The 72089-nt window shown below is 32.4% G+C and overlaps 2 protein-coding genes and 1 non-coding gene across 3 annotated transcripts; 2 read left to right on the top strand and 1 right to left on the bottom strand.

The window, feature by feature from the left end:
* Window positions 1-46250: 46250 nt before the first annotated feature.
* LOC115698420 (small nucleolar RNA R71) lies at window positions 46251-46357 on the top strand. Its single transcript, XR_009683538.1, has one exon. It is a non-coding gene; the product is annotated as a small nucleolar RNA R71 (small nucleolar RNA).
* Window positions 46358-56454: 10097 nt separating this feature from the next.
* Window positions 56455-58347, bottom strand: LOC133039597 (uncharacterized). Its single transcript, XM_061118493.1, has one exon. It carries the CDS (start codon window positions 58345-58347, stop codon window positions 56455-56457), a length of 1893 nt encoding a protein of 630 aa, XP_060974476.1.
* Window positions 58348-60901: 2554 nt separating this feature from the next.
* LOC115698056 (peptidyl-prolyl cis-trans isomerase FKBP16-3, chloroplastic-like) lies at window positions 60902-61698 on the top strand. The gene is made up of 2 exons (XM_030625239.2): window positions 60902-60957; window positions 61052-61698. The coding sequence occupies exons 1-2, from the start codon at window positions 60921-60923 to the stop codon at window positions 61315-61317; spliced, it is 303 nt and encodes a 100-aa protein (XP_030481099.1). The 5' UTR covers window positions 60902-60920; the 3' UTR covers window positions 61318-61698.
* The last annotated feature ends 10391 nt before the right edge of the window (window positions 61699-72089 follow it).

Here is a 72089-nt window from a genome sequence, read left to right as displayed (position 1 = left end):
AATCTTTAAAAGGAAGAGACCTTTTTGTCTTATATGCTTCAGAATGTGGATGGTTGGGGACCTTTAGATTACAGCTAGCGCCACTTACGTGTTCTTGTCCTTTAGCTCCATAATTTCTATGTGCATTAGGAAGATGTGTGATGCTTAGGATATGATGATGACGACTAATTGATGTCAGCGCAAATATTGAGGCAAATATCTTTGATGAAAATACCTCAGTTCTAATGAAGTGTACTAAATGCGAGCCTTCCAGCTCCCCGACCGTTAGATCATATGTGTGTTTTCTGAGATGAAATATGGGCCATTGATTGTGGAGCACTCAGATCGCCACCTTTATGTATAAATAAGGGCAAAGAAGGACACTTTACCACTTTTACACATTCGAGCATTGGAATTCAAACCAGAGAGAGAGAGAGAACCAAAATTCCCATTCTTAATTCTAGTGAATGTCTGATCCTTTTGACACCATTCTCATCTACCTTCTTCAAACGAGTCGTTGGATATTCAAGCAGGTGTGGACAGGATGCTTGCTTGGGCATAAAATTTTTAGGCCATTCACCACCGCACTTTTCCAACCCCACACTCTTATTCTTCAAGTAATTTTTCCCTATTTTCGAACTAATTGATTTCTCTAAATTTCTGGAAGTGCATGCTCAAGTTTTGAATAGGAATGATTAAGTGCATGCAAGTATGAGGTTTGAATACATAGTGTCTGGGCTTTTTAGAAGTTTCAGACATGTTAGGATTAAAATCTTGGGATTTTAGTTCGTAAATCTTTTTTTGCATGGGTCAAGTTTAAACTATGTTTGAATAGAACCAACCTTAAATTTTGTTGCTTGGAGCTCTTATGGCTTTAGATGAAATTTCTGTATTTTTTTCGTTTTATTCTTTGAGTTCCGGATCTGATTCGTCCGAAAGTATTGTTCTGTGAAGGCTTTGCTTTCGGATGACCAGTACGAAAGGGGCCTCTCCAAGAAGCTTTAAGGGAGGACTTTCCCGTACCCTTCCTATTTTTTCTGGTATGGATATTAATTGCTTGAATGTTTCTTGTTTTGTTTTTACTCGCAAACATCATGCCGGAGGAGTTTGACCTTGAAGTAATAGCTCTGGTTGAAGGGCCAGTAAAAGTTGCAGAATTGGCGGGGGAGTCAGCTTCAGCCCTATTAGTGGTCTATGATTCTTTCATATGTTAGATGGACCCAATAAGTTCGTAAGCTACGATATGCTGTAGAGATATGCTAATAATTATGGAGTTAGCAAAGTTTTGGGTCTTTGCTGACATAGACTTTTCCTCTCAGAGGAATTACTAGCTAAGTGCATTGGAGGCTTTGAGGCGTGCAGTTAGGCGCACATCCTCTATAGAGCTAACCTTCCACTAGGAAGTTACTTCACAAACTTCTGCGGGGCTGTGGGGATCGTGCCTTTCCAACTTATCCCGTAGTCCTACAAGCTTTTGACCGGATGGTATATTCTCTGTAAGATCCGATAGATAAAAGTTCCAAGCCCAAAAGAGATACTATATTTTTATACAATTAAATCGCAGCCCAAGTGGAACAACAACTCCAAAATTGGGTTCTACAGGTTGGAGAAGCACTCCACAATAACTTGTCCTTCCAGCAACACCAAGTATGTCGCAAACTTCAGGACTACTGGTTCTTCACAACAGGTTTCCCCTTAAAGAGGCTTCCAACTCTATCCCTTGATTTCTCCACTCCAGGTAATCATTTTTAATCCTTTCTTTCTTTTCAATTTTTTTTGTTTGTTGTGTTCACTTTCCTAACAGAAGATGTTCCACCCTTACAGCTAATGTTAGACCGACACCCCTATCTAACTTTTTGGTTACCAGGGAAGTGCGATATCGAAAGATTCTACCTGACGTACTACAAGTCGAGGATTTAGTCACCATGTGGACTCTCTAGAAGTATATTGAGACATATAGTAACCGTGAGAGCTATCGTGATTGGCCTACGATTAAAGAGGAAATAGATGCGATGGGTGATGCGGGAGGCCATTAAGCTAGATAAAAAATGGTTGGCCAACTAGGAGCAGATCTATTCGAATCCAATTTGTAATATCTTAGAAACCTAATTATGAATAGGATTATTATATATTATGGGTTAATTAGAGAGTAACTAGCAGGATTATGATCCTACTAATTTAATTCAGTGTAAATTATGAATTGTGCTATAAGTGAATAAATAAGCATAATTTATTAATTACGAAGATTTATTTGGAATATGTGGATATACTGAAAAAATACATTTCAGAGCAAGAAGTCGAAATGAACATCTAAGAGAGGATACACTAGATTTTTAAAATTAGAAATCTTATATACACAAGAGTGTGCCATCAAAATTTAAAGATGAAATCATGGAATCAACAAACCGTTAATTGAAAAAGGAGCGGTTCCCAATACTCCACTGTCAAATCACATAGACCGTCATTACACGGAAATCTCATATATTTTAAATTAAACCAGACAACAACTGACACAAAACTATACAAAAATGATGACAAAACCAACCCTACTATTTAGATCAGGACCTAAATATGCATAAGCATAAATTGAACTGGGGGAATAGTATTTAGGGGAAAAGTAAGAAAATTAAAATAAATAAATACAGTTTGAAAATTATAAGGCCCAATGGGCCGAACAAAATTAAAGTCCAAAAAGACATAAAGATAATAGGAAATATAATAATAAAACTGAGAAAAGACTACATAGCAATAAAAACAAACAAGGTTTTCTTGCTGAGATAGGCCTAAGACGATATCATACTGAGATGGGCGTAAGGTGGCATCATACCGAGATAGGCCTAAGACAGTTTCATGTCGAGATAAGCCAAGGAAATTTCTGTCTGAGGTAGGCCAAGAGTGGCTTCTTGACGGGATAGGCCTAGGACGGTCTCGAGCCGAGATAGGCCGAGCACGGTTCTACACCAAGATTGGCCAAGAACGACTTCATGCTGAGGTAGGCCAAGGATGGTCCCATGCCAAGGTAAGCCAAACATGACTTCATACTGAGATAGGCCAAGGACGACTTCTTGCTGAGGCAAGCGAAGCACGACTTCAAATCAAGAAAAGTCGCAAACTGATCAATACCAAGATAAATTAAGAACAGTGTCATATCGAGATAAATATAAAACAAAGTAAACCAAAAAAAGTAATAAAAACATTGGACAGAACAAATTGCACTATAAACTCAACACAAAATGAAACTAAGTCAACTAAGATAGAATAAAGCTTAGAGAGAGATTACAGAATTTAAAGAAGAGAAAATGTTGACCTTAAAATAATTGAAAAACAGCTAGCAAGAACGCGTGTCAATCACAAGTACTAAAAGGTAATTGAGGACACGTGTCGCCTACATACATTGAAAGATGGACAGCACAACCATGTATACAAAGAACGTACCATACTAAAAAGGAAAAACCTCACGTAGAAGAGGCATGTATTATCAAATAGAAGAAAAAAACCCACTAAAAAATACTTTTAACTAAAAACTTGATCAAAAAGGCTACCTTATTTTTGGTCAAAACAATAATTATTATAATTCATATCATAACATATACATATGGGACATATACATCATTAATTTTCTATAATTAATTGCTAAAGTGTTGTATATGTCTCTATAAATAAGTCTTATTTTAATTCTGTAAATATTATACTTATACTTAGTCATGATTCGAATTAATTATCATAAATTCTTTATCTAATTATGCCGTTAATACAACTATTCTTTATAGCAACTATATATAGTCTTATACTTCCATCATTATATGAATTTGTGGTATAAATTCACTCAACAAAGCTTTAATAGAAAAGAAAAAAAAAGTTTATAAAATGGAAAGTGGTTCTGCCTTTTTGAATTTGGGAACCTTTGCTTTATGAATTAGAAATTCCCATCGTAAGTGGTGGAGGTGTGGTTTTAATATAAAGGTTCTATTAATATTGATTATTATCTTATCTTAGTGATTTTTATATTCTTACAAAATTTGACCCTTTTTAATTTATTTAAAGCAAAAGATTATTTAAAATAAACCATTATATAATGGTTGGAGGTGCCTAAATTCTTATTAGCTCTTTAATTAGTAATTTTTATCAATGTTCTTATATCTAGTTACTTTTTTACAATTGTCACGTTTAGATATTATTGTTCGTTATCGATTATATATATATGCTTAAAAGCACTAATTTATAGTTTACAATTTACTAATTATGTCTCATTAAGTGATGATTATACATGTGGATCTATAATCGCATGCTTACAATTTGATATATTATGTTATGAGAAATTAAGCATAATAGCATATATTCACGTTACTATATATTAATAATAATTATTATAATAATAAAGAGAAAAATAATTAATAATGGTCTAATCAATGACGATAATAATAAAATAAAAGTTGTTGGCACATGAGAAATTTTAGAATTATGCTTAGTGTGACTTACTATTTTTCTTAAATCATTCTTTTCACAAAATAATTAAAATATGTTAATCTTTATTATTATTTCAAAAATACAACTCTTATTCATTTTTCCTCTTTCCTCTCTCTAACTAAAATTTTTCTCTCTAACTCTCTACACGATATTTGTACTCCCTCTCCATCTCTCCGATTCTATTTCGAAGCCACCCACTACCTAAACCCAACCACCACAAGCATCGAAGATCAATCGCCTGCAATTGCGAAGCCATTGTCATTGAAGATCAATGGCCTACTACTAAAAATTTATTTTTCTAGATGTTTAGACTCTACTTCGCAGGGTTCTAGATGTACAGCTAACAGATTTGTTTCTCCAGAAAAAAAAAATAGTCACGTAAGTTTGACAATTCTAAAAGAAAAAAGAATTGATCCATTCTTTCTTGTTTTTTTAAGAATAAAAGATCACATTCAACTTAAATATTTTACCTTGCAAAGTATTTCAAACTAAACATGTTTCTCAAAAATGAAAATGGGTTGTCAAAAAATAAATGTTTCGTTGGTTCTTCTTACTTTAAAACTATTGCTTTTCAAATTTGATATTTTTATAGTTGTTGTCCAGGTATATGAAAGGTGATAAAGATTTTCTTGTCAATATTATTCAAATGCAATATGAAAAAGTTATTTTTTGGTAACGGTCTAGCTAAAACAGTCAGAGCGATGGGAACTGTAATAACTGCATCAGTAATTTGGATTAGAAAAGGAAATTAGCACTAATTTTTGATATTTTTATAATTACTAATGAATTTAATTAATTGTGGGCCCCATTACTAGAAATGAGCATTAGAATTATAATTTCTCAATTCTGGAGATTTTATTAAACTTTAGGTATATTATTTGAATTATATGTAAATTATGCAATTTTTATAATTTTTGCTCAGCGATAACATATGCGATGGATGGCTAATTTGATCACATGGGTAAGTCTAGAACCTTATTTCTTAGTGTGATGTATATTGGAGAAAATAAAATACCGAGGTTTATGGAATTTGACCATTTTACCCCTAGTCTTGAAAATGCTTAAATTATGAGAATGAGGGCATTTTAGTAATTTGGGTGTTCGTGAGTGTGGTGGCTGCCCTAGATTTTGACACCTAGCAAATGAATATTCAGCCTAAGATTAATGTGATTAATCTAACTTTTAATTAGACAAAAAACAAAAACAAAGAAAATTAAGAAATTATGAAAAATCAAGAGAACCCTTTTCTCTCTCTCTCTTCTTGTTTGTGTACCACAAAACCAGGGAGAATTCAGCAGCTTTTCATCTTTTTTTTTTTTTTCTGGGAATTCAACCATTGAATCAAGAGTAATTGGAGTAGGTAAGCTCTATAACTTCTAACCTTGAGTTTTTAAAAGCTTTATATTGGTTTTAACTTGTGACTTTGGAAATTGGGAGTTGCTAGGGTTTAGGGGTTGTGTAGTCTAATTTTTAAGTTGATTTTGAGTTGATTCTAAGCTTTGAATGTTAGTTTTGATGTATGGTGATAGAATTGAGCAAGCTTGAGCTTTGAAACTCAAGTTTAGGTCTTTAATGACATGTTTGGTTTCTGTGTGTTTTTCTGGGATTTTTCTGGTTGGAATATATTGTGTATACCCTATTTAGGTACTCTGGAAAGTTTGGAGGCAATTGGACAAGTTTTGAGCAAATTGGCGGTTTTGGCAAGTTCCCCGAAAAACCAGTTTTCTCAATTCTTGTCCATTTCAGTACCTTAGTTGGGTGTTTCCCTATATCCTGATATAGTGTAGTCCCTAGAGAGTATAACAAAACCTTGAGTTGTAGACTCGGGTTTCTCAGATTAGGGTTTCAAACATGTGATTTACCCAGTTTTAATATGTGATTAGGGCATCCATCCAGTACGAGACTTTCCATTCAGGTCGGCCAACTCACTTGAATCTAGAAAGAAAGTAAGAACTATGTATAATGTGTAATATGAATATGCGAATGTATGTATATCTTAAGTGTATATGCATGCTTATATGTTTGTTACACTACCAACACTTGTACGGATATGGTATAAAGTGCATTGGTATAGTGTATATTGTTAAGGAGTACAATACGGTGATACCAGCATAAGTACGGAAAAGTACTGGGTGTGTGTGGTATATCACTCAGTGGTACTCAGGGTATGAATCAAACCCTAAAAACACTCGTGCAATGAGGTATGAAGTGTATGTGGTATAGTGGTTGTACCCTAGTATGGAACGTTCTTACTCATCTGTTAAGCCTTGTAAATAGGTGTATGGGCGCCTAGATACAAGTCGGTATTATATGATATGTTATATGCTTTTTTTACTGAGTCTGTCAACTCACAGTTCTGCTTCCATGTGTAGGTAAAGGAAAGGCAAAAACTGAACAGGAGTGAGCCTGGGCTGAGATGAGGTTGTATATGTCATGGCGGCGCGACTTGGAGTGTTTGGTCTCCAGACATCTGGGGTTATTATTTTGTAGTCGCTGTGCGACCTGGTTATGTATTCTGTGTATTTTGTATAAAAGTTTAAAAACGGGATCCTGATACTTGTAAATGATTTTATAAGGTTATAAAGTTGAATATTTAATATAAAAGTTTTAATTTGACACGATTTTTGAGTAAGTTCTTTGATTAGCAAAGATAGCACTATAATTAAAAAATCAATGTAGCGTGCCTTAGCATGATCGGGTGACCTCTGCCACATTTCAGTTCCAGGAAGACGCTCTCTTGTGGTGGGAGTTGGTGTCCCTTACTCGAGACGTCACTGTAATGACCTGGGAAGAGTTCCGAGAGTTATTCAACGCCAAGTATTTTAATAAAGCAGTCTGCAGTGCTAAGCGGAAAGAATTCATTGAGTTAGTGCAAACTAAGGGGATGTCAGTTAGTGCTCCTTAATTTCGTCCTTACTCTTCGAACCAGAAGCCCCCGAGTTATCGATTCTCGTGGAAACAGTACCTGTTGAAACATTGCTGGGTTTGCTTCCCGAGCTTGTTTTCAATAGATTCATTTCCTTTCGGGCTTCTTCCTTCCAAACAAACACCTGAGCCCTTTCGTTGAACTCAGTGATGCTTCTCACCGGACTTCCTTGTAAGTCATCCCACAACTCGGCCCCTGGGGTTAATGGATCAGTAGAGATCCCCGCCTGAAGGGATGTAAGTTGCGTGCTGTCATCCAAATTCCTAACCCTAGCCACAACCGTGGTAAAACGACTTAGGTATGCCTTAAGTGTCTTGTCGGGCTACTGCTTTATGTTGGTTAGCGAGGCCGATCTGGTTGCCTATCCCTAGCAGTGTGGAATTGTTTCTTGAATCCCTAAACAGCTGCTATCAAGAAATTATTGAATGATGATTAAACTTGTTAAACCAGCTACTCACTGCTCCAACAATCGAGGTGGCGAAAAAATACAGTGTAAATTGTTAATTTGTCACATTACTCGCTCACATTATTGTGTTCAAGTTATTCAAATGTGAGACTGGATCAGCGGTTCTGTCATATGACGAGACATGCGGGTTTTTGAATCCTGAAGGAAAAAGGGTATTCATTATGTCTGGATGATACAGCTCAAGCTCCTCGTCAAAGTCGTATCCAGATAGTTTCCCTAATTCCCCCACTTGACATCTCCTGAACTTGTCCTCTAGCTCGTTTATCTGCAATTGGATTGGATCCTCTTGCTTTGGACCAAGCTATTGGCGAAGGTTAGGTTTCTTCTGATGCAAGTGCTCTCGCAGATCCGATTGGGAGTAATTGCTGGCAGACCTCATCTTACTCACCGATTGTGTCCTACTCATAGACTTTGTCTTTGAGTGGCTCGCGGATTTACTGGTACCCATACTTTCTCGATCATTAGCTCGTTGAGTACTTTCTCCTCTTCGAGTTGATCGACTGTGGGTCATGACCGCCTCGAAGTGACACTTGCTTCTTCACGCTCTGTTCTTTCCCCCGAGAGCGGTTTGTCGTATTTCCCTCATCAGGGTCTGTACGAGTCCTCGCTCTATGGGTTGGGGAAGAATGTTGGTGATTTCTAGCAGGTGACCTCCATTCTCCCGGTTGAGTCCCAAGATCCTCCTCATTCTCATGAGGGATTTCTCATTCAGCACTTTCCGGTTGTCTCCCATCTGGCTGTTCGTTCTGATTTTCAGGGGGTGTCTCATTTTCCTTGGGTTGTTCTTCCTGGGCCTTGACCTGTCTCCTGGTTCGTGAGCCACGAGGTCTGCCTCGTGGTCTTCTCACTCCAGGTTCAGGTTGATTTTGAGCATCTGTCCCCTGTGTCGCCCTGGCCGAGGTTGCATCATGTTCTAACTCAGCGTTTCTACGCTGCGTCTCTTCCAGACGGCATCTCAAGCGACGATTTTCCGTTTCATAAGTTCCTTCTCCCATAGACTGGGCACCTCCACGTTTGAGCTCTTCATCCCTCGCCTCGGGGTTCTGGCCATTCCCACCCTGAGTTCTCCTCGAGCGTGTTGTTCGCGTACTAGGACCAACGTCAGGTTAGGTTCTCCGGGAATGGGTGGTCCTTCTGGACTGTGGGTTGGTAGATCTTCTGGAGCCCATGGGCTCTTTCCCAGTACGAAGATTGGTTTCCTCATGTGGGGTGTTAACATTTTCTGAATTTTCAGCCATGAAGGAGGTGGTTTTTCTTCAAAAGAAGGGAGGGTTTTTTTTCTGAGCTTTTTCACAGAGGCTCTCAATGAAAGCACAAAACTGTTAACGCAAATTTTTGTTAACTAAATTTGAACCTCACAGTAGTGATTTTACACATAAAAAATAAAAGCTATAGAAATAAAAATATGAACACAGAGTTTTTTTACGTGGTTTTGTAGTTAAAATTCTGCATAGTGCACGAGTCAATCTTATTCAGATTTCAGATTATTTTTCAGGGCCTCTCCTGTATGAGTTTTTTCGTCCCTTTTTTGATCTTCTTTGTCACTATTTATAATTACATAGTGGACAGTTAATTACAGAGTTGACCGGAATATGTTTACACCAATTATCCCTCAAATCATGAGATTTGATTACATATCATGTAGTGTAAATGCGGTTTATGATTTGAAAATCTAATAGCTGTGATTTTCCCGCTTTTACTGGGTCAAAATGATCATGTTTTAAATCACGTCTTTAATTACTGATTCTGGAGTTGTCTCGACAGAAGTTTGGTTCCAGTGATCTCGATAGCGAGTTGAGGCCATTCGTCTTTCCGAGATCGACGATGCATGTTTGGTGTCGACCGTGCTTCTTAAAGAGTTCTTCGAGGCTCATTCGAATGTTATCTTCCAGCTCGTCATGATTGTAAGCCTCGCTAACGCTAACTAGATGAAGTTATAAGAAGTCTTCCATAGCGGGACAGGCACCTTGCTTACTTGGTCTCAAGTCGATCCAACGTTTACACTTAGTTTTTACATTGTACGCTAAGGACTTTCACGATTGATATATGTCGCTTTCGTCTTCCAATGTGTACTGTCCTTGATGTCTCACTATTCGCATTTAGTGACATATGGTTTCTCGCTAATATACTAAGTGTCAGTTTGTACATTTATTCCTCGTCTAAGACCTTACAGTCAACGGGTTACAAATATACTCTAATACTTACTTAATTAATGAGTTATTCCATAAAAAGCAATTGCATCGATTCACATTCCCTTTATCTTGACACGTGTCCTCCACTGAGATGGCAGCCGAATTTTGGGTATAACAAGTAGATATCCATAATCCTGAATTGAATCAGACGAGTCTTACTGATGAGCTGTTCAACCTCCACTTGAATATCCAGTGTTCTTGATGGCGTTGAAGAACTGGTAGTTAAAACTGTGGTGATTCTCCTAGATTCTCTCATTCATGAATTTGAAGAAGAAGATGAATGCAATGATTGATATAATACTCCAAGGTTCCCTCATTCGTCATCGTCTTCTCTCTACAAATTCAAACTCAGTTTGAGATTTTGGGTAGAAGTTGTAAATGGAAAATTTTCACCATATTTATACATAAAAATGGTGTTCTGCGTGACCTCAGATCAATGGCCAAGATTATGTCTAAAAAACCACAAGAAAAATCTAATAGTTTGGGAAAACTATCACATACGCATTTAATGTGATGCTTGGCAATAAGATACAAAATGATGATATTCTCCTCGGGACTCGCACTAACATAATCAATTGCCTTACATCATCCAAGCGGAAGGGTGCTAGATTCCATAACACCTACAGTTTCAGAAGCTTGGTGGTAAATGTTATCCGTGTTTCCGGATGAGGACACGTGTAATTTCCAAAGCTAGTTACAACTTATTCACTTCAGGCCCAATAGCAGAGGTCCAAACAAAGTTAATGGACTAGATCCATTAGCGAAGTTAGATCTTCTGAATCAAAAATAGATAGTGTTGGAAATTATTTTACCAGGATCTTAGATCTACTCACAAGTATGTTGATTAACACCCTAAATATGAACTTTCTAAAACGATGAAATAAACACATATAAAGTTTAGGAAACCTTACATTGGGTGCAGCGGAATAATATGACTCCTTCCGTTCAGATATCTAGCCCTTGATTCCTTTCTGTAGCAGAGCATTATCAATATCTGAACCTGGATCTCTTTCTCTGAATCTTTGATGCTGAAACTCCTTTTGTTGAATGTCTTTCTTCACGATCTTCCTCACTATGATTGAGGTATCACTTGCTGTGTGTGGGCACTACTCTAATACTAAGGATTTCGAAATTCAAGAGGGAAGAAAGAGAGAGGGAGTGGTCGGCCAGATAGGGAGAGAGAAGGCTCAGTTTTTTCTGAATCAGAAGTGTAATTTTCCTGAAGCCTTCACTATCTATTTATAGCATTCCACTAGGGTTAGGTTTGAATTATTTGGCATTAAAATAATGAAAATATCAGTTTAAATTCCCTACAAAAGTGGCCGGCCATGCTTAGTGGATTTGGGCCTCACTTTTTGCAATTTTGCAGTTTTATCTTTTCTCCATCTGATTTTCTCAAAAACGCCAATTTTCAAATTCAATCATTTAAATGCCAATTCTAACTATTTAATAACTATAAATAATTATTAAATAATATTGTCATTTATCATATTCATTAATTGAACCATACAAAGTATCATAATTACCAAATATGCCCCTATAAACTCTTTCTTTACAATTTCGCCCTTACTTAGTGAAAAATTCACAAATAGACATAGTCTAATTTGAGAATTATAATTGATTAATCAAAAACAATTATATGAGTCTTACAAGCAATATTATCTCAACTAGTGCGGGGACCATGGGTCTATATAACCGAGCTTCCAATAAGTAGATCAAGAATTTATTACTAAAATTCACTAACTTATTAATTCTTCGTTGAACCCACGCGTAGAACTTAGAATTGCACTCTCAGTATATAGAATGCTTTATATGTTCCACCATATAGACACATCATTAGTTATCCATTGTTATAATCCTAATTTGATCAATGATCCTCTATATGAATGATCTACACTGTAAAGGGATTAGATTACCGTTACACCCTACAATGTATTTAATCCTTAAAACACTTAACCCCGTATAAATGATATTTCAGCTTATGTGAAATGAGATCTCCACCATTTATTTTCGTTTGGTCAAGCTCGAAGGAGATCATCCTTTACTTACTATTCGCCAGATAGAAGCTATAGATTCCATGTTTATGTTAGCGCTCCCACTCAATTGCACTACCGTGTTCCCAAAATGTACGTATCACCCTGACCTAAAAGTAGGCTTAACTAACAAATCAAAGAACACGAATAGCCTCTCGAGATTGAGCCTAATCATAACAGGATTAAGATCATTTGATCTAGGATCAACTAGGCGATATTGACTTGAATAGATGTTACGGTAAGTTTAATAAATCTAAGTCAAAGTTCAATATCGGTCCCTTCCGATGCATACTCCATGCATCCAACCTGAGCTTTACTTTAACCAATGCTCTAGAAAGAACATAGCACTTCTCCAAATGCAAGTAAACTCTGTTGTAGATTATCATATCAGTAAAACCCTGTGTCTGATAAATCTAGGAATCTTTATTCACATAGTCATGTTTACTTTCCAATGTGTTGACAGCACAATAAACAGGATCAAGTATGTGAAAAGGGTTTCAGACGAATTTATACATTATGTACATATATAATCATGAAATAAATCATGTGAACCATGCAACATTAAATGTTATTTCTGATCTATATTAATAAGTAAATCTGATTATATTGAAATGAGTTTTATTTAGGGCATAAAACCCAACAAACTCCCACTTGCACTAACATAAAACAAAAAGTGCGTTTCAAATAATCTCAACACCTTGATATACAAATCAAGTGTAGTAGTAGTAAACTCATCGTAATAGGATCATAAAGGTTGAATTAAACACAACCTTTTCTCCACCATTACTCTTCCTTAATCACAAAATCATTGATAGTGTGAAATTCCTCTCTATATGTCTACTCTCTTGGGATACTGGATACTATATCTTTGGCAACTACTTTTGGTTAATTAGGAAATTAACACTAGTAGTTTAGGCAATCTGGAATGGTGCCAAAAAATGTATAGAACTTTCCTTATACTGAATAAGTACCTTTCCTGCAATTTTAACATTCAGTCCCTTCCTGGTAGACCTAGAGACTTCAGATAGGTTTTTACACTTCCCAAAATCACTATTCCACCCCCAGAGTAACCACCATCTTATCAGAAAGATTTTCTAGCACAAAAGCAAATTTCGAAATCTGATGTGGTGTAGTCTAAGAGTTTTAAACACACTCTTATAGACTAACATATAGTTCCTCTTCTTAATCTTAGGATTTACTTGATTGTCTTCCAATGTTCTTCTCCTGGATTAATCTGATACCTACTTATTACTCCCACTCAACAGCAGGTGTCTGGTCTAAGGCATACAAAAGCATATCTAAGACCTCTCGCTATTGATTTAAGAAATTCTTTCATGGCTTTATCTTTTCTGGAATAGTTAAGACTTTTCCTTAGGTGGTTACAAAGTCAATATATTATTTGTATTTACCCCATCAGTGGAAAAAGGGAAACAAATAAGAATCCTAGCACTATAAATATGAGAACAACAACCCATGCAAAGTGTTTAAATCTCATTCCTCAATTCCTCAGGCAAATTCTAAGGTTCAAACACTTGTGTAAATCCTAAGGATTTTCTAGTCTTAGCGTAATAATATTGACTTTTGGACTAAGGTTTGTTCATGCCCCAGCCATGTTAAAATTATATGATTATTTCTTTATCTTTATATATTTCTTTATTTTACATATATTTTATTGATTTTTGAAAATCTTCGTAAACAACTAGGTTTTCTATTTTAGAAAAATTAGTCAAATATAGAATATTTTAATGAAATAAAATTAAATATTTCTGAGTTGTTGTGTCAAGCCATGTATTGGCATTTATTGTTAGCCCAAGATATGTTTCCAAGAGGGGGGGGTGAATTGGAAATTTATACTAATTTCGGTAAATCAAAACTTTTAACACAAAATTAAGCAATTAGCCACTTAATCAAATAAAAGCAAGTAATATGGCAAGCAATATATTATGACAAATAATCAAACTTGTAAAATAAAGAGTTTAAGGATTAGAAGATGCAAACTCTCGATTTTTACAAGGTTCGGTAGAACTATGCCACCTACGTCCTTGGTCTTCAAAGCTATGGACCTAGCTTTGAGTTCCAATATCAAGCCAAGTTAACGGGCTTGACTAACCCTTACAACCGGGGAATTTTTCACCAAGGTTTTTCCCAAACCTCTCACAATAGTTTCCTTCCAAGGACTATCAACCTCGCCGGATTGTTGAAGTGCCAATCTCACTTTTCTCGGGTTGTTTACAAAATCGGTGTCAACCTCACCTACAACCGAGTTGTTTTTCTACCGGTGCCAACCTCACCTCTCAATACAATGAATATGTAATTTTGAAATACAAAGCAAACTCTCTCTAATAAGATGGAAAACAAAGTAAAATCCTAGAGAGAATTGCAAGCACACTAGAGAAGATAAGAACAAGTTTGGCTCAAGTGTGTGTGGTTGGTGTGTTTATGAAAAGATGATAATTCTTTAGTTTAGAACACTTAGAATGATATTATATGATGAATAGAAGCTCAACCAACCTACATTTTTGAGTGAAAAACGAGTTTATATAGTGTAGGAATGAAAACTAGCCGTTTATAGCCGTTAGCACATTTTTCGAGGCCACTTCAGCCATGATCCGGAATTCCGGATTGGTTACAACCGGAATTCTAGTTGGGAACCGGAATTTCAGATGCAAAAGGTTCATTTTTTCGAACTAAAACATGCATAACTTTTTACTCGTTTATCCGATTTCAAAAATTCCAGTTGCGTTCTCTTAGTTAAATAATATGTGATCTTAAAAATCAATTTAGAAAATTTAGATATCATTTTTTGTGAAATAACTTGTCGCACAAGTTAGTGAGCCAAACTTTTGAACTTATAAATCCTAGTATACTATGCAAATCACTTTAACAAGACTAAAGCAAATTTATACCATTTGATTGTTTGTAGTCTTGATGTAGATGAGCTTCCTAGCTTGATTTGCATGTTTTGATCCCATGTTGACTTTTCCCGAGAGTTGACTTTTGACTTTGACTTTGACTTTGACTTTCGGGTTGACTTTTGACTTTGAGCTTTTTGAAGACCTCTTTTGAATAGGGTCTTGACTTGTTGATCCCTTGATGAATCTTTTGCTCTTATGAAGTACGAAGTAGTTTATATACTTGTTGAATCTACTTCTTTGATTATGTTTGACTTTACCGAGCAAATATGGATACTTTGTGAACTTGCTTGCAAAATGATCAAGAAAAGATTAGTAACAAATAATAATCAAATATTTGTTTATCATCAAAATAAATGAGTGATGGACTTTTGGTCAACATTCTCCCCCTTTTTGATGATATCAAAATATTTGATTATTTTAAAGGAAAGAAAAAGTAAATTGAAACATGTGGAGTTTAGCTCCCCCTTAATATATGCATATATTGTTTATACCGTTTTACCTTTGCATATTTATTGTTAACTTTTCTTAACATGACAAAGCTCCCCCTTAATCATATACTCAATAAACTTGTTAATACTTGAAAACATAATATGATTAATGCCAAAATAATCAATTCTAATATTTCTCCCCCTTTTGATTTCATCAAAAAGGGTGGGATAGGAAGCAAGGTCAAGCTATTTCTCCCCCTTAATTATACAAGATATGACTTGTATCAATGAAGCACAATAGGTAAAGAGAAATTTCAAATGCATAAAAAGATGAAAGTTCATATAGTCAAAACAAGTTTAAACATTCATCTACCAAAAAAAAATATGTAGTATCTATAGCCATTAACAGAAGTTGTTTTAGCTGGCCCCCATAGATCAGCAACTATTAATTGTAAAGGCTCACTATAGATTGTTTGAGATGATTTTGGGAAAGGAAGCTTGTGTATTTTACCCAAACAGCAGGCAGAACAAACATTCAAAGAATCTTTATTGCTGATTGTTATATTACATGTATGCAATACAGCTTTGACAATTTTTTCAGAGGGGTGGCCAAGCCTATTGTGCCACAACTCAAAGTCAGAGACTTGAGGCTTATTACAATGAATACAAGGAGAATTTTCTGGCACATTAGGTGGTGACACAGAGGCTGTGTGAACACTTGAAACAGCAGGATTAGAAGCTACAGATGCAGTTAAAACTCTGGGAACAGTGGCTGTGTTGGGAGATTGCACATGAAATTGAGAGGGATTAAAAGTATAGAGGCCATTCTGGTGTGTCCCAGTGAGAAGGATGGTTCGAGTTGCCTGATCTTTGACAAAGCATTTGTCAGAATGAAACTCAAAAAACACATTGTTATCATGAGCAAAACGAGAAACACTTAACAGATTTTTTGTGAGTTTTGGTACATGCAGCAGGTTGTTCAAAACAAGAGAATGAGAGGAGTTTGTGTGAACAATAGACTGACCTATATGTTGAATAGAGAGACCTGAGCCATCACCAACAAAGAGTTGTTCATCTCCTTCATATTCGACACCTGTGTTGAGATTTTGCACATTTGGAGTGCAATGATTCGATGCACCAGAATCAGGATACCAGCAGCTGTCTTCAGGTTGTGTTGTCTGAGCAACATTAGCTTGAGCTTGGGGAGAATTGGAGTTAGGAAACACTCCAGTGAAGCTTTTATCGAATCGATAGAAGCAATCAAGAACAGTGTGTCCAAGCTTATGGCAAAGCTGACACTGAATTCTATTGGAGTTGGTTGGATACTTTCCACCTCTGTTACTGAAACTGAAACCACCACGACTGTTAGAATTAGGGAAAGAAGAGGTGGACAGATGATTACCTCCATTATAGGGTCTTTGAGTGGTGAATCCACGACCAGTTCCTCGAGATGATGAAGTGAATGATGAGAGAGGAGGAGGTCGATTTTGATTGTAAAATCGATTGGTGCGATTCGGATAATTTTGATAAGCAATGTTGACTTCAGAGAATTGATCCAACTCAGTTGTAGCAAGATTCACACTTAACTCAGCTTCCAAATCCTGATCTGTCTTCTCGATTCGAGACTCAGAAGCTAATAGGAGAGCTTCGATTTCAGCAACTGAATACTCTTCGATTCGAGTATTAGTTGAAATGATGAAAGTATCATATTCTGGAGGTAAGCCCTTGAAAATAGCAGCAATGTGATCTCTTGCACTCAGAACCTCCCCAACTGAAGCAAGAAGATCGACATGTTGTTTGATCTTTAACAAGTATTCATTCAAGGACATGGATCCTTTTCGTATTTTCTGCAATTTTGTTCTGAATTCCAGGATCTTTGAAGACACTTGCAGAGTGAAATGCTTTTCTAGTGCATGCCAGATTTGTCTTGCTGTGTTGCATCCCACCATGCGAGTGAGGAGGCTTTCTGTCATTGAGGATAACAGCCAAGAGACTAAGAGTTGATCTTGAACCTCCCAATCAAGAAAATCTGGATTGAAGGTATTTGAAGCTTGATCTGCATCACTTAAGAATCGAGGTGGAGGAGCTCGATCTTGAATGAATTTTTGCAATCGATTTCCTCGAATTGCTGCCAGTACCTGTTGTTTCCACAAAAGAAAATTGTGATCATTTAGTCTAATAGACATGTTATGGCTGAAATATACAGGACTGTGATCATCAGTGTTGTTTCTCGATCGATTGAGATTAGGTGCTCCATTCATTTGATTGTTCGATCTGCTGTTGTTCTGTGTAGCATTGCTGTTGCCTCCAACGTTCGCCATGTTCACAGATAGAGGGGGAAAGAGCTCTGATACCATGTTAAATCTCTCTGCCATTGATGAACCAGTAACAAGAAAAACCAGAACAGAAGAGAGAAACAAGAAAGAGAGAGAAAGACAGTAAAGATGAGAAAGGTAGAGGAAAGACAGATTGAACAAAAAGGCAATCTCATTATTGAATGAATAGACATTGGCATTATATAGCCAATGAATTACACTAAGAGAATTAGTTAGGTACAACAGAATCAGTTGGAGCTACTAACAACCAAAGTAACGGATAACAGAATTAACTGATTCAATGAACAGTAACAAACTGAACTAACCACCTGTAACTAACTAACACTCCTAACAATCAAAAAGGGTGGGATAGGAAGCAAGGTCAAGCTATTTCTCCCCCTTAATTATACAAGATATGACTTGTATCAATGAAGCACAATAGGTAAAGAGAAATTTCAAATGCATAAAAAGATGAAAGTTCATATAGTCAAAACAAGTTTAAACATTCATCTACCAAAAAAAAATATGTCAAAAACCTTGAAAATAAGAGATGCAGGTAAATAATTGCATGGTTATGACTCAAGTATGATAAAACTAACGTGTTCATGCACTTAAATCACTAAGATGACAAGAATTGAGACTTTTTGGTAAGTTTTTCAAAAATTTAAGCAAAAACAACATATGTACCAAAAATTAGTTTCATGCATCCTTTTTGAAAAATTCTTTTTGTATCAGCTTAAACATGATTAATATGAAGTGTACAAGCTGGAAAAATAGAAAAAGCTTCAAAAATGAGAGATTTTGGCAAGATTTACTCATTTTGGTCATATAAGGTCATTTTAAGCAACTTACTTACTAAAAATTGATTTTATGCAAAATTTTCATGCAAAATCTTTTTTGACAGCTGATATATGATAAAACAAACATGCGCAAACAAGAAAATCAGAAAAAAGTCAAAAATCCTAACTTTTCGGTAAGCTTTTCGATTTGCTTAAAAACTAGAAATCTACCAAAAATGAGTTCTATGCAACCAAATTGAAAAATTCTTTTTCCAGTAGGTCAAAAATATCAAATGTGAGGTGTACAAACTTACGGAATTGAAAAATAATAAAAATTGAGCACGTTTGGAGAAAAACACTCTTTTAGGTCTCAAAAAGTAAAAATTATGCAAGATAGTACCAAAATCAAGATTTGAGCATTATTTTTGAAAAATTCATTTTGAGACAGTTTATATATGAGTATTTAGAGATGTACAAGCTTTCAAAACAACAATTTTCTCAACAATATGAAATTTTGGCTAATTTCACCCATTATGGCCTTAAAAAGTTAAAAATAAGCAAATGACATACCAAAATTTTGTTCAAAGTATATTTCAATCAAGAAAAACCTTTAGGAATGCTAAATACACTCATTTGGACATGTTCAAACATATAAACACATATACTAGCCAAATATGTAAAAATTCATATATTCACTAGTTCAAAGGTATGTCCAAAGTTCACCAAAAATTTGCATAATAACCTATAATCTGAATTTTTCAGCATGTATAGTTCAAGAATGTCAAGACTCAACTAATCAAAACTTTTATTCATAGAAATAGTATGTGACATACCAATTATGTATGTATGCATAAGAGAGTGAACAAGAAGGATCAAAAGCAAGTCAATTAGCCAAACACTTCAAATTTCATTTTCTTTTCATCTAGGTATCTTAATCTCATCAAAATAAGTAAAATTAATAAGAATGATATTACCGATTCCCAAATTTGTTAATTTGGGTTGTGTTCAAGAATTGACATGCTCTTTTTCTATGCTTTTTGAGACTTGTTGGTAATGTAGGAACTTGGCATTCTTCTTTAAGCATCAACACCCAAGAGCCAACTTTGGTTCCTCTTTATTGATACCTACAAAACAAACTTATATCTTTCTTTTTGGTACCCACATGACTTTGGGTCCTTTGATGTTAGTCTTTAAAACCTTTTGTATCCAAATAGCCTTACCAAAATAGGCATTCTTTTTCACATGGCAATAGGATTTAGTGTGACCATCTTGATTACAATAAGTGCAAATTAAGTTCAAATTACTAGATGACTTGACAAAGAAATTCTTAAGTAATTTTTGTTTCACACTAGTGTTATATCCTATACCACTTTTTGAAAAAGCACATTTTTGACTCCCAAGCATCATTTCAAAATTCTCTTTTCCTTTTGTAAAATTGTAAACCACCTTGTTTAAATCATCAATTTTAGCTTTCAAGTTTACAACATCTTTTTCAAATAAGGAACACTTTTTGCATTGGGTTTCAATCAAAAACTCATTTTCTTTTACTTTCAAAGCCTCAACTTCTTCAAGCAATAAACTTATTTTCTTTCTTTGAGTTGAGTTCTTAGCAAGCAATTTTTCAAAATCAACAAACAAATCATTAAAGGATTTTGATAATTCATCATAAGACATATCAAGTGCATCATCATCACTTTCACTTTCAAAATCACTTGAATGGTCAGGATTACTTACCTTATCATCAATGGCCATAAAGCAAGTGTTGGCTATCTCATGTTGTTCATCTTCGGAACTTTCTTTCTCGCTTTCACTCCAAGTAGCCACCATTGCCCTTCTTCTATTCCTCTTTCTCAAGGGACAATCCGTTTTCATATGACCGGGCTTTTTGCATTCATAGCAAGTAATTTGATCATCTTTTCTTGAGCTCTCCCTTGAGTTACTCCCTTTGTAAAATCTATTTGCATTCTTCTTGAACTTCAAAAACTTCTTAAATTTCTTTGTGAGTAGTGTTATATCCTCCATATCACTATCACCATGCTGACTAGCTTCACTATCATCATGTGAAGTGGATTTGAATGCAATGGTGTTCTTCTTCTTTTTATCGACTTCCTCTTCTTCTTGAGCATTCATGAAAATCTCATGATTCATGAGAGAACCAATGAGCTCTTCCAATGGTAGAGTTGAGAGGTCCTTGGCTTCTTGGATGGCAACTACTTTGCCTTGGTAGGCTTTGGTGAGACTTCTCAAAATCTTGGTGACCATATCTTTTTGTGCAAGTACCTTGCCAAGAGAGTTCAAACCATTAGTAATAGTTGTGAAACGAGTATACATGTTAGCAATGGTATCATGTTGTAACATCTTGAAATTTTCATATTGAGTAACTAAAAGTTGAATTTTAGTTTCTTTCATGGCACTAGTTCCTTGATGAGTTACTTCTAACATTTTCCACATATCATGAGCCGAGGAGGCTTGCTCAATATTTTTAAATATATCTCTATCTAATCCACATATTAAAGCATACTTAGCCTTAGCATTCTTAGACATCATCTTTTTATCATTTTCATTGTATGCATCATATTTCTTTACAGTTTCTACACCATCTACAACATGCATAGGAATGTAAGGACCATAACATACAATATGCCACAAATCATAATCAATGGATTGAAGATACGTTTCCATTCTAATTTTCCAATAAGGAAAGTCTACCCCATCAAAGAATGGTGCTCTACTTGTGCTTAAACCTTCTGAAGCATGTTATTGTGTGAATTACTTGGAAACGCCATGCTCTAGATTGTGAAATCTAATCAAATAATTTGAGCCCTTGCTCTGATACCAATTGTTAGCCCAAGATATGTTTCCAAGAGGGGGGGTGAATTGGAAATTTATACTAATTTCGGTAAATCAAAACTTTTAACACAAAATTAAGCAATTAGCCACTTAATCAAATAAAAGCAAGTAATATGGCAAGCAATATATTATGACAAATAATCAAACTTGTAAAATAAAGAGTTTAAGGATTAGAAGATGCAAACTCTCGATTTTTACAAGGTTCGGTAGAACTATGCCACCTACGTCCTTGGTCTTCAAAGCTATGGACCTAGCTTTGAGTTCCAATATCAAGCCAAGTTAACGGGCTTGACTAACCCTTACAACCGGGGAATTTTTCACCAAGGTTTTTCCCAAACCTCTCACAATAGTTTCCTTCCAAGGACTATCAACCTCGCCGGATTGTTGAAGTGCCAATCTCACTTTTCTCGGGTTGTTTACAAAATCGGTGTCAACCTCACCTACAACCGAGTTGTTTTTCTACCGGTGCCAACCTCACCTCTCAATACAATGAATATGTAATTTTGAAATACAAAGCAAACTCTCTCTAATAAGATGGAAAACAAAGTAAAATCCTAGAGAGAATTGCAAGCACACTAGAGAAGATAAGAACAAGTTTGGCTCAAGTGTGTGTGGTTGGTGTGTTTATGAAAAGATGATAATTCTTTAGTTTAGAACACTTAGAATGATATTATATGATGAATAGAAGCTCAACCAACCTACATTTTTGAGTGAAAAACGAGTTTATATAGTGTAGGAATGAAAACTAGCCGTTTATAGCCGTTAGCACATTTTTCGAGGCCACTTCAGCCATGATCCGGAATTCCGGATTGGTTACAACCGGAATTCCGGTTATAACCGGAATTCCGGATGGGAACCGGAATTCCAGATGCAAAAGGTTCATTTTTTCGAACTAAAACATGCATAACTTTTTACTCGTTTATCCGATTTCAAAAATTCCGGTTGCGTTCTCTTAGTTAAATAATATGTGATCTTAAAAATCAATTTAGAAAATTTAGATATCATTTTTTGTGAAATAACTTGTCGCACAAGTTAGTGAGCCAAACTTTTGAACTTATAAATCCTAGTATACTATGCAAATCACTTTAACAAGACTAAAGCAAATTTATACCATTTGATTGTTTGTAGTCTTGATGTAGATGAGCTTCCTAGCTTGATTTGCATGTTTTGATCCCATGTTGACTTTTCCCGAGAGTTGACTTTTGACTTTGACTTTGACTTTGACTTTCGGGTTGACTTTTGACTTTGAGCTTTTTGAAGACCTCTTTTGAATAGGGTCTTGACTTGTTGATCCCTTGATGAATCTTTTGCTCTTATGAAGTACGAAGTAGTTTATATACTTGTTGAATCTACTTCTTTGATTATGTTTGACTTTACCGAGCAAATATGGATACTTTGTGAACTTGCTTGCAAAATGATCAAGAAAAGATTAGTAACAAATAATAATCAAATATTTGTTTATCATCAAAATAAATGAGTGATGGACTTTTGGTCAACATTTATCTGACCATTTATTGAAGATTTGACCAGGTTTTGATTGGAGAAATCAAATTGGAAGTCTCATTTCTATAAAAGGAAACCTGTATTTACTGTTCGCGATTTTGTAGGTGTAGAATAGGACATTCTAGGTTGATTAAAGATTTTTTTAAAAAAAAAAAGGTTTTCTAGGAGTTCTAGATGTGTTTAGTCCGTGTATGTGTTGTCTGATATGAGTAAAATGTTTATAAATACTCATATTAGCAGCTAGGTCTTTTATCTGTTTTCATCTCTTTGTATTTCATTCCATATTTTGTGAGAAAGAGTACCTTTATTTTATAGAGGAGAGTGAGTTCGACTCTACCTCTATGTATATGTCTTTGTTATTGTTTTGAGTCTATAATCAAATCAACAAAGAAGAAGAACAAAAGTGCAAATCTTCGAGAGAAAGTTCTTGAAGCTTATGGGAGAAAGTGTTTCAAGTCTTTCCTCGGAAGGAAGCAAGTACTCTTCAAGCAAATTGAAGGGAGTTTGAAAACTTGAAATTTCAGCAGGGTTCATTCATCAAGGTGGAATACATCAAGCTTGCGACTTATAAGAAGAGTGAGTCTATTTATGCACAAGTCAAAAACTCTATATCTTTGAAATCTTACTAATGAATCTTATATGTGGGCGTGGTCCCGTGGACTAGTAACAATTTGCTAGGATTGTTGACACAACGTCTAAAAATATTGTGTGTTTTGCTAGTTCTCTATTTTGCAGTTATAAATTCGTGTTCACTTCGTAATCGTGTTGTAGTTATTTAGAACCTAATTTTTGTGAAAAAAATTTAAATCATTTATAGTGCCGTAATTTTTTTTATTGTGCTCGTGATTATTTTTTCTTATACAAGTGATAAATAATTATTTAAATTTTATTTATGACATTAAAAACTATTAAAAGTTTTAGAGTAATCTGGGACATAATTACCTAAGTTTAACTCTCAGTTGTAAATAAATACTTAAGTTTAATTTTTTATTGTAATAATAGCTAAGTTTTATTTTTGAAATTCTGTAGGTACCTTATCATTATATGTAAAGTCATTATCCACGTGTCATTTTTTTATTGGTGCATTTAAATTCATTTTTTTTAAAAAAAAATATATGACTTGGACCAATTATGAATTGCCATGTGATAATTTACTAAAAATTGAATAGCCAGGTACTTACAAAAGTTCTAAAATTATAACTTATGTATTATTATCGCTAAAAATTAAACTTATTAAGTATTTATTTGCAACTGGGAGTTAAACTTAAGTATTTATACCGCAAATCACTTAAAATTTTATAAAATTTACAAATAATTCTTAATAACTATAATATATGTAAATAAAAAATTAAAATAGACTATCTTCCTAGAGTGTCAAAATAATTAAGTAGGAGTGTATAAGTAGAAAGGAGGGGAGTGTAGTGAAGACTTACATTACTAGACAGATTTTAAAGATTATTATACAAATAATTTTGTTAATTTTTTTACTTTTTTCAAGTAAAATATTAAATAATAGTAAAATATATATGGTGTTTAATTTTTTTTTATATTATTAGTGAAGCGACAAACATGCAAATCATTGGTGAACTTTATATATGTCCACTAATAATGAGCTTTGTACTTGTCAACTTACAAATCCTTCTTCAGATTTGGTATAACTCACTATATACTGCAAGATTTTATTTGCTCCTGAAAACTTAAAAGGGTTATGATGATGATGACACTTACCTAATATTAATTACTTATAATATTGTAGGAAAATTTTATTATACCTTTTAAAATGAATGGATTGATACATTTTTATCTGTTTTAGTATTTGACATAATATTTTAATAAAAAAAATTCTCGTGGTCATGTACGTTATAATTATTTAAGACATACTTTAAAATTTTAAGAATTTCAAAAAAAAATTTAACACGCCAAAATCAGGATTTAAATAGTGTATTTCATGTGTGACTATTTTATTTTATACGCGTGTAAAATAGATTGTTTGAATACTACTTTTTATATTGTAAATGATTCTAAATTTCTTAAAATTTTGTATAAATATCTTACATAACTATAACATACACGAATATAAAAAAAATTGAACTAAAACATTCTTCTAAATATCGAAATAAGTAGATGATGCATCAATGTATCTCTTTTAAATGGGTGCGTTGTAGAAACACCTAATATTATATATATTTATATAGGGTAAATACTATATTTGACCATATATTTTGTTAAAGTTACCAATTAGACCTTCTGTTTTGTCAAACGACAAAATAGACCTTATATTTTCTAAAATAGTAAAACTATGACCATGAGCTCAATTTTTAATAATTTTATTTTTTAATATAATTAACTTTAAGATAATTTCTAACACAAACAGACACAGAATATGTTATCAGTTTTCTTATAACATCTTTAGATCATATTATAATTAAGTTTTATTTTGACAATAATCAGTTCAGGGTCCTATTTATACAATTTTAAAAAATACAATGTCCATTTTATCATTTAACGAAATAAAGAGTTTAATTAATAACTTTTACAAAAGATTTAAAATAATATTTATTTATTTATATATTTACATCAATTTCTGAATATTATTACGCAACCATGAATCTCACGTGAAAAATAGTGTAAAAATAACAATAGTAGTGCTCTACCAAATTATTAAAATGCTATTCAAATTTCTGCCAACAACAAAAATTTTGTCGAATTCCTATATATAGTGATTGGCGGCTACGAAAATATAAGTGCATTTTCACACATGAAAATACATCGCTTTTTTTTTTTTTGGTTTGAATGTTAAAACAAATTCACATGGAAACTTATAGCATTTTCCAAGCAACTTCTTGGGAAGTATTAATTAATTATCATTTAGGTAAATTGTTATAATTAAAACCACTCCTCAATTCCTCATGCATCAACAAATTATTTATTTACAAAAAAGCTTTACCATTTATTTATTTAATAATTAATATCAATTTGTAAAGTGTGATTGACCCTTTGGATTACTTGTTGGTCAATGCACATGTGGTCATTTTCTTTATATATTAATATGCAATATAGTTAGGTATACACAAGACAAAGTGTCTAGGTTTCTTAATTTAAAGGGTGGGGGAGATAAAAAGTTGGGAAACAATAATGTATATCATAATATCAACATGTTTGGTTGAATGTAATAAAAAAGAGAGAGAAAGAGAAAAAGGAAATGAATATAAATTATTGGAAAATTTTATAATGTACCCATTTAAAAGGGATACATTGATACATCTCTATCTGATTTAGTATCCGAAATAATTTTTTAGTCAAATTTTGTCTCATGGTCATATAAATTATAATTATTTAAGACAACCTGCAAATTTTAAGAAATTCGAAAAAGTTATTAATAAGCCGAAAAATACATTTAAACAGTGTGTTGCACGCGTGATTATTTTATTTTATGCGCGTGTAAAATAGACTGTTTGAATATTATTTTCTATATTGTAAATTATTCCGAATTTTTCAAAATTTTGAAAGATATCTTAAATAGTCATAACGTACATAAATATATAAAAAAAACAGATTAAAAAATTCTTCTAAATGTCGAAACAAGTAGAGGGTGCATCAGTATATTCTTTTTAAGGAAGTACATTATAGAATCATCTATTTATTAAATGTATAAAGTTTTGTAATAATATATATTATGAAATTTATTGTTATAAGTACGTATTATGCTATAATTTCATCAAGTAACTTATATATATATATATATTTTGAACATGAAATATCAACTTCATTGAAATAAAGCATTCAAATTACAAGTTGGCATTATAATCTGCCAAGACATTAACATCATGAATGCTACGATCAGGATAGAAACAAGAGCGTCTAGCCACATAGTGGGCAACCTTGTTTGCTGATCGTTTAACAAAACGAAGACTAACATTAGATAGAGAGGATAAAAAAGATTTACAATCATGGGTAATCAAACCAAAAACAGAAGTCATCTGTTGTTGATTGAAAATTTCTTGAACAGTGAGTAAGCTATCAGTTTCGACCTCTACCATATTCCAACCCTTGTCTTTAAGCCAGCTTAGTGCTTCCTTAACCTCCAAAGCCTCAACAACCTCTGCAGAGAAAGACCCATAGAAGTATTTAGCCACAAAATCAATGACATTACCTTCCGAGTCACATGCAACAATACCGTACCCATATGCATTTTCAGTCTCAAAGGTAGCCCCATCAACATTGATCTTGATCGTATTATCAGCGGGTTTAGTCCAATGTTCAAAGTTGTTATCAACATCAAGTAACTTATATTAATAATAAGCATCAACATCAAGAATATTGTTCACGTTTAAAATATTGATGTTAAGAGAAAAAGAAAGTCAAGAGAGGTCGTAGGTACGCAGTACAATTTCTCTTTTTTGCTATCTTGTTTTTTCCATTCAAATTAAAATGACCTCGGTCATAAATGTCAAAAATGGCCGCCTATATAGTCTAATAAACAAGCCCCTGCAATTGCCTTTGTTATATGTTTTTTGATTTGGTTTGTAAGTGAGCAAGGAAATCGTTTATGGATTTCAGAATATAAAATTTAGGTGTAGAAAAGTATTAATTATATTATCTACTAAAATTTTGTGGAACCCACTACATTCTCACGTAAAAAAAATACATACACTAAATAAAAAGTTCTCTTCACACTACAACAAATCAACTTATTAGCGATGGGAAGATCCATTGGTAATAACTTTATTTTTTGCCCTAAAAGTTATTACAGGCAATATTCCAGGTACTACACCGTCAATCAGAGACGGAGGTATGGGTTAGCTCACAGGAGCCATGGCCCCCCTTTAATTCTTCAAAACTCATTTTTTTATATGTAGTTAATTTATAGTACATGCATGCAATCTATAACATGTGCCCCTCTCTCTCACTTTCAAAAAATTGTATAAATAACTTGTTCACTTATTCAAATCATATATATATATATAAATATTTTCTCATCAATTATAATATTTTTTAATATAAGAAATGGATGTATAATTATATTGTACTCGTACTTGTTATTTGAATTAGATAAGAAAATTTAAATTTTTGGAAAGTATATGTCTCATTTAATTAGAAAGTAAATAAATTTGTGACTCTTAATAAGTTCACACATTGTATGAACTTATTAAGAATCGAATCAGGAGACTAAAAGTAGGACCTATCAAGCTAGGAATCTCAGAGATAATAACATTTACTATATCAGAACTGATTATAAGAGGAATTCAGGTAGAAATTATTGAATAAATTCCACTTATAATCAGTCCCTTTACACAATATCCACATAAGCATACAACAACGCATATACAACAGAAAATAGACTCAATCCTAGGTGGCTTTGCCTCTACAAAGAACCAGAAGTTAGTTACAACTGATTTTGTAACTAACTTCCAGCTCTGATCAACCGACTCCAACACATTATAAAAGCAGGAAATTAAAGCAAGCACATAACACAAAACAGAAAAAGTGAAAGAGAAGAGAAGTAAACCCTAGATTAAAGCTCCATTTCCAAGATCCAAAGAGTGCAGGTCCAAACAGAGAGTAATACTCTCGTGGTGAGGAATTTTGGGGGAGGAGAAGTACATGCACAAAGAAGAAAACAAAGTCATATCAAATTACTGAAGAGAGAAGGAAAAATAGAGTTGTAAAATACATAAAATCGAGTCTTACCTGGTCGATCTTGTGACAGGAAGCTCCAAAGCATTGTAAATCACAATTGTTGACAGTGGATATTAAGCTAGATCTTTCAGATGAGCTTGACAGAGACGTAGCCCTAATTTGGGGCGAACTCTGAAATATTTCCTGGTGTATTCTCTCCCTTTATCTCTTGTTTTTCATTTGTTTAAACAGACATGTGTGTGTGTGGGTAGGATTCTAGGGTTCGTGCCTAGAATCGAGCAAGTTCTTGAGAAGAACTTGCTCTGCTAGGGTTTTCATTTCGAATCAGAGTGGTGTGTGTTGTGTTTCAGGGTTTCTAGACTCTTCTTGGAAAGTCTTTAAGCCTTGGGGGTTAAACGACACAGGGTTTGGTGTCGTGTTAGTTTATTGGTGCCGTTTTTGTCTAGATTCACTTAGACTAAGGAAAGGTCGAAATTGACCTTGGATACTGATAATAATGTTTTGTTGGTGTAGGTTAAAATAGTAAAATTCCTACACTTTTGATGCCAAAACATGTGATATTAACATTAGTGGAAAAGATTGAATGATGCAAGTATATTGAAAATTGATTTGTGGATTTATTTGATTTGAGTTAAGCATATATGGTGGATTCCAATTATTATGGTTATTTGTGAATTATATTGTTAATTTCCCTTATTGAATATTAAGATTAAATTTTGAAGCGGTTAAACTGAAATTCTTGTTAATGTTGCAATTGAGATTTCATGAGTAAATGAAAAGCATTGTAAATGGTAATGGTGGCTTAGCTTGTTTGTTTTTGTGTAGTTTTTGTCAATTTGACTTGGTCTTTACTCGAGGGAGAGTAAATGTTAAGTTTTGAGAAATTTGTTAGGTTTATTTTAGGTTGTTTTAGAGTCTACTTTTAGGATTATTATTAATGTTGTTACATTTTATTGTTCAGATTCACGCTTATTTTTTTATTTTATGTTATTTTAGGTTTGAGTTGAAGAGAGCTTCACTTTTTGGTGAAAATATGGTCTTTCTCAAATTTATTGGTGATGAAATGATCAAATTTTGCAAAAAAGAATCTCAAAATTGAACTTCTTTACTTGATGCATTTTCGGAGGATGTAAAGATTCAAATTTTCATGATTCAGCCTCAAAAGTCGCAACCTTTCACCCAAGGTCGCGGCTCTCCAAAAGATGCAAAAGTAGCTTTTGAAAAGAAGTCAAGAGCTGTGAGTCTCGAAGCAAGGTCGTTGCACTTGAGAAATTTGAAAAAGGCTTGTCTCTGTAAGAAAAGTCAAATGTCGCGACTCTCTATCAAAAGTCCTGGTGCTTGACTAATTTTGGCAAGTTTCCTATTTCGACCTAAAAACGATTGGAGGGTAGGTTTTCATGATATATTTGAAGTTGAATACAAAATTTGGATAGAGAAGGATGGTTGTAAGCAGAAGACACCATTGGAGGACTCTAATTAGTATTCTTTCTCATCTATCTTCATCTTTATATGCTTTGAATTGAATCTTTATTATTAGAATGAATTTTATGAGTTAATTTACTTTTAGGATTGTTATGTGAACCACTTGAATTTCTTTTATGGATTAATGTAGCTATTCAATTTTATTTTCTTCTCTTATTTCAATTTAACGCAATTTGATTTAATTGTACAATTATTGATTGATCACTTATAAATTTTATTTATGAATTCGAATCAAAATTCTGAAAAAGTCAATTTAACATATGTTTTGATTGTAATGGATTCAAATTGATTTAGGATAAAAGTATTTAGATTATTTGTATGATTTATGAGTTTCTCTACTTAATGTTTTCTTTGTGATTAAACTTTGTCATAGGAATATAGGGAGTTTTCACATAAATTGGTTTTGTAAGTCTTAACCAGATTATAAACTATTTGATTTAATTTGTTGATTGAATAGAATTAGAAAAATTAGGTAATTGCATTAAGAAGTAGATCATAATAATTCATGTTTTTCTTATTATTATTTTTCTAAATTTTAATTGAGGAAATTACACTCTATACCCATTTTTTGTTTTATATTTTAATTTTTACCTTCATTTTACTACTCTTTACTTTATACCCACTTTTATAAGTTATATTCTCATTATGTGCATTAGAAAGTCTAATTTTGATAAGTTTTGTGAGGTTATGTTTGGTACTTTAATTATAAAAGAGGGTATTTATCAATTAAAATTATTTTGGAGTTATATTTAGTTAATGTGTAATAAAAAGGGTAGTTTTCAACTTATCCCATTTTAATTGTTTTTTTGTTTTATTCACTTGTCTCCAATATTTTTATTTAATCAATAAGAAACATGAAATTAATTATTTTGTAATTGATAATTTGTGGGATGACATTTAGTTTTACTTAGATTTATTATAAATTGAGACTGGGTGTACTTGTATAGCATAATTTTCGAAATAATAATCATAAGGCATGTTAAATGAAAAAAATTATATAGATGCAAAGTGATAAGCTTATGTATTTAGAGTTAATTAAATGTTAAAGATTATTATCCTAATTAGTTCAAACTAGCTTAAATTTATTAAATAAGTTCTTGTAACATAATTAATATGTGTGGCTCATAATTACATTAATAAATTATGTACAAAAAAATGAACAAAATGCAACCTAATAGACTTGTAAGTATTTTTATAATTTGAGAGAATTTAAAATAAATAAATAATTTAAAAAACAAACTTTACAAGTAGAGATGGAAATTGGTTGGTTAATGTACGGGGAATGCAATCCCCGCCCCCATCCCCACTACCTATTTATACCCCCATCCCCGCCCCATCCCCGTCTAATAACCAACGGATTCGGGATAAGGGAATACCCATCGGTTATGGGGAACCCATCGGGTATCCATTAAGGTAAAATGAAAAAAATACATTAATTTAAAATAATTGAAAAAAATAAATTAAACCAATATTCTCACTAATATTTATTATACATTCATAATTCATAGAAGATAAAAGATAAAACTACTTAAAAAAAGCATAACATAATAGAAAATAAAAACTAAATATGTCTCAAAGTTTGAAAAAAAAAAACAAAAAGAATTATATATATCTATATCGGGGTCGGATATGGTGCGGATAGTATTATCCCCGCCCCCGCCCCATCCCCGCTTCGGGTATTGAAATTGTCCCCCACCACCGCCCCATTAACCACCAAGATGGGGAATCCCCACCCCATTAGGGGTGGGTCCCCGCGGTTACCCATCCCCGCGGTATAAATTTCCATCTCTATTTACAAGTGTAATGGTAAAAATCTCATTTATGGTGCCTAAATTGGGGTTTTTCTTTTTCACGGGACATGACAAGTTGACAGCTCTCTGTTTTCACTTGTACTTATATAAATTTTGAGTGACAACTCTCTCTAATTAGTACAATTGTTTGTATTATAACATATATTATATTTTGTGGCATTATCAAATCTCTTGCTACTTGGGTAAGTCTAATTAAGGATTTTACCTTTGAATTTTGACATGTATCAAATTATGTTTCCTGAACTTTTATTGTCGTTAAAAATGCTCCTTGAACTATTGAGATTGTTGAATTTAACGAATTTTATCCAATTTTAGTAAAAAAAAAGTCTAACATGGATGAAAGTTCAGGGAGCATGATTTAGTATATGTGAAAGTTCGAGGGGCATGATTTGGTAGATATCAAAATTTATAGAGCACACGTAAACAATCACTGAAATAGTAAAATTTAATGAAATTAGACAAAAGTCCTTAAATCTAACAATTTGAATAGTTCGGTGGGAATTTTTAACGGCCAAAAAAATTCAGGTGCATGATTTGATACATGTTAAAGTTTAGGAGGTAAGAATCTTAATTAGCCCTTGAGTAAATAACCTTAATTTTTTCGTATAGTTTTCTCCAATTATTGTGGGTAGTTGTAAATAGGTGTGTCGTATCAGTCCGATTTATAATTTGAAAAGTTCATAATAATATAGATTATGTCGTGCTGGCCAATAAAAATATATAAATTTGTCATGTTGTATTAATATTTTAAATGATAAGCCTCGCACCCACATTTTTGTGTCGTTCTCCACTTATGTCATGTTTTACTTAGATCAGCCCATTTTTCATAAATCGATCAGTTATAAATGTTTTTATAATGGAATAATTACATAAGGTACCATTTTTTTTGTAAAAAATTTACATTTTTACGTTTATAGAATTTTTTTTTTATATTTTTACGGTTTTCCATAAAAACAACACGAAAATAAAAAGAAAACTACATAAAAGTAACATGAAAATAACATCAAAACAACAACAAAAAATAACATACATATAACAAAAAATCAACAATAAATTAACAAGAGTACAACATAAAAAGACCGTATTTTTTGTAAATAAAATAAAAATAATTGTAAAAATATTTAAAATTCTGTGAAATCGTATTTTTGTAATTTTTTTGTTATTTTTGTGTATTTGTGAAATTATCCCTTTTATAATTTCAATTATTTTTTTTATAACTTTCCAACAATACTATACATATAATTTTATATAAAAAAAAAAAATAATAAGAAAATTTTACGTAATATACTAAAAAATTTGAGAAATTTTACAAAAGTACGTCAATACAGAAAGGTTTTTATTTTTACGCTTTGAACTTTTTTATTTACAAAAATACATCTTCAATAAAAATAATAAACTGTTTTTTTAGTTATTTTATAATTAATTATTATTATTATTATTATTATTATGAGAATTTTTAACGTGTTGTATTTTAAGTTAGTTTATTCGTGCTTACGTGTCGTGTTTTCGGGCTTGTTGTTCTGTGTCACACTGAAGACCATTTTTTTGTGTTATGCCGTACTAATTTGCAACATTGTGCCTTGTGATGCCCAAATCTATATTTTTTCGTGTCGAGTCATGCTCGTGTCGGTTTTGTGATGTGTAAAAAAATCTGGCCCATATTTATAGCTCTAACTATGACTTGAAAATGTGAAATCGAAAACGGCATAATTAATTATCAAGCGAGCGTAATACTTAGAAACCAATTCGCCTGAAATTTGTCCTAATTAACTTAACTGCTATTTTATAGTTTTGTAATTCCATCGTAAAGAGTGTTGATGAGGAGTGCTAATTACAATCTCTTATTAAAAAAATTTAGTTTATCTTTGCACCCAAAATCGTATATGCTTAAATAAATTTTTTTTTCATAGAGATATTCATTATAGTTATAATATTATATTTGTAAATTTTAAAAATTTTGAATAGTTTACAGTACTGAAAACAGAGCTTCTGGTGTTACAGAAATAATATTTTAACTATAATGAATATCGTCAAATGAAAAATATGTGAGTATATGTTTTGGGTATAGATATTGTTATAAAAAATTGACGGTAACACTCTTCCACCATTCTAGAATATGGTGCTTTTTTACTATTATTTCTATTCATCGTGATGAATTACAATTTTGTATTGAAATTTAAAGAAAATTGGGAGTTTTTTTTAGTGATTTATAATGTGGTGCATTTTTTTATTGCTTAAAAATAAAGTTCTCGAAATATATATTTTCTTTGAAATTTATATAAAATAATAGCCTAATCAATCGTCTATATATAGACTGTGGAAACAAAACATAGAACTGCATGAATATTGCTTTCTTTATATATATATTTGTACAGCAATGAAAAATCATTCAAACTGTGATCTTTGTACAATAATGAAAAACTCGTACTCATATAGGAAGAGGACTATACTAAACTATATTATACTAGAGGTGGTAAAAGTAAAAGTAAAAGTGAGTGTAAGTGAAAGTACAAAAAAAAAAAAAAAGAATTTGTACATTGATAGTACCAATTAGAAATACATATTTGTGAAAACAGCTTTCAAAATTGGAGTTTTTTTTATTTATATACAAAAAAAGATAATTAAATTACAAAAATACTTAAAGTCTACCCTATGAATATTTATAGAATCCATAAATTAAATATTACTAAAGTACCATCGTCTACTACTTCAATTGCACAAAACGAAACAAGCAACCTCACGCACACAATCTTTGATCGACCAACTTAGTAACCTAACACAATCGAAACGAAACACAATCAGAAAGAGAACTATTATTAATTCCGACGACTTCATCTGAGAAGATGGCCGAAATCAATCAAAACATGGGTTATTTCGAATTCATGAAAAAAAAAAGTGTAGAAAAACTACTACGAAACTAAAATTCAACCAGAAATTCAATTTAATTCGCATAAAACTAATGTCCTGATTTCAATTTTCAGATCCATGAAATGTAGATCTCAATAAGTTGAACTGGAGTTCCTAAACAATATAACTCAAGTATAATCTAAAAAAACTTATATCAATACTATAGTTAAATGTGTTATTTTCAAGATTTCAAATGGAGAATTTCTTCATATTAAATCACGAATAGATATGTAGATAGAGTTACGTATGTGGAAACATTGTTCTGAATTTTAATGTTTCATAACAGTTGCATTACAGTTACATCAATATTTTGCTAACAAGGCTTGAAATTATCAAATACGCAACCTGAACAGATAAAACACGATTGTTGTAATGTTCATTTGTATTAAATATGTAGAATTATTAGTTGTTTTGTGATTTTATGTTAGTTGGCTCGCAACAGATATAACTGTTGCATTACAGTTTCATCACATTGTCTTGAAGTTGACTTCTTCTTTCCCTTTTGGCCGTCGAAGTTGAAATTTTTTTTCAGCCGGCAAAGACACCTTCGACCTTTTCTTCATTGGGCGACGACCACCTTTAGCCATGGGGGGAGCGAAATCGAAGTCATTATTGTCGATGACTGGGCGTTTTCCTTTAGCATTGTTAGCAACTAATTTATGACCCATTTTTGAAGCTTTTTTTGATAATGAAGATTGAGAAGCAGAACCACAGGTAATAACTATTATATATACGAAATGAAAGATATAAAAAAACTAATAAAGGAGGTCGTTGGAAGAAGAAGATGACGAAGGTTATGGCTGAGAGGTGGTTTTCATGGGTTTTGAACATGAGTTTCAAAAGAGTAATGGCTACAAGGTGGTTTGGGCTGAAATGAAGGGATATGTATAAGTGGTACTTTAGTAAATAAAATTTCATTAAAGACAAAATTGTTACCCACACCTTATAGAGATATTTTTGTAAATGAAATATCAATTTATATTTTTCATGTAAAAAAATTCTTAAAAACAATAATAATAAATAAATAAATATTTTGTAAATAAAAAAAAATAATAATAATAAGAATAAATATGATTGGTTTTGCCACCTAAACTTTTTTTGTTACAAAAATGTGGTAAAAACTATACAAATCTTTTCAAATATACTCTTAAATTACATTCTCCTCCTCTTTTTTTTTTTTTTAAATCAATTTTCTTATGCCATGAGTTACATGTATAGTGTAACACCCTAACTAACTTAGGCGTATTACGTGATTTTTAAACGTACTGTGCAGCTCGTTGCTAATCAACGAGGTTTATGGAAAAACGTGATTAATTAAAATTTTGCTTTTTTAATTAAACTTATAAAACAATATTACAAAAGACTCGGGATCCCGATTATAAAATTATTTACAAAAAGTTTTAACTGTTTAACTGTTACATAAATTAAAGGTCGTCTAACGACCAGTTACAAAAAAATCAGCCTTATTGTCCCGAGGATCGTACGCTCCAGGCCTAACCGCCCCGACATGTACAATCTCATAAGCTCGCTCACGGTCCATCAGCTATAGCCTTGCCTTTACCTACACATAAACGTAAACTGTGAGTCGACAGACTCAGTAAGAAAAGCATAATAATACTCATACATAATTCTAAATGCCGTGTCCAACACGATACTGAGTCCCGCTACTGCCATGTCCAACATGGTACTGAGCCACTACTGCCATGTCCAACATGGTACTGAGTTTTGAACGTTCACAGGGACGGTACTATTGACAAGTATCCTCCTGATCGGTCGAACCGGTCATACTCCGGCTGCTGGTCATACTCCAGCCTGTACCGACGGGATAGGTCAATAGCACGGAACCACCAACCAAATGTCAGCCTGATCGGTCGAAGCGGTCATACTCCGGCTGCTGGTCATACTCCAGCCTGTACCGACGTGACAGGGTTGGATGGTTCGAAGCCTATATACATAACTAATGTAATCTAACAGGCTTCCTACATGCACGCTAAACATGTAATCTACATATGCATACTGTTATACTAATCTTACCTGGATTCCGATTTCAGGTGTGCCGGTCAACCTGACTGGAACTGAAGCTAAGTGGCGGATTACTGGCTCCTAAACCATAAAAATCACAACGCTATAAGTGACACGCTAAATCACTTTCCGGGGACTTAAACTAGGAACTAAAAGTTTCCCTATCGATAAAAAGCATGGCAATACCCCTTAAAACATAAAAACGAGGAAAAACACGGGTTCTGAAAATTCCCCAACCGGCAGACCGGTTGCTCAACCGGAATTCCGGTTCTGGGAATTACTGGACCCTCATCCGGAATTCCGGTTGCCCAACCGGAATTCCGGTTCCTCGCAGGAATTTTTCAAAAATTCATAACTCGATCAATTCTAACCCAAATCATACAAGATCTTCCAGACCTGTTCTATATGCCCCAAATAACCATTCAAAGGCAACAAAATCACCCAGAACTCACAGAATCACAAAACACCATTAAAGACCAAGCTTTGAGTTCCAAAACTCAACTTGGTTAGAATCCACTAATCAAGCAATCAAACTAGATCAAACCTACATAATTATGCATAACTAAGCCTCTGAAACCAACTAAGAACATCCAGCAACTTCACAGCAATAATTTGAACCATTTCATTCAAAATTTCATAATTTTTTCACATAAAAATCTAACCAACTAAAACAAGAACTTAAGCATGCAATTCAATCACATTAAACCTACAGAATTCAACACTTTAATCACAGAAACAACAACAACAATAACCAGCAGCAACAACACCAAAACATCATGCATGCATCACCATTTTCATCATTTTTTTCAAGAAATTACAACAAGAAAAGGTTAGAAACTTTACCAAAGATTTGAAGAACACTTAGATTGGATGAAACTAGCTTGAAAATTGAAGAAAAATCAGCCCTTGAACCCCAAGCTTTCAGCCGAAATAGAGAGGAAAAAGAGAGAGAGTGTTTGAAAATTCTATTTTCTTTTCTAAGTGTTTTTTGTAAAAAAGAGAGAAATAAACATAAATCCACTTATCATATTTCATTTCAGCCAATTAAACATTAAATAAATATTTAATTTCCATTTCATAAAATCACAAAGGACAAAATACTAATGGGGCAAAAAGACCATTTTGCCCCTCTACCTTAAAACCACATAAATCATACTAAAGGGGTATTTTTGGGAAATTCTAAATTCCCGGCCATCCCGACATTCCCAATGTCTAAAACCCGTCCCCAAACTAATAACATGCTAAGTTGTGATTTCTACTGAGCCAAACGCCGAGTTCCAAAATACCGGGCACCGGAAATGCAAAATATGAAAACTACTGAATAACATAACCATACATTTCTGAATTCCATAAATAGCAGTAATAAATTATTTAAATAGCTATAAATAATTTCATGATTAATCACAATTAACTGATAATTTCCAAATTAACTAAGCGGGCTTTACATATAGTTACAATACAAAAGTTTGTGTATCAATTTCTATTAAAAATTTAATTTATTGACATTAAATATATAAATATTAATTTTAAAAATACAAATACATATTCTCACACTTTATCATCGATTTGTTATTTATGAATTTATTTATTATTTAGACTCTTAAATTAGATTAAATTAATCTTACATTAATACTATATCAATAAATTATTAAGCATAATATAATTTGAAGGGTTATTTGCAAAAAAAAAAATTATAATTCAAGAATAAAAAAATTGCATCAACAAGAGTTATAGTTCAAGGGAAAAATCTTACTTATTCAAACAATTATTTCCATTTTATGAAATGCAGAGCAAATATATAAAGTTTGCTAGAATATGAAATTGTAGATTTTGATAAGAATAGGTAATATGGTAAGAAGTGGTGAGCAGAGAAGTTTGTATTCTTAAAATAGTAAAGTAAATTGCGGCATAAATACCTAATGTTTCAGATTTTATGCACTTAAATACTTTATCTTTATTTTTGGAGGCAAAATACCTAATGTTACAATTCTCTTACATTCGTTACTACCACTTTCGTTAACTAATAAATATGGACAAGTGGAGGGTCCAGATGCATTACATTTATTTATTTTATTTTAATATTTAATATTCTTAATATTAAAAACTAAATGCTACTTGTTTCAAAAAAAAAATAATAAGAGAGATGCAAAACTAAATTACCATAAATAAGTGAACCAATGCAGTATATATGAAAATTATTATGAGAACCAAATCAAAATGCATCTACCAGACCAAGAACATACAAGCTTCTTGACAGACGTAGGCCTGTACTACTATAAAGTCATGCCCTTCGAACTAAAAAATGCATGGGCTACCTATCAAAGGCTTGTAAACAAAATTTTTAAAAACCTAATTTGTCAGAACATGGAAGTTTATGTAGACGACATGCTTGTCAAGTCCAAAAAGGTTGGGGGCATGTAGAGGATCTAAATGAATGTTTCAAGATCCTCTGAGAGTACAACATGGAACTTAACCCCATCAAGTGTTCTTTCAGAGTAGGCTCAGGCAAGTTCCTTGGCTTCATAGTGAATGTCCAAGGAATAGAGGCAAACCCAGAGAAGATCGAAGCCATTTTGGACATGAAGTCTTTCACAGAGATAAAATAAGTGCAAAGTTTAACTGGCCGCATAGTAGCTCTAAGCATATTTGTGTCAAAGGCCACAGACAAGTGTGTCCTTTTCTTCAACATACTTAGGGGAAACAAAAAAATTGAATAGATAGAGGAGTGTGAAGCGCCCTTCCAAGAGCTAAAGCAACAATTAGCTCAACCTCTTATCTTATCCAAACCTTTGAATAATGAAGAATTTGGCATATACTTGGCAGTCACAGAATTTATTGTAAGTGTTGTTCTCATTAGAGAAGAAAATAGCATTCAACACCTAGTATATTATGTTAGCAAGAGACTCATTGACGCTAAAAGTTGATACCCACTCATCAAAAAGTTGACATACTACTTGTTCCTAACTTCAAGAAAGCTAACGCCTTTACTTCCAAGCTCATCCAATAAGAGTATACACCAACCACTCCTTGCAATAGTTCTTCAGAAACCTAAAGCATTTGGTCGGTTACTCAAGTGGACAATAAAACTTGGCCAATAACTAAGAGTGGCAATAAAAGGCCAAGCTCTCTCTAACTTTATGGCTGAATGCACATGCTTATCTCTTGAAATCTATGAAGCTTTAGGAGAGAAGCAAGAGCCAGAGAAGAAGCAAGAGAAAGAGAAAGAGAAGAAGTGATGCAAGAAAATTCAACCTGGAAACTACACGTTGATGGAAGTTGTACGGACCACCTGTCCAGTGTAGGCATTGCCCTCATTACACATGGGGACAATAGTTGCACAGGGCAATCAAGTTCAGTTTCAAAGCCTCAAATAATGAGTCTGAATATGAAGCTCTAATTGCCAGATTAAAGCTTGCACATGAAGTATGGGTAGACTACTTACACATATATGGTGACTCTCAGTTGGTCATCAACCATGTCCTAGGTGAGTACACTGCCTGAGGAGATAGAGTGATGGCCTACTTGAGCGAAATTTAAGAATTGTTAAGTCAACTCAAAGGTTAGACTATTCGGCAAGTCCCCAGAGAAGAAAATGCAACAACCGATGCACTTGCCAGACTAGCTAATTGCACCTTGACAGACAAGACCAACTTGGTACCTATTCAGTTTCTGAAAGACCCAAGCATCACTATTTCACAAGAAAAAGACATGTTGGATGACAGTCTGACATGGATGACACCCATAGTAGCACACATCCAAATAGGAGTCCTCTCAGAGTACAAAAATGAAGCAAGAAAAATGAGAAGGAAAGCTACCCTGTACATCATCCTAGATGGAGTTATGTACAGACATGGCTTCTCAATGCCACTTCTGACATGTGTGACCAAGGAAGAAGTTGAACGACTATTGGTTGAAGTGCATGAAGGTTTTTAAGGAAATCACGCAGGAGGCAAAGCCTGTCAAAAAAGATACTCAAACAAGGGTACTTTTGGCCTACCTTGATCGAAGATTCAATGGACTATGTCGAAAAATGTGACAAGTACAAAATAATCTCAAAGATCATGAGAGCTCCACCAAATGTTCTCACAAAAATATAGTCTCCTTTTCCCTTTTCCATATTGGGGATAGACTTGATCGAATAACTTCTTAAGAGAAAAGAAGAAGTATAATATGTTGTAGTTGCAGTTGATTATTTCACTAAGTGGTCAGAAGTTTATCCATTGGCAACCATAGCTTTAATGAAAATCTTTCACTTTGTTGTCAAGAACATCATATGTCATTTCGGGCTCCCTCAAAAGATCATATGAGACAAGGGGAAGTAATTTGACAGCGACATGTTCACAGATTTCTTCAATAAATACGACATTAGTAAAAGATTATCTGCAGTTACACACCCTTAAGTAATTGGGGAGGTAGAGGCTTTAAACAAGACCCTTAAGGACACTATGAAATGTCTAGAAGAGGAAAAAGGCAGTTGGCCCGACCTAATATAGGACCACGGAAAAGACAGTCACTAGGAAAACACCCTTTGCATTAGCCTATGGCTATGAAGAAATATTGCCCGTTGAGTTGGAAACACCTTCTAACAGGAGGATAACCTATGACCAAGTAACAAACCACACCTTGTTGGCAGAATCTCTTGATGAAGTAGAAGAAAGAAGAGACCAGGCCAACTCAAAACTACATGCCTATCAGTAAAAAGTTGCAAGGTACTTCAATAAACAAGTCAAGGAGAGGAAATCCTTTGTAAGAGACTTAGTGCTACGAAGAGTATTCATAAACTCTAAAGATTATGTAGTAGGGGTGTTTGGACCTAAGTGAGAATGACCGTACCAAGTGACAAAAATCACAAGTAAAGGTGCTTACAAACTGGGTAGGTATAATGAGAAAATGGAATTAGTTCTCCTACCAAGGTATTGGAATGGGGAGCATCTCATAAAGTACTACCAGTAGCCCACTTGTGCAAAACACTACTCTTTAGTAGTGGTTCCTCCAACGTCTCACTGTGTAAGAATTTAGAAAAGAGTTGTATGACCACCACTCTTTAGTGGCAGCTTTTACATGGCAAGCCGCGTAAGGGTATCCAAAACGTAGTTTTAAAGGTAGACTTATTAAGACCAATGTATGTTGCACATTCAACATGGTTTTATTTGTAAGCCTTTATTACACAAACAATGTACGTTACACAGCAACACTACAATTGTAAGACTAACTAAATGAATAAAAGACATTTCTTCAGTTCAAATTGTGTCAACCCACTTGCTAATGAATTAGCTGTTGGTTTTATGGTACTACATCAGGTATGCAACGGAAGAGTTTCATATTATCTGATTATCATTGTGTTACGAAAATTATAATCACTACGCAAGTATACGCAATCAAGTAGTAAACTCACACAGGTGAGGTCGAACCACAGGGAATTGGACTAATTACTACTAAATTATACTATTGATTCTATCAGGTAAAAGAATACTTTAAATAAAACGATTCAGAAAATTAAAAATAACAAAGGAAGATTAATCAAGATAAGAAAATAGGGAGACGAATCCTGTTGTTAAGTTACCAATGTTAATGTCTAAATGCTATCCTTCTCTTGAAGTGAATGACAGATTATAAATTAACCTAGCTCTTTTCAGATCTTCTAGGTTCTAAATCTCATGCTCTCTAATTAATCTCTTAATTAAACTAACATGAAATCAGCATTAAGCAATAATCTAAATGTCACAAAGGCTATGTAAATACTTTCGTTTCACATCAAAACCTAGACTATCCAATTTTAGCATTCTCAATTCTCACTTTCTCGCATTTCGAATTGAGATCATAAAACATGTAAAAGGTGATCAATCTTGCACATGGAAATTAAACACAAATATGAATAGTGTTCACAATCAAGATGGAGGAATGGCAATTATTCATTAACTAGGAAAAACTTAAACAACATTCATCATTCTCCCTAAATAGGAGTTTAGTTCAAAACATCCATAATCAAATCCATAATTAACATTGAAACAGAAAATAGCATAGAAAGATTAAAGAGAAGAGAAAGAACTAGCTGAAGCAATTGATCCGGGTCGCCACAAGTCGCTCTTCTAGCCTCCTCCTTTGTTTCTAGGGCTCCAATTCTGAATACTCTCTAATTTTCACGAACCCTTACTATTTAAACCAATTCTCATCTTTAAAATTTGTGAAATTACGAAATTGCCCAAAAATCCCGTCATAAGGGTCCCCGTCGCGACTGGCAAAGCCCCCGTCGCGACGGGAGTTCAACTTCGAATTTTTTTGAAACTTTCTGCCAGTTCCCGTCGCGACTGGCAAATTTCCCGTCGCGACGGGAACAGGTAGCGACACCAATTTTGGTTTTTCTTCTCGATTCTTTCACCATTTTTCCTCAATTCTTGTACATACTTTCTTTAAATGCCCGAGGACCTAAAACAAAAGAATCAAGCGTAATATAGCCCTAAAACTAGAAACAAAGAGTGAAAACTAACCGAAATATGACCCGAATCTTAGACTAATTTTAGCCTAACAAATTCCCCCAAACTAGATTCTTACTCGCCCTCGAGTAAGATAAATACTACTAACTACTAATCTACTAACTACGCTATCAGATAATCATAATACTACTGCCTCATGTGTTGTTCTCTTCTATTGCGCAAACTAGAATTTCAATTCTACCAACTCTAACAATTAATTTAGATGCTCAGTTTATGACACTATGTACAACTGCAAAAATTTATTCAAATGTGAAACATTGCTATAAAAGTTTTACTCTTTCCAACAGTTCCACAGCCCGATAATTCATAAGCTTGCATGCTTACCTTTCTCCACTAATGTTGACAGTATTCTTTGGAATCATTAGGTCTTTTCAAGGCTTTGGGTAATATGGCTCAGATATTCAGGGATAGGCAAAAGACAATTTTGGCTCAAGATATCATAAGCACACAAACAGAACCCACAAGCTTCTTACTTTTCTTTTTTCTAAGATCCCATAATATTCCCGAATTTACCAAGATTGATAGAAGACATCTCTATTATTTTTCAACATCACTGAAAAAAAAATTCTCTTTTTTTTTTCACACATATTTTTACTTTTTATTGTGTTTTTTTTTCATCATATTCTATTTTTTTTTCAGTGACATTGAATTACACAATTTTTTTTTTCTTCTCAATCTTACAAGTTTTTCTCCCTCTCACTATTTCCTCACACTAAATGTTTCTCCTCCCCCAAACTAATTATGTAGCTTATGATATCATGGATAAAATGGTGAAGAACAATTAATAGTGTGGTTGCAATTTTTTTTTTTTTAAATCGATGGGTGAAAAACATAGCAGGTTTAGGCTCAAAAGGTTAACTAGGGATACATCTTATTACGGTAGGCTTGAAAGGCTCAAACTATCCAACAAATGCCTAAGTCATATTCCAATTGAACACTATCAAGGATTTCGTCTCAAAAGAATAAACATGCAAGTTCTAAGCTATCCTGTCAATCTTACCACAACCCATCGTAAAACAATTATAACAATTTTCACAAATTGAGTATTTACAGATAAACACAGGTTCCTAAGCATCCAAACTAATCCAAAGAGTTAGCATAATCAAGCACACAGTTATTTTATAATTTCAGGTCACATCACACTAATCAGCAGTATACAACTATCGTCAAGCTTATTGCCATTCCTTAACTAAAATAAAAAAAAAAACTAAAATAGATAATTAAAATGCAGAAATTAAAGTGCAGAATTTAAAAATTTTAAGTCTCTCCCCCCAAACTAAATACGACATTGTCCCCAATGTGCTATTATACTCAAGGTGAGAAGGACTTACCTGAACCCCCATCAGAAGGGGTTGGGCGGACCCTTTTCATCCAAAAGAGCCCTCGTACTAAATGAAGAAAATTTACCACCAATCGTGTTGATTTCAGAGTTTCGCACAAGAGTAAGCTCACCTTCAGAACTACCATACATCAATCTTTTCCAATGACGCCGAATCGTTCGAAGTCGCTATTTAGGCTTTGCTTTCTTCTTATCAGCTTTAACAAAAGAACCCTTCACCATCTCAATCTTGCAACAGGTAGGAATGTCGGTTGGGGCAAAAACATTAAAATTGACCTCTTCATCTTGCACTCTCAACTTTAACTCTCCCTTTTGAACATCTATTAATGCTCGGCCTGTGGCTAAGAATGGTCTTCCCAAAATAATGGGAATAGTTGAATCTTCCTCCATATCAAGAATTAGGAAATCAGCAGGGAAGATAAACTTACCAACCTTCACCAGTACATCTTCAATTATCCCACGAGGATGAGTCAAAGAACGATCCGCTAGTTGTAAAGTTACTGTTGTGGGCTTTGCTTTTCCCAATCCTAGCCTTTTGAAGACAGACAAGGGCATTAGATTAATGCTTGCTCCCAGATCACATAGAGCTTTAGTTTCCACCGAACATCCTATAGAGCATGGAATATTGAAACTACTCGGATCTTTAAGCTTGGGCGGTAGTTTCTTTTGCAAAATGGCGCTACACTCCTCAGTTAATGCCACTGTTTCATAGTCCTCCAATTTTCTCTTCTTAGACAATATCTCCTTCATGAACTTCACATAGCGGGGCATTTGTTCCAAGGCTTTGGCAAAAGGAATGTTGTTGTGTAATCTTTTGAAGACCTCTAGAAATTTTGTGAACTGCTTGTCTAGATTGGTCTTTCGGAGTCTTTGAGGATAGGGTATTTTCACATGATGATCAATATTGATTGGTGGAGACTGTTGTGGTGGTGCTGGACTATCAGTAATCTTCTTATCTGATGATGCTTGAGTTGGTGCAGTTTGATCTTTAATCTCTTCATCCACTGGTTGTATCATCTCAGGCCCATCATATTTCTTTCCACTCCTTAAGGAAATTGCTTTACATTGTTCTCTTCCTTTTGCATCATTAGTGCTAGGCGAATTTCCTTGAGCTTGTTTTTCCACTTGAGTAGCCAATTGTTCCATTTTAGTTTCTAGAGTTTTAATAGAGGCTCTAGTTTCCATCATGAATTGGAGCAATAAATCAGCTTGGATAGTGGAGCCTCCACTAGAACTTTGTTGTTGCAGCTGTTGTTGGTTTTGTTGGGGCTGGTTTCTCTGCTGGTAGAACCCCTGTTGGTTGTGCCCATAATTATTGTTTTGGGAATAGTTTCCAATGGCTTTTGCTTGATCCATTGGCAAATCATCCACATCTGCCTGACACTCAGAAAAGTGATGGGGACCTCCACATATCTCACGAACCACTTGAGCTTGTTTGGCTTGCACTGCGATCAGCTTTGTTAGGGCCTCAACCTGAGCTGTCAGCTTTGTAATGGCATCAACCTCTAACACACCAGCTACCTTCTTAGATTGACTCCTTTCAGTTGGCCATTGCTGGTTGTTTAGAGCCATCTCCTCCAATAGATCATACGCCTCATTAGCACTCTTTCTCATAAAGGCTCCGCCAGCTGCTGCATCTATTAGAGTTCTAGTGTTACCAACCAACCCGTTATAGAAATTATGAACCAGCATCCACTTCTCAATACCATGATGAGGACACTTTCTGATTAAGTCCTTGAACCTCTCCCAAGACTCATAGAGAGACTCATTCTCTTGTTGACAGAAATTGTTGATCTCTCCTCGCGGCCTTAGCGGACTTTCTCGGGGGAAAGAACTTAGACAGAAATTTAGTTGCTAAGTCTGTCCATGTTGCTATGGAATTTGGTGGCAAGGAGATTAACCAACTCTTGGCTCTTTCTCTAAGTGAGAATGGAAACAGTCTCAAACGAATGGCATCATCACTAACTCCATTGACTTTAAAAGTCTCACAAAGTTCCATGAAGTTCGAGAGATGCAGATTAGGATCTTCAGAAGGGAGGCCACCAAACTGAACTGAAGACTGCACCATTTGAAGTATGGCAGGTTTGATCTCAAAGTTATTCGCATCCACTGCCGGTGGCCTGATACATGACTGCACTCCCGTCAGAGTAGGGAGAATGTAATCTCTCAAGCTACGACCATTAGCTTGGTCTTCCACGGCACCACCATTATTGCCGTTATTTACAACATTCGCATTCACATTAGCAGCCATGATTTCTGTTGTTTCAGCAATTGCTGAAACTCTTTCTTGCCTCTTGTTCTTTCAGTTTCTCCTACAAGTTTTCTCGATTTCAGGATCAACTGGTAATATGACTGCTTGTCCTTGACGGCGCATACACTAGGATTCCTGCAATAGATAAAGAAAATATTGCAAGAAAAAGATTAGTAATTAGCAAGAAAAATAAACCAAAGTAGAAGTTAGTATAATTTTGGGTAATATTAATCTTTATACAATTCCCCGGCAACGGCGCCAAAAACTTGTTACGAAAATTATAATCACTACGCAAGTATACGCAATCAAGTAGTAAACTCACACAGGTGAGGTCGAACCACAGGGAATTGGACTAATTACTACTAAATTATACTATTGATTCTATCTGGTAAAAGAATACTTTAAATAAGACGATTCAGAAAATTAAAAATAATAAAGGAAGATTAATCAAGATAAGAAAATAGGGAGACGAATCCTGTTGTTAAGTTACCAATGTTAATGTCTAAATGCTATCCTTCTCTTGAAGTGAATGACAGATTATAAATTAACCTAGCTCTTTTCAGATCTTCTAGGTTCTAAATCTCATGCTCTCTAATTAATCTCTTAATTAAACTAACATGAAATCAGCATTAAGCAATAATCTAAATGTCACAAAGGCTATGTAAATACTTTCGTTTCACATCAAAACCTAGACTATCCAATTTTAGCATTCTCAATTCTCACTTTTCAGATTTCGAATTGAGATCATAAAACATGTAAAAGGTGATCAATCTTGCACATGGAAATTAAACACAAATATGAATAGTGTTCACAATCAAGATGGAGGAATGGCAATTATTCATTAACTAGGAAAAACTTAAACAACATTCATCATTCTCCCTAAATAGGAGTTTAGTTCAAAACATCCATAATCAAATCCATAATTAACATTGAAACAGAAAATAGCATAGAAAGATTAAAGAGAAGAGAAAGAACTAGCTGAAGCAATTGATCCGGGTCGCCACAAGTCGCTCTTCTAGCCTCCTCCTTTGTTTCTAGGGCTCCAATTCTGAATACTCTCTAATTTTCACGAACCCTTACTATTTAAACCAATTCTCATCTTTAAAATTTGTGAAATTACGAAATTGCCCAAAAATCCCGTCATAAGGGTCCCCGTCGCGACTGGCAAAGCCCCCGTCGCGACGGGAGTTCAACTTCGAATTTTTTTGAAACTTTCTGCCAGTTCCCGTCGCGACTGGCAAATTTCCCGTCGCGACGGGAACAGGTAGCGACACCAATTTTGGTTTTTCTTCTCGATTCTTTCACCATTTTTCCTCAATTCTTGTACATACTTTCTTTAAATGCCCGAGGACCTGAAACAAAAGAATCAAGCGTAATATAGCCCTAAAACTAGAAACAAAGAGTGAAAACTAACCGAAATATGACCCGAATCTTAGACTAATTTTAGCCTAACACATTGTACCATAGCCCCTAGGATCTCTAGATTTGTGTACATTAAATCAAAATAATAAATTTAGAGTATACCTCTTGAAGCCTATCAAGATATTCTCAAAACTTCTTGTAACTTATATCCCTTAATCTAGGTGATGAGAAAATTGCAATTGGACTCACAACAGTGTCTTCCAAATCGATCTGCCACACATAAGGAGTAGTTTGAGCTATTAGAATAAAGTGTACAACCCTTGTTCTTGTTAAGTTCTCAACACATGAGCAAGAATAATTGAGTGAAAAACAATTTGCTTTTTCTCTCTATGTATTTCAAAAATAATAGTTCAGAAGAAGTGAGAAGTGTGGGTTGGATTTCTCAATTCAGGCTCCTATTTATAGTAGTTAAATCCTTTTAATTAAATCGTTATTTATCTTCTTAAATAAATAAATATCTGTAACCAAATTTGCTTACTGATATTTATGAGGGAATCTCTCAACCACTTGAGACAATATCTCAAAAACCTTGAAATATTTATAACCACTTTTTAAATTAGATATTTATCTAATTGAATTAATTAACCCAAAAAGATAAACTCTATAGAGTTAGCATAATGCTATAGGCACCTACACTTATCTTTAGGATAAGGTTGGTGTCTTTTGTCCTCACAACTCATGTCTCGACAAACTTTGTCTTAACAATTTTTTTCTTTTCCCTATTTAAAAAATTTGAAAAAATTATTTATTTATTAAAAAATAAATAATTACTATTTTTCCAATTCAAAATAAATTTTTCTGAACATCTTTGTACAACTATTTATCCCTACCCTTGATAGTATTTTAAGGTGGCAATTCGGGGACCATGGACCTATAATTCATAGCTCCAATAAACTAGATTATTTATTGAGTCTCATCAACCAAATAATCTCATGTATATTAATTCCATGATTACTCCACTATAAATATAAAATTGCACTCTTAGTAATTATAGAAATATATTTACTAAGTTTAACTGCATTTTAAAAAAAAAAAACAAAGTTTAGCTGCAGTGTCCATTGATATAATCAATTCCAGTGATTAGCCCTCCATGTGTTGGTTCGTAATTAGTTTTGGTCAAAATACCATTTTACCCTTCTAATTATTTCTTTATCCTTTAGTACCATTAATTCACTAGTGGTAGTATAATTTAAGATCCCATCTGAATTTGTGCACAACATTCCAGTTCCAGAATTAACACTTAAAACGAATCAACATTCGATCCGTTAGGAAAGTAAGGATTCCTTAATTGTACATCATTTTCCTAGCTATCCATATTAATAGATTCCAAAAATAGAAATTGCAAGAATCATATTCTTTGAGACACTTTAACGAGTGAATCAAAGAAACTAATAACATGAACATGAGTTCATGATAACTCAGGATATATGGCGATCTACTATTGATCATTGTTCTGATATGAATTAGGTCTTTATGATAAATAACATGTTAATAACGATAGTTTTATTTATATCGGTCCTTGTTATATATAATCTCTATTATATATAGTATCTTCACTTAGATGTCTCGCTACATTAGTAATTTGAACCAAGATTACTTGCACCGTAGAACAGACATTAATGAACCGTACTAGCAACCATTGATTAAAGATTCCATAACTTTAATATGTCACTGGTTGTTTTATTCATAGCTAAGTGGTCTTAGTTCTCTGTACAACTACAAGCCACAGTCTCATATATGAATAAGGAATTTTTTGATATTTAATATATATTATTCAATAATAAATATTAATAACTTAACATTCAACATATATCAAATATCTAACTCTTTCTTTAATAATCAGTAATATCTTTACAGGCTTTTTCAGAGCATAAACTCTAACAATCTCCCACTTGCCCTAAAACTAAATTGGGCAACTCCCTACTACAAGAAAAATATCTTTTAGCTACCATGCTTTTAGCTACCAAATTTTATTGGTAGCAAAATGTAGCTTATTGCTACCAAATTTTAGTAGCAAAATTTCTTAGTAGCCAATACCAAACAAATAAGACCAAATATTTCTACTGCCAAATTATTTAGTAGGCAATTGTGATTTTTAGCTACCAATAAATTTTGGTAGCAAAATTTTTGTGTTTAGCTACCAATTTAACTACCATATTTCTTAATAGCAAAAGATCTTTGTATTTTTTGCTACCAATTTTACTACCAATTGTGTTTAGTAGCAAAATAATATTTTCAGTTACTAATTTTTGCTACCATATGCATTTTTTAGTAGAAACATATTTCTTCTCGCAATCAATACTCAGCAATTATTTTTTCTTGTATAAAAATATTATTTACCACTTTTGTATTTTATATTTAATAAAATATAATATTTTGTTACCTACTAATTCATTTATTAGAGTAAAAATATAATTATTATTTATAAAATTGTTATACTAAATATTAGAAAATACAGTAAATAATTGATTTTTTTACTAAAATATAAATATTATTTTTAATGTTTCTCCAATGAACGTAAATTATTTATGTAATTTTTTTATTAATTTTAGTGAAATTATTTTATTTATTTTTATCCTTTATTGCATTTATTACCTAAATTATTAATTTCGTAAATATATACAATTTGCATGTATTTTTTAAAAAAATTAAAATTAATTATAATTAGGTTCGCACCTAATACAAACAGTATTACTAAATATTATTTTAAAAATAAAAAATTTTAAAGAGTAGAATTATAATTTTCTCACAAAATAAAAACTTATATCGTTGCTTTATTAAAACTTCTAAAGAGTGTTGAAAAATAGAAGAGAAAAAAGATAAACTAAAATATTAATATAAACAAATAAAATAAAATGATAATGTATAAATTAAATAATTAATGAATATAGTATGATTCATTTGTTCAATAAAAATGAATAAAAACATAATAAAATATTAAATCAATTCTATGAATGCATCGGCCCACTCTATTCGAATTTCATCAATTTCTTCATTTGTGTAATAATTTTCCATTCTATTGTTGCACTGAAAAAAAAATATTAATAAATATTAGTGAACTTAAATATTATTTATATATATATATTGAAAAAGATGTATATTTCATATACATTAGTATTTAACCAATTGAGAGGTCTTGAATCCATGCATAAATCCCGCATGTATTTCATAACATAATATCCACATTCAAAGTGTTTGGGTTGTCGAGGACACTGCACATTTATATAGATGTGTAAGAATCTCTTAAAATAAATAATTAAAAGTAATATTTTGTTGTAAAATCATTAAATATTTGTGAAATACAAAAATTTATTATATATTTTGAGAGATAAAGACTACTCACTTTTATAATTTTCCATATAATACCAGCTGCTCTTGGAGTTTTCTTTTTTGAAGCATTGTAATAGTCAAAAATCCTAAATAATAAACAAATTAACATCAACACTATTACATTTAAATTTTAATTTGATGCTTATTATACTAATGATAAAAATATTATTCACTTACATTGCGATAAAATTGTTAATGGTATCACTTGGTAGTTCTCCAGTTGGATTGAGCCAGAAACACATCTCACGTGATGGATCAATTATTATTAGCACCCAATGATAACTAGTGATGGAAGAAAAAATTTTAATATATAAATATATTACTATATAGCTAAAATAATAATTTAAGTTAATCTTACCCTAAATTAATAGGGATCAATGAAAGTTGCATCTCCCCTGCGCTTGCTAATCGATCTGCTATTGATTCTACATTTTGCTGCAAATAGGATCCCACTATAGAAGCCCAACTTGGATGAATAAAACGAAAATACTTCTCTCTTTTTGAATTTTTTAACCTTTCATGTAAGATCCTAAACATTATAACAATACCAAATTAAATAATGTTATTAAGTGTGCGATTAAAAAATATGATAAAAAAATCTCTTACCTTATATAAAATGCGATACACTCAGCTCCAATCTCAACATTTGTGCCAAGATGAACTATATCTTTAGGTTCAATATACAAATCTTGATCGTACCCAAAAATATTTGGATCCATTTCAATACGATACTCTTCTCTACTTTTGCGATATTGAACACTTAACAATATAGCTTTGACGCTCCTTGGGATGATTTTGGGCATAACAAATGGAACAGGAGAGTCTTTCACATTCATCGAACTTGTTGAAGCTTTCTGAGTTGGCATGTGTGGAGATAAATGTTCATTTTTCTCCATAGTTTTTAATGCCTAAAATATTATTAAACAATAAATAATTATAATAGAAAGGCTAAATACAAATCAAACTATTTTCTTTTACCTCAGAATCACCAAAGATGATTAAGTGTTCCGGCCATGCAACAAAGCTTTGGACTGCATCTTTTACGAAGATTAAATCATCACGAACATGGACATGAAGACGAGCATTTTCATTCAAACATTCAATTATGCGTACTCGTACATTGCCTTTTTCCAAATCTTTCCCATGAACTTGTTTTCCCGGAAAAATTTCACCAATAGCAACTACATCACCGTCTCCCAAAGTTAATCTATAAGTTTTATCCTACAAACAACATAGAAGAATTAGTTATAATAGTAGTAAAATCAATATTATTTTAAATAAAAAAAAAAAGAAAAAACCATTGTTAGTGGAGTTGGCCACTGTTGTGGTGGATTTGTCTCTTTATTTGATGATGATTGAAATTTATGTCCTTCCAAGAATTTTCTTTCCAATGATTCAACCCGCTTGTCCACTTTTTCTTGAAGATATTTTTCAAAAACACCATCTTTTTCACTGGTAAAATCTTTGATGATTTTTTCTAATTTTTCAATGCGTTGTTCTTGAAGCTCCTTGGATTTAGATGATAACTCTATTGATAATTTTTTTCCTATTACAGGTCCAGTCCCTCTTAGCCATCCATACTTAGCATCACCTAAAACTTGTCTATAGATAGCAGCATCGTCTACCATTATTAATGTACCAGCTTCGAGTTGATTAAGTTGATCTTCACGTAACTCAATCATCTCTTTCTACAAAGATAAAAAAAATTGTGTAATATATTTATATAAAATGTAAATAGTGGAGAAAATGTTATTAACTTATAGTGAATGTGTTGCATACATATTTTTCCTCAGCAATTTGGTTGATCCATCCATTTTTTTCTGTGTAGTGAGTTTTTTTGAATGTTTCAATCTCTCCAGCTTTAATAGACTTTGATTGTCCTTCATCTACATCCATTACCGGTGTAGACTTCTGAAATAATTAAGTGAAAAAAATTTTAAAACTTATACATAGTAATTTAAAATTAATTAGTAATAATAAATTATTTTTACCGTCTCATGTAAGTGTTGAGTAAATGATTTACTTCCACCCCTATGCATAAATTTTACTTTTGATCTATTTTTTGAGCCAGCCACAGACTTTTTCTGCAAAAAAAAAAGTAATTGACATTAATAATTTTTTAAAAAAATTAAAAATTTATATGATGAAATAGACATTATGATACCTTCCACTCTTCGCTGGAGAAACATGCAGTGCACATCCATTTCCAGTCAGCTTCTTTTATCACCAAACTCGTAGGTCGATGCTCTAATGGATTTTTTCCTTCCTCGATCATTTTTTTATAATGTCGGTGACAATTATGACGATGATTGCTGTATGCATTTTTGCAATATTCATCACAAATTACCTTAAGATATGGATCTTTTGCAAAGTCCAATTTGAATACATCCTGCATAAGTTTTGAATAAATAAATATAAAATTACCTAATTAAAAAAAATATTGAAAAATGAATATATTAACAAATGTACCTGTATACGAGCATATACAGCTTTTTTTTTTCTGCAGGTGGAACTTTGCTCCAACCACTATATTGCAATGGAGCATGATGGCGTACATTTACGCCAACATTAGTTGTAAAATCAGAAGCATTATCACCATAAACTCGAAGCTCGCCCTTATTATAGGTAATAGTTAAATTAGTTATTTTGTCATTCTTCAGTTCACGGCTTAAGCGATCTCCACGAGTAGGACCACGTACGTTCTTTTGTATTTCTATTTTTTGTAAGAAAAATATATAATTAATAAGTATTTATAAATGTATTTTTTTCCAAAATAAGAGTGATGATAAAATTTTGTACCTTTTGAAGATTGACGTTGTTCATCATGTAATGGAACTGTTGAAGGGTCATCAGTAGAAGGTGTCAAGGATTGCGGTGAATCTGATGGTGATTGAGTATCATTGTGTGCCCGTTTAGAGCTAAATCTTCTCGTACTACTCAAGGGTTGATCTGAAGTATCAGTGCGTCACCGTTTTGAACTACCTTTTCTCGTACTACTTGACATAATAAAATCTGAAATGATAAATTATTAGTAGCTAATATTAAATTATCCCATTAACAAAATAAAGTTATTTACACACCCTTTATATTAATCACTTTCATCACAGTCAGTTTCAGAATCTGAACCACTAAGTAGTGCTTCTTCATCAATATCATCAATGTTTAATTCGTGTTGAACTTGATTATTTTGATCTTTTGGGGAGTCAATCAATAACTCATCAATTTCAACTTCATCAATATCTTTTCGAATAAGAACGTCGTCCATGTTGTTTGAAGAATCCAATGTGAGATTAATGTTGTTTGAGGAATCTTCTTGATATGCTTCACGATTCTGGACAACTCGTTCTCCATCATCAACTTCAGGCTCTGATGGTATTTCCCAAATATGACGATGGTTTACCTTTTGCACCACTTTCCAATTTTCTCCTTTTTTAATGTCATCTAAATAGAATACTGGATTAACTTGATTTGCAAGAAGAAACGGGTCGTCTTCAAACCAATATGAGCTAATATTTATACTAGTCATATGATATTCCGTATAGATTCTACGTGGACTCTCACTGGTGTTATACCAAGAACATTTGAACAATATCACCTTATTGAAATAGATGTAATGTACTTCCCATATTTCATCGACGACACCATAAAAATCACAAAGGTTCCCATTATATTCTGCCTCAACTCGAATTCCATAATTTTGAGTGACTCGTTTTTCATCTCGAGTTTTTGTGTGATATCTAACACCATTAACCATACAACCAGCATACTTGCAAATTAAAAAATTAGGCTGAATTGCAATGGCATATAAATCATCTTGGGCTGTAGAATATGAGCATTCATTCATTCTTTTAACCTGAGATAATAATTTGTATAGTTAAAATGAGAATAAATATGCATATTCCATTTGAAAGATATACAAATTTACGAACTTACTTTATTTTCAAACCAAGATGAAAATTTTTTTTTCTGTGATTCGTCAATATCCAAAACACCTTTAGATTGTAAAAACAATCTGTGTTCTCTGATTCAAAGTAAGTAACTCTCAGATAAGAATTATTTTATTTACGACAACATAAATTTTTTAGGATATATTTAAGATGAATTAAAGAAAACTTACTCCAAATATGGCTCCAATTCAGGACAATTATTCAGAATGTACCAATGAACCATATTTCGTTCATCTTCACTTATTCTGATTGATGATTGTTTCCCAAATGGTCTAGTTGGTAAGTTGAATATGGATAATGTTGATTCTCTTCTTACTCCGACATCATCTGGATTTCGATCTGGACGATTGAAACGAGTTTCTATCCCATGAAGATACATAGAACAAAAATTTAATGCCTCACTAATTATATATCCTTTAGCAATGGAACCTTCAGGCCGAGCTTTGTTCTTTACATATTTTTTCAAATGACCCATTTCCCTATACAAGGTTATATAATTAATATATACATTAGTGCACATTTTTAAAATTCATTATTTGTTAAGGTAACAAAAATTTTGTTACCTTTCAATTGAATACATCCATCGCATTTGGACAGGACCACCTAACTTGGCTTCCTTTGGCAAGTGGACCGCTAGATGAATCATCACATCGAAAAAGGCAGGGGGGAAAATACTTTCCATCTTACAAAGTGTGAACACGATGCCTTCTTCCAAATCATTTAAGTCTTTCACATACAATGTCTTCGCACATAGTTTTTGAAAAAATAAGGATAATTCAGCAATTACACTCATCACTTTTTTTTTCAAGTATGGCCTTACACAAATAGGTAGCAATATCTGTAATAATATATGACAATCGTGACTTTTTAAACCAGTAATCTTCCCATCTTTCATAATTATATTTCGAGACAAGTTTGCTGCATATCCATCTGGAAATTTAACAGACTCCAAGAACTTACAAATAGTTTGTCGTTTCCTTCATCGATAATGTATAACAAGCCGTAGGTTTCACCCACTTGTTTCCCCGTTTCTTCATTTGCAATTGCTTACGAATTTTCAAATCTTGTAAGTCAAGTCGTGCCTTATCGGTATCCTTACACTTGCCGTCGATGCTAAACATTGTTCCAACCACACTGTCACATATATTTTTCTCAATATGCATCACATCCAAATTATGCCTTAGTTTAAGTTTGGGCCAGTATGCTAACTCCCACAAAATACTTTTACGCCTCCAATTTGTTTTATTTTGATAGCCTGCATTCTTCATCTGATTCTGATCATCTTTTACAATATCAACATTTTTACCCGGCCTACATTTCCACATACCATCTAATTTAGTTAAAATTTCATCACTTGTTAACTCTTGAGGGGGATTTCGTGTTTCAATTGTACCATCGTATTCCTTATCATTGCGCCACTGATGTTCAGCACACAAATATCGACGATGTCCCATGTAAGAGATCTTACCCCTAACTCGAAATGAAGATGTGTCATCCTCACAAACTGGACATGCCTTATACCCTTGAGTGCTATAGCCGGACACAGTACCATATGCAGGGAAATCATTAATTGTCCATAACACAGCAGCACGCATTGTAAAATATGTTTTATCAACAACATCAAAAGTTCTTACTCCTTTCTCCCATAATTCTTTTAGTTCTTCAATTAAGGGTTGTAAATAGACATCTATGTCCTTACCTGGAGCACGACGTCCAGGAATAAGTACTGCCATCATTAAAGATTCTCGTTTCATGCATATCCATGGTGGCATATTATATGGCATTAGTATTACTGGCCACATGCTGTATGAGTTTGATAAATCACCAAACGGATTAAACCCATCTGTTGCAAATCCCAACCTAATGTTTCGAGGCTCTTTGGCAAAATCAGGATATTGCTTATCGAAATCTTTCCAAGCCTCTGCATCTGCCGGATGTCTAAGTACACCTTCAGTATCCACACGTTTTTCTTTGTGCCACCTCATATCTGCTGCGGTGTGTCTTGACATAAAAAGTCGTTGTAAACGGGGAGTTATTGGAAAATAATGCATCTTTTTATGTGGTATTTTTTTTCCTTTAGTTCCTTGGTACTCATATCTTTCATGACCACATATAGGACAATTTGTAGCATCTTTATTGTTTTTCCAGTACAAACAACAATCATCCTTACATACATCTATTGTTTCGCACTCTAAACCAAGACCACTCAATATTTTCTTAACCTCATAATAAGAATTTGGGATTTTGTTATCATCAGGAAATGCATCCTTAAGAAGCTCAAGAATCATGTCGAAGCCTTTAATACTCAAGCTAGTCAATACTTTTATATGCATTAGCTTAACCATGAAAGTCAAACTTGAAAACTTTGTACATCCAGGATACAATTCTTTTTCTACTTCATCAAATAAGTTATGGAAGTTTTTCCATTTCTCCTTATGACTTGAATCCTCAAAATTCTCAGAAGCATTATGTGTAGGAACTTCTTGAGCCAAGTCTTCAATTGCTGGGATCATATCATCATTGTCATCATGGTCAATGTCATTATTATTATCGCCAATATCACTGAAATCTTCGACATCAGTAGCATCATTATTATCATGTTCACTTTCTTCTAAAATATCTTCCTCGTGATGTACCCAGTTAACATATCGAGTATAAAACCCTTTTACGTAGATATGACGCTCAATTGTCTGTAAGTCATGAAAGTATAAATTCATACACATAACACATGGACACCGAATCTTATTCTCCTCATTCAGATGACTACTTGATAATCTAATGAATTTTTGCAATCCCTTATTGTACTTGGCAGACAATCTATTGTTATTAGAAATCCAACTCTTATCCATAGCTTGTTTATTCCTTTTCAGAGGTGTGAGGATGATGTGTTACACTAGAAAAAAAAAGGGGTCTTTTCAATATTATACCTAAAATTGATTTTATTTATAAAAATACCTTTAAGAAAATTATTTGCACAAATACCGATTGCCACGTCAGCATAAATACCGAAATATAAAATAATTACCGAAAATTGAAAAAAATAAAAAAATCTCGCTTCCAGAAATTTTAGTGTTTTGCAAATTTTAAAAAAAGCAACCTTTTGGTTGCTTTTGATATAAGTAATATATCAATTAGTTACTTTTTATTAGAAAAAAATTAATTCAAGATAATTTTTTTCTCATACACATTTGGTTGCTTATTTTGATCACACAACTTTAAAATTAATATATATATAATAATTTTCATATTGTAACTAATTCTATTATGTTTTAGATACTATTTGGTAACTTTATAAGTTTTTTTATTAACATATTAAATTCTTTTTATTAAATAAATTTATTATTAGTATACTATATTCTAACTTTTAAATACAAAATAACAAAAGACTTTAAGTTAAGTTATGATGTTACTTGATATGTTAAAGTTTATTAAATTTTAAATTTTATTACTTTTTGTTACAAAATATAAAAAAGGAGCAAAAAAGTTTCTTTTAACACATACTAAAATGTAAGAGAGATATCTAAATGTTAGAGAAAAAATAAAAAAAAAAAACTAAGAGAAATAATAAATTTAGAGAAAAAGAATAATAAAAAAATAATAATAAATGAAGAAGATTTTTTCAAAAAAACAAATTAATAAATAAATGAAGAAGATAATAATGTCAGAAAAAGAAGAAGTAAACAAAAAGGAAAAAAAAAGTAAAAAGATAAATATTGAAGGAGACTTATAATTTCTTGTTTAGATTTTAAATTATAGTGTGTTATTTTGTTGTTTAAGAAACCTTAGTCTAACTTTTAATTTTAGTCATTTTTTTTTGTAGCAGAAAAATATATGCTTCTAACATGTCAAAATGATCACTTTAAAAAATAGATTATAATAGTGTAATTTTTGTGTCCAAATAATAAATTGCGTGGCCGAAAAAACTTTAGAAATAAAAAAAAATAAAGAAACTGAGAATAATAACAATTTGTGTCGTTTATTCACATAATTTTTTTTTTTTTAAAAAAAATCTGATTGCACTAAGAGAGTCAATAAAATGTAAAAGAAAAACATATGGTTAATTTTTAATTTTAGTAGGCGTGTAGCGGTATTTAAAACAATAAAATGGTCTAAGAAAATTTCATAAATACAATTCACGTTGATACATATAATTATTTTTTTTCTAAAACTACTAATTAGATTAAAAAACAAAAAAGAATGTAAAATAATAATAAAAAAAAAAGAATAGAATGTAAAAAAAAAAATATCTGATCAACCTAGTTTACTGTTATTTTGAAAAAATAAGATTTTTATTAAAAAAAAAAAGCTACTGTCTAGAAAAAGAAAAAAAAAAAATGCTAGCATGTAGGCAGAGTTTAGGAGAGAGAAGCAATAAATATACATTGGTATACCTATAAAAAAGAAATGCCTAAATTGTGAGTATTAAAATAGGTAAGGGTAAATTCTTAAATAATTTAATAATAATAGTTGTTGGTGCAAATATTTCAAAAAAAAATCCAAAGAAACAATATGACCAAATTTAAAAAAAACAATAAAAAAATAATATTACTGAATATTTTTTAAAAGTAATTATATTATAAAAAAAATTATATTTTTTTTATTCAAATATTAACTACTAACACTTTTTAATTTTTAATTAAAATTAAAAAAAAAAAGAATTTTCACTAGAATTATTTTTCAAAAATATATAAATAAATATTTTAAAAATATAAATTGGAAAAAAAAATTAAAAAAACTTAAGTCTTTTTAAAAATATAAATTGAGAAAAAAAATTAAAAAAATTTAATACAATTAAATAAATAAATTTTATATAAAATAAAATATTAATAAAATTTTATTATTAAACACTATTTATTTTTTTTTAATTTTTTTTCAGTACCAATTGCCAAAAACTCATATTAATTTGGGTAAAAAAACCCTAATTTCATCACTGGATCGATCCAGCTATCAGCTTCTTCAACCGCACACTCTCTCGTTTCCTTTCCTTCTCGCACACTCTCTCGTTTCCTCTCCTTCTCGCACACTCTCTCAGGGATCAGATCCAGTACTTACATCGTATCACTCTCCAGTTCTATCGGCTCATCTCTGACCAAGCCCAGAAGAGTCGACGACAACAGACGACTCGAAGAAGACGACTCCAGCTCCCCCACTCGCAGACGATGATGGCGCAGCTTCTCCCCTACTTTTGGTTATTCTGCTTGATTGGGTTGGGAGATTTTTCTTTACTGTTCTATGGGTCTACATATTATTTAATTACTATATCTTTTATAATTTATTTTTGTGATTTCAGTTATATTTCTGGTTTGAAATTATTCATAATATGCTTGGTTCAATATTTTACCATGTTTTTTTTTTCTTGATGGCAGTGATATATTATCCGTTTCTGAACGTTACAGACTCAAATTTTGAGTTTCTCGTACTAATGGCATCTTCTTCTTCAACTCTGCTGCTTCCATTAGGTAAAACCCACTTTCTATTTTGACTTGAATTATTCATATATCCCATTTCCTACTTTTTTTGTTACATTCTGTACAAATTCAATTTGTGTATTAGGTAAAAGCCCATTTGATAGCTCTCAAGGGATTTGTAGTAGGAAATTTTCAAGTGGGGTTGTGAGATGTTCTAATTTGGAACTCAAGGCTTCAAATTGCGATGAAATTAAGCTAAGTAAGAGAAGAAGGGAAGTGATTGGATTGATGCTTGGAGCTTCAAGTCTGTTTGTTGAGTCATTTGCAGCCAATGGAGCTGGGTTGCCTCCTGAGGACAAGCCTAAGCTCTGTGATGTTGCTTGTGAAAAGGAGCTTGAAAATGTATGGTGAGATTACCTACCCCTTTATCTGTAAACAATTTTTTTTGGGTATTGTTTTACTATATTTGATATGTTTACCACTTAGGCAGACCAAATTAGGAGTAGGACACTATATTATCTGCATGGGTATTGTTTTCTTTCTTTCACTTGGATTGGTACTCTCAAAGAAAAAAGATTGGTAGTTTCTGTCAAAGGAGCAAAGGAAGCTATTTGCTTAATTGAGAATTTCTAAGAAAGGTATTTTATTCACTTTCATAATTTGATTAATATCTAAATCTTAATTTATATATAAATTAATTTGTTGATGCTGTCTGTTTTTTATTTTTCTGCTTGGGATTTTCTGGGTTAGAATCGGTTTAGAAAGGGGTGCTGCTGGGTTTTATTTTCTGGGTTTGTAAGAGGGTTGTTCTTCGTGTTCTTCAAAGAAGAACAACGAAGAAGGAGGCTCTGTTTGGGGTATTTCGAACCGGGCGGCAAGGATTAATTTCTGGGTTGTTTTTGTTGATGTCTCTGTGTTCTTCAGAGAAGAACAAAGAAGGAGAACGGCTAGGGTTAATCTTTAGTGGCTGTGTTTATGTGTTTATAATACGACTTGTAGCTCTTTAATAAAAGGGCTGTCGTTTGAATTAAAGGCTGAGAGTCAAAAAAAAAAACAGTATCCATTTATCAAAACATTTAAATAAACAAACAATATACCTTATTGTGATCAAGTCCTCCAATTGCCTCGATTTGGAAATTTTCCTTCAAAAATGGCCTCACACACCTATTATAAAGAAATTTATGTTATTCATCATAAATTTCAATCAGTATCCACACATATCATACATACATTACTATATCTAATCTAAACATATAAATATACATTATACCTTTTTGTCTTTCAGTCCTTGTTTTTCAAAGCTCTTCAATCCAAAAATCTTTACTTTTCATAATAATATATAGATATAGATATTGAGGTTTCGGATGAGTTCTATTTTTTTTGGCAGAAATATATTGACAGAAGGAAGCATATATCGACAGAACTATATATGGGGAGATATTTAGGTTTTATTTAGGGTTTTATTATTTTTAAATATAAATATCTTAAATATTTTAATGATATATAATCTCTTTTTTATTCTTATTTTTTTTTCATCTGGCAATTTTATTGTTATTCAAATTCAAATTCATCCTAATATCTAGCTTTAAAATAGGTTAGTTAGTTAGAAAATAACGTATCAGTTTGTTTAAGTATAATAATTTATTGTTCCTCCAGCATATTATGCTCACTTGGCAGCATTTCACGCTCGGTATTAAAGATAATGATGTTATGTTCTACGTTTAGAAATCAGCTCTAATCTTAGTGAACTACGGAGGCAACTGAATCAACTCGAGTCTGATGCGCCTGATGAAAGGCTAATCCCACCGAAACCAGCAGAGCCTGAGATGTTCGAGCTAAAGGATCCAGCAGAAGCATACAGCAGGCAGGTGAGTTCCATCTTTAAGAATAACGGCTGTGACCTGTAAATGGCAATCGACATATTAAAAATCTAACCTGTATATATCAATTCTAAAGCCTCTTAAAATTATTGTACGATAATTCAATTAGAGTTGGAAATCACCAAGTGTCCAAGTATTTATATTCACAAATATAAAAACTAGGCCTCTTTACAAGCCTTAGAAGATTTACCTTCCCATCGGTGTCAATTTCAAATGATGACAAGACAGTTCCTTTGACAAAATTTACTCCTTTGGACTTGTAATACTCTTCATAGTAATTTGCTATTTTCGGTGTAAACAAACGGGCCCTTTGAAAAGAGAGGGAAGAGAGACAAAAAATTAAAGAGAAATGAAATTAAGTAGTAGCACTTCAAAGAAAATTATACGATCAATATTCTCGTTGTTCCATTAACTAAGATGCTCTTGAGAGATAATGCACCGCAAAGACCAAAACAGTTATGTTAGAAAAAGAGTTGTCAGAGTAGGAGTACTTACTGCAATGTGCTTCAGGGAAAACCATTGTTACACTTATTTTATTGATAACCAAAGATGAGAAGAAGTAAATACAATTAATGGATATGGAAAACTACTGCAGCTATTACCATATATATATATTTGTTTAATAGTTTGATATATAGATGAGTTTTGGAAGTGAGAAGAGGTGAGGTTTGATGTGGTTTGTTTGTACATATTCTTAATTTGTTTGTGAGATTCATAGGAGTTGTCAGAGTAGGTAACATTTGGAAAGAAAAACCAAAAGCATGTGTTTTGTTCTTCTGAATTGGACAAGATATTATTCTTTCTTTTTAACACATTCACATGTAGTCTATAGCAGAGCTAGTGACAGAAAGTTCTTATATATAAATATGTTATCATTAAAGAAAATTTGCAATAAAAGGCACAAATATAGGTGCTTTTTAACTGAAATAATCAACTTGTGTTTTGGTCTGTGTTTTGCTCTGTAGGTGAAGGAACGGACTGCGAATGCCAACGATTTCGTCAACGGTGGATCTCATGTGATGGAATATGGGAGAAGAAGTATAAGAGCAGAGAAGCTCTATCTCTACCAAAAGGTTTTGATCCTGCCACTGTTAACTTCTCACCCAACAATAACAAACTACACATGGCTATGGAAGTTGTGAACCAAAGAGATGCAGCTATACTTCTAGATTTGCTCGCACTTAAAAATGTGACTCAATATTTATGAATTGATGCATGTACAAATTTAATAACTTTAACCGTTTGTTGTTTTTTTTAAAAAAAATAGTTTGTTGTACGTACTTAAAGATTGTACTATAATATATATTTCATTATATAAAGAAAAAAGAAATTATTACCATTATTAATTATATCATTATTAATTATATAATTATTTTATATAATTTACTACCAAAAACTGGTAACAAATAGTTGGACATTATAATTTATTAGTTTTGCTACCAATTTTTGGTAGCAAAATAATTATATTGAATATTAAAAGCTAATAATTTTGCTACTAGAATAAATATTATTTGCTACCAAAAAATTAGAAGCTAAAAAAACAGTATCAACTACCAAATATTTGGTAGCAAAATACTTTCAGCGACCGAGATACAACTACCAATTTGCTACCAAAAAATTTGGTAGCAAAAAAAGTATTAGCTACCAAATATAGATTATTTGCTACCAACTTCGTAGTAGCTAAAACTTATATTTCTTGTAGTCTCATATTAGTAAGGGCATTTTACATAAATATATACATTTCTTAAATAATTACAAAAAATGTGCAAAAAAACACAATTTTAAAAATGTACACATTTGAAAATATATTTACAAAAATTCATACAAATTTTTAATTAAATTATAATAGATATATTAATGAGTCAACTTACTATATTTAGATTTATATAACTATTTTTATGACCAATTTATATAGTATTAATGAGTAAGCCTACTAATTACATAAAATTGTAAATTAATAATTACAAAACATAATAAGATACTAATAATAAACAATAAAATTTGTATTTATCATACAAATCACGTCAACAACATAAATGATATATTTTTAAAATTCAAAACATATATAATCATAATTTTTTTTTATTAACTATGTCCAATATCATTATTAGTTGATTTTTAAAAATATTAATTTCTACTTATTTACAATTTATATTTTATTTTTTCTAATTAAATAATATTTGAAATTTATAAAGTTATGTTTATTTATTTATTTTTTAATGTAAGAATTATTTTTCAATAGATAAATTCGTTCACTAACTCATGAGAAAATAATCAACATATAGAAACAATAGAAAAAAAAATATATTTATTTTAGTATAGTATAAATATTAGATATGTCTATTTTTATGTTGAAAATTATAATGAACATATCAATAATATAAAATATTTTGTATGTATATATGTGTTTATTTTATTTTCTATTAGTTAAACATACTAATTTAATAAACAAAATAATAATATTCACATATGTTTATTATATTACTCTATGTGTGTCATGTTTATTTTTTAGTAATTTTTTATAAAATAAATAATATATATATTAAAAAAAATTGTTTATCTTTTTCTTTTGTTTTTGTTTATTGTGTCCTGTTTATTTTTTTTTTAATTAAATAATATTTGGAGTTTATAAAGTTATATTTGTTTATTTATTTTTTGATGTAAGAATTGTATTTAATTCGTTTACTTACTCATTAGAAAATAATGAATATATAGAAACAATAAAAAGAAAATATATTTATTTTAGTATAGTATAAATTGGCTATGTCTATTTTTATATTTACAATTATAATAAACATACTAATAATATCAAATACTTTGTGTATATATGTTTATTTTATTTTTTATTTATTAAACCTACTAATTTAATAAACAAAATAATAATATTCACATATGTTTATTATATCACTATGTGTGTCATGTTTATTTTTAGTAGTTTTAAGCATTGATTTATATTTATATACATTAATGTTTATAATTTTGATATTGTATTTTATTGAAAAAAACTTGTTAAATTATAATATAATTCATACTAAAATAGATAATAAACATTTTTTCTTTAATAAAAAAAATATTTAATTTGTTTATTTTTATAAAACTGTTTATATTTATTTAATTAATTTTACAGAATTCTTTGTTTTGAATTTTAATACACATGTTTTATTATTAATAATTTTTAAAACATTAATATAATAAACATAAGGATAAAATATTACAAAATAATATTAGAAACATTAATTACAGTTTTCTATTTATGGTAATTAGTTTAATTATTAATTATTTATATTATTTAATGATTAAAATGTATGGTTTTATGTAATAAATTTTCAAAATGTATAAGTTTTTCAAATAATTTTTTTTTTTGCACATTTTTTGTAATTATTTTGTTTTTGTTGTACATTTATGAAAAAAGCCCTATTAGTAATATAACCCATAAAAGATTTTGCTATTAGCGTCTTTGTGAATTGATCTGCCAGGTTATGTTCCAAAGTGATCTTCAAGATCGTAACATCACCTCTCTCTCTACTATATTCCTTAGTAGATGGTACTTCCTCTCAATATGCTTGCCTTTCTTGTTGCTTCTTGGTTCTTTGGAGTTGGCCATCGCTTCACTGTTGTCACAGTAGAGCACCAGTAATTTTTCTTAGGGATGTACATCGGTCGATTTGGGCGGTTTATCCTATATATATTCTAACCCAATCTAAAGTTCGGGTTGCTAAAATTTAAGTGCAACCCGCCCAATTTTAAAAAAAATCTATAAATCGACCAACGGTTTGGGTAGTTTGGTCGGGTTAACCCGTCCAAACCGGCCAAACTTTTTTTTTTTAATTTCAAAGTCAAAATCAATAAAAATTAAAAAGATAACATTCCACAAAAGTACAACACAATATATATGACTTTAAAACTAACAATTAAGTATATAACTTTATATTATTATATATTTAATCATTTATGTTATATATAATAAAAACTAAAAAGTTAAAAAAAATCGAAAATTGGGTTGGTCGGTTTGTAATTTTTTTGGGTTATTTCGGTTTGTAATTTTTATCGGTTTTTTCGGTTTAGTTTGGGCGGGTTATTCGGTTTGGGCGGTTTACGAATTTTTTTGTACAGCCCTAATTTTTCTACTTCTGGAACTACTTCCAGAGCTATGTAGAATTTCTTCAACCAAACTGCTTCCTTAGCTGCTTCACAAGCTGCTGTATATTAGGCTTCTATGGTTGAATCTGCAATACTGGTTTGCTTAATGCTTCTCCAGACTACAGCTCCTCTACCCAGAGTAAATACTAATCCAGATGTCGACTTTCGACTATCTTTATTTGATTAAAAATTAGAATCAGTATATCCAGTAGGATTTAACCCTCCACTGGAATACACAAGCATAAGATCTCTCATTCTCTAAAGATACTTAAGAATGTGCTTTACATCCATCCAGTGTTCTAAACTTGAATTAGATTGATAACAACTAACAATCCCTACATCATAGCATATGTCAGGCCTTGTACACAACATTGCATACATCAAGCTCCCAACTGCTGATGCATAAGGGTACTTTCTCATGTCCTCTTCCTCTTGAGGAGTCTTTGGACATTGATCCTTGCATAGTGTAATTCCATCTCTAGATAGTAATTGTCCTTTCTTGGAATTCTCCATTGAGAATCTTTCTAGCACCTTATTGAGATAAGTTTCTTGAGAAAGTGCTAATGTTCTCCTCTTTCTACCTCAATAGATTTTGATCTCGAAAACATATATAGCTTGTTTCTCCCCAATTCTTCATTTAGAATTTGTCATCTAACCATTTATTTACATCTGATAACCTTTCTACATTATCTCTAATAAGTATAATGTCATCAACATAAAGAACTACGAATACCACTATATTACCCTTAATGTATTTGTATACACAGGCTTTCTTTGTTTTGTTCGAAGCCATACTCTTTAGTAGTTTTATTAAAGGTGATATTCCATGATCTAGAGGATTGCTTCAATTCATAAATAGATTTAAGCAACTTGCACACTTTTTGATCTTCCCTTGGTAACACATATCCTACTAGTTGTTCCATATATATGGTTTCATCAAGATCACCATTTAGAAAAGCAGTCTTGACGTCTATTTTCCATATCTCATAATTATATATGACAACTATGGAAAGAAGAATGAGAATGTGTTTAAGCATTGCCACAAGAGAGAAGGTATCTTCATAGTCGATGCCTTCTCGTTGTGTGTAGCCTTTGGCCACAAGCCTAGCTTTAAAGGTCTCCACCCTCCCATCAGCATTTTTCTTATTCTTAAAAATTCACTTACACCCAATGGGAGTAATATCCTAAGGTGGAGTTTCATATACCCAGACTTTGCTGGTGCGCATGGAATCTATTTCTGAATCCATGGCCTTATTCCACTTGTATGAGTCAGGATCATCCATTGCTTCTTTGTAAGTCAATGGGTCGTCCATGTCTATGTTAAAAACAAGAACATGTGCATCATGTTCATAGCGGATAGGTTGTCTCGAAATCCTCCCACTACGATGATGTACCAGAGTTTCGTTTTTTAGGAATTGTGGTAACCGTTGTTAGTCGTTCAAGTAATGGTGCTGAAATTGTTGGTTTAGAAATCTCATTTCTAATTTCCTCGATAACCACATGACTAGATGGCTTGCAAATTTTCATATAGTCATGTTAAAGAAAAGTATCATTTATTGACACAAATACTTTATTATCTTGATGACTATAGAATCAGGCACCTCGAGTCTCATTTGAATATCCTATAAATATACACACTTCAATCTTAGGAGCAAGCTTCCCATACTTAGGTTTAAGAACATGAGCAAGACAACCCTAAATATGGAAATTTTTCAAATTGGGTTTTGTCCCATTTTATAATTCCATTGGAGTATTACTTATGCTCTTCGAGGGTACTACATTCAAAATGTAAGTACCTGCCAAAAGTGTGTATCCCCAGAAATTTAGTGGCAGTGATGAGTAGCACATCATTAATTTGACCATGTCTAACAAGGTTCGATTTCTTCTACCTACAACACCATTCTACTAAGGTGTTCCAGGTGCTGTAAGTTGGGATAAGATCCCTTCTTCTAAAAAATAGTCTTTCAATTCAAAATCTAAATACTCGTCACCACGATCTGATTGAAGTGTCTTTAATGATTTACCCAATTGCTTTTCAGCCATACCCTTGAAGTCTTTGAACTTTCAAAATGTTTTGGACTTCTTGGCCATTAGGTAAGTATGACCGTATTTAGAATAATTGTCAATAAAGGTGATAAAATATTTATAACCACCTTGAGCTTGAATATTGATAGGTTCGCACACATTAGTGTGTATTAGCTCAAGTAGTTATTTGACTTTATTGCGTTTTGTAAAAAAAAAAGGTCTTTTTGTGCCTTCTAGACAAGATTCACAAACCAAAAGAGTTCCAATTTTTAGTTCTCTCGAAGGACCATTCTTTGTTAACCAATTTATTCTGTCAAGGCCAATATGGCCTAAACGTAGAAACCATAGATATGTTTCATCATCATCAGAAATATTTTGCCTCTTATTTGATTGAGGCAATGCTACTCTAAATAATTTATTATTTAAGATTTATTGCTCACTTGGCTTGAGCACATAAAGTCTGTTACTTTGTTTTGCAGAACAAATAGGTGTACCATTCTTAGAAATGATAATCTCATTATTAATAAAACTAATATTTAATAATTTTTCATGCAAAAGAGATAAAGAAATAACATTCTTGGTACATTCAAGAATAAAATAAACATTGTTCAATAACAAAAAATTATTATCAAATTTCAAACAGAATCTACCAACACCCTTAGCAGACATTTATACTCAATTACCGACGTGAAGAAAAAATATAATTAGTGGCTCAAGAATCCACAATCCATAATATGATTAGTGGCTCAAGAATCAACAATCAACACCCTTAGCAGCCAATTCCCTTGATGAGTGAAGTATCTTCATAGAAGAAAAAATATGATTAGTGGCTCAAGAATCAACAATCCATAAGGATGTATCATCTTACACTAAATTAGCTTCAAGAACAAATAAATCATATTTACCTTTCTTAAGCTTGTACATATACTTTTTACAGTTTCTCTTCCAGTGTCTCATTATGCCACAATGAAAATAGTTGCCTTTACCCTTCTTGTCCTTGGACTTGGGACTGGCTTTGTTCTTCTTGGCCTTGGGTGACTTCTTGCCTTTGGGCTTGTCACCGCTATTGTCCTTACTGTTCCACTTCCTTTTCTTATTTGAAGATGAAGGAGAGTTTGACAATGTTTGATTCACCTTCCTGTTAAGGTTCTCAAACACGGTCAACTCGTTCAACAATTGAGTCATGTTGAAATCTAGCTTTTTCATCACATAGTTTTTGGTGAAAGCCTTGAAGCTAGGAAATAGCGAGTCAAGAATCATGGTCACTTGAGATTGAACAGGAACAAGAATCATGGTCCTATCGTCTATGATAGCCCCATGTGTCTTTAGCTACCTCATGCATTAGCTCAATCATGTGCAATACATGAGATTGAACAGGAACACCCTTCTTCATCTTACAATTCATGTAGCTACGAGTAGCATCATCTCTTGTTTGATTAGACTACTGCCCAAACATGGCCTATAGAGTATTTATTATTTGAGATGCATTCTCCATGTTCTCATGCATCTTACGCAGAATATCGTCCATGCTTACTAGCATGAAACACTTGGCCTTGTTGTTGGATTGAATCCAAGCATCCTATATGTCATGTATATTTTTTGGGGCATTGGTAGCAGGCTCCTTAGTTAGGATAAATTTTTAATTCTCACAAACTAGCATTAAATTCAAATTCGATTTCTATTTATAAAAATTATCACCATTCAATTTTTCAAGTACTAGTAAAGTAGTAAGGGGTTTCACATAGTAAACATGACTGAAATAAATAAAGTAACATAACGATTGTGCATGAATAGTAAATATCGTTTTGGAATTACTGTAAATGTGATGCATGAGCGCATACAAGTAAAACACATAAAATCTTATTTAAATTATTTCACAATAAAGCTCTTTGATAATTGATTATCGCCTTAGGATTGATAAAAAGTCAAGTTCATTAAGCCTATGAGACAATTCTCATCTTTATTATTTTAAAACTTAAATATCTCATATTTTCTTTTCAAAATATGAAGTACCGCTTTTTGACCAAGTTAACAACTAAGTACTATGAAGCTTAGTTGCACTTTGTGAGTGTAACCATATTTCCTAGAACACAAAGTTCACAAACAAGAGAATCAGAAACACAAGAAGAAAAACAAAGAAGGGCTCAAAAATCACATCGTTTGACACTGAAAAGGTTTAGGACATAAGGAAACTAGTCACAGAAACATCACTCTAAACCTTGTCAGACCTCATGAAATCAGCATCGATGCAAAGTGGAAAAGGAAAGATTCTCAAAATATAAATTTCCCTAAAGCATGGAAAAGTTTTCAAGGTTCGATCATCCTTATTGATTTCTAAGTTTCAGATAAGCAAACAACTTGAAACACCACCCTTCATGGCAGCGCATACACGAATGTCGCCATGAAACCCATAAAAAATCCAAAAATGAATGTTAGTATCACTTAAAGTGGCTACACAAAGCCTACCTACCCAGAAAATGGCTGGATTATAAGTACGGGATGGAAACACTTACTTGTAAGAGTAGGTACTGGGGGTGCCAAATTTCAAACAGTAGAATGAAGCCTTTCTTGGAAATCATTGAGGCGCCTTATCAATTCATCAGTGTCTGCTTGGATGTCTGACAACAGAGATGTAGTAGATAAATCAATGTCTGAAAGTGGGCCTGCTTCTAGAAAATGCTTTGCCCAGAGTTAGAGAAGATGGTGGTGAAGTTCAGTAAGTAATCGGACATCCACCAAAAAAATTCTGGGTTTTTTAGAAGAGTTTCTCTCTCGAAAAGTTTGAGAGAAACCTAAAATGGAAAAAAAGTTGCTATGAATGGGCTCCTCACTTATTTATATCCAAATGGTGATTCGCATGCCTTCAAGTCAACGACCCAGATCAAATTTAAAAAAACACATTTTAGAAAAATCCAAAGGAATACCAAAGGTCACCATTAAATGTTATACAAATAACCAATGAATACTAATGATAACCTCCATCTCGAGAACTTCACTGACATGCTCTGCTATCAATTCGCAAACTGAGGCCTCACATGTTTCCCCATACTGCATGACGTGTATGAACAAAGAAACTGATGATATGTGTATTCAACCCACAAGATATGAAAAGTTTGTGGGTCTCTACGACCTTTCACT

Source organism: Cannabis sativa, chromosome 7, assembly GCF_029168945.1.
Source record: "Cannabis sativa cultivar Pink pepper isolate KNU-18-1 chromosome 7, ASM2916894v1, whole genome shotgun sequence".
Classification (NCBI taxonomy): Eukaryota; Viridiplantae; Streptophyta; class Magnoliopsida; order Rosales; family Cannabaceae; genus Cannabis; species Cannabis sativa.
This window is presented reverse-complemented; position numbering and strand designations above follow the sequence as displayed.

Excerpts from the sequence above, each read along its gene's own strand:
- LOC115698056 (XM_030625239.2), top strand. The coding sequence starts at position 60,921 with ATGGCATCTTCTTCTTCAACTCTGCTGCTTCCATTAG. Across the intron at positions 60,958-61,051 it reads AACTCTGCTGCTTCCATTAG|GTAAAAGCCCATTTGATAGC; the intron begins GTAAAACCCACT and ends TTTGTGTATTAG.
- LOC133039597 (XM_061118493.1), bottom strand. The coding sequence starts at position 58,347 with ATGGATAAGAGTTGGATTTCTAATAACAATAGATTGTCTGCCAAGTAC.